Source organism: Gastrolobium bilobum, unplaced genomic scaffold, assembly GCF_033153095.1.
Source record: "Gastrolobium bilobum isolate Gb01-03AN ecotype WA unplaced genomic scaffold, APGP_CSIRO_Gbil_v1 utg4612, whole genome shotgun sequence".
Taxonomy (NCBI): domain Eukaryota; kingdom Viridiplantae; phylum Streptophyta; class Magnoliopsida; order Fabales; family Fabaceae; genus Gastrolobium; species Gastrolobium bilobum.
In genome coordinates this window covers 169,634-237,370 of record NW_026896581.1, presented here as the reverse complement: position 1 = coordinate 237,370, position 67,737 = coordinate 169,634, and the positions used below count along the sequence as shown (strand labels likewise).

Here is a 67,737-nt window from a genome sequence, read left to right as displayed (position 1 = left end):
AACCATCAACCACTCAATCCTCACCTAAAGACAAAGATGATGAGGAGGAAACTACTGCTGAACCATTAAGGGCGGCATTGAAATCAAATGGATTTCATCGAACCTATATCAAAGGCAAGACAAATCCATTTTTCCTCAAAGACTCCAAGAGCAGCAACAAGAGCACTGTCTCTCCAACAATTTACACCCAAACTGGAAAATCCAGGTTCTTCTTTAATTTCAAGTGCATTAGTAGATAGGTCACTTACACCATGATGGAAAATTAGAGAACAAATTAGTGAAAATTTATAGGTTTATTTTTCCTACAAATTTCATAATAGTTGATTTTGAAGCTGACAAGGATGTGCCTATTATGTTGGATAGGCCATTCTTAGTTAAAGAGGATGCTATAATTGAATTTAAAACAGGAGAATTAACCATGGGAGTTAATAAGGAAAAGATGACTTTTAATGTCTTGAAAGTCATGGATGAGGAATCTAATAATTGTTCTGCTATTTCTGTTTGGGATCATCTTGTTAATGATCATGTGTTTTAAATAGAGAAAATACCAACTTAGGAGAAGGCAGCTTCAATCATATAAAGACTAAACTAGTCAATCCACTATAAAAGATTTGATTCAAAAGAAAATAATCAATTGGTTGGATACAGGGCAGATGTTCTAATTTTCAAGATAAGAATCAAGTTATTTCCAAACAAGATTCGATGGTTAAAACATCACTGGAGCAACTACGTAGATAAAGAGAAGACTTTCATTTCTTTATTGGATGCTGGATGAAAAAAAAAAAAGAGTTTAGTTAAGTAGTTTGTTAATGTACTTGTAATTGTAGCTTAGGTTAGTTTAGTGTGTGTAATTGCTGATATGTTTAGTTTTAAATTTCTAAGTAGCTTTCAACTTGTTGAAGTGAGCTTGAATCCTATTAATTTTTTTTTTTTTTGGGTCATGTGTTAGTGCTGTCTTCTTAAAATCAATGAAAAATATGTTCTGTGAAGTAAGAAGAAAAAGTTGGGGTAATAATTAAGTTTGGGGTAAGTGTGAACTATCTTAAATTTCTTTGATGTCCAATTGCCAAGCACAAAGTAATTGCACGTCACTTGTTGGAAACAAGTGAGTGCATTGAGAATTAAGTTGAAAATATATATATATAAAAAAAAGGACGAAGAGGGGAGTGTCTTTTGTCCAAGTATTTCACGGTTTTAATCAAACTTTGTTTAATCCATTTTACTTCATCTAGCCAACGTTAGTCCATGGTAGGAAATTATGTCATTGGACTATTGTGAATTAGACTAAGCCCAAATAAAAAACGAGATACAAAAATATATTTGTTTAAAAGTAAATGGGCCATGTGTGTGTTAATATTTGAGCCCATTTAGATTTAACCCAAATGTTTTCCTACCTATCTGATGTTTAAATCTGACAACATTCAGAATTCATTTTTCGTCATCTCTTTACCTTTCTTCCCACCCAATCAGCTCTGCACAATTCAACCTCAATTTGTTGGTTTAGTTAAAAAAAAATAGTAGCTGATTAGAGTGAAGGTCTTCAGACGGTGGTCTGCACCCAATAAATGCTTTTAAGCTGCTCTCTAGTACACTACTAGTAGGGAAAGCACCGTTTGATGTGACCACTCTCTGCTCTAATCTCATTTCAACTGCACCTAAGTCAAGTGACATTTCTTTTCTTCTCTCTCCACAATCACCAGAATTTTTTTTTTTTCTACTTTACCAAACCCTCATCACCACCCATATCTCTCTTTCTTCAAGTTCAGTCGAGAATACCCATTTTTAGTAGCTCTTCACTGCCCTGCTTGTTGTCAATTTAGCTGCATAGGGTTTGAATTTTGAGCTGGATTCCATTATTCATTCAAGCTCAAGTGAGATTTTTTTTCTCATATCTTCCTCACCGTTGTGTGAACTCAGGTATGTTCTAAATAAATAAATAAAATTATTATTTGATTTTGCTTTTGATTTTATTCTTTTGACCCTGTGTACCATTATTCCCTTTGATAGACAAACCATTAGTTTGATCGTTTGGGTTCTAATTTTTATTTTATTTTTATTATATTTAAGACGTTTTTATTTTTTTTTATTTTCTGAATTGTAATAATTATTTATTTATTGTTTGGGTTTGATTTCATATGAGGAATTATAATTATAATTTTTATAATTATATTTTTATTATTTTCTTTTCTTTTCCTTTCACTTAAATGACTTTTGCATTTTTGCTTTGAGTTATAGCCTATTTTTCTTGTCCTTGTTCTGTATACTCTCAACTCTATCTTAGCTTTACCTGACATGTTGTGAGAGATAAAAACAACAATATTGCCAAGAAATGTAGGTACTCCTTGATTTTGCAATTTTGCATGTGCCTGTGAAATGTTTCATCTTAAACTAAATATTTTTTTTAGCTTACATGAGTGGCATGTCTAATTTTCTGAATATGATTTTTTTATTAAATTACTGTCATTTATAGGTGTTTGTTCCTCAATTGATAATAATTTATTTGCTTTATTTTATTTATTTATTTTATTGCTGATTCCTTTTGATATTTCTGAGTTGCCTTTATTTATTAACAGACCACTTTTCTTTCGAATTGCTCACTGAATCATATTGCAGTACAATGGCACCAAAAGGAGGACTCCTTCTCTGATGATTGAGTCTTCCCTTCTTTATGCTGACCTTCTCACGGTCACACATGTTCTTTTTATCAAATTTTTTTATAACTTACCATTATTTTAGTTAATTTTATCTAAGATTATGCATGACCTGTTTTATTTGCTGTGAGGACCCAGCTTAATTTTAAGTTTGGGGTGATTAATTGCTGTTACCAATTTTTTGCTGATTGGTGCTAAAAAAAATAATGATAAAAATTCACTCTGTTTTGAATGCTTGATTAGCTGAGTGGTAACTTGGAAATGATTTATAACCTGATATTTTAACATTATCATTGCTTAAGTATATCCAGATTTGATTGGATGAATTCCTAATCAATTAGGGATCTAACTTAGTTGATCAGTATTTATATAAGCTGAAAATCAAATTACATGCCATACAATTTTTTTTGTGATCCTTGATTTGCTGATTCACTGATAAACCACTGGATTAACAACCCATGTGAGATATTTGAACCTAAACACTCTATTCATTTGTGAGTGGTCATTGTGCATTGGTGCTTTGAATACTGCACTCTGTTTGGATGACTAATATGTTATTTCTGTGTGATTGGGGCATTGTTTCTGAATGTATAGCTTAGAGCCTAAAGCCTTACCCTTTGATTATATCCCTTGGTCCCTATATTTGAGCCTGAGGCCTTTCTTTTCTGATCATGTACCCTGATATTATGAGCCAATTTCCTTGTCCACCCTGTATAGCTGTTTTAGTATTTAGCTACTTCTCATTAGCTCAGAAATACAATAAGCTAAATGAGGCAAAGGGGAATTGGTTGTAACAAAAAAAAGAAAGATTAGAAAAAGAGAAGAAGGAAAGGGGATCAGGAGGTAAAAGAAAATCGAAAAACAAGGGGGACACAGTGATTTTATAAAAAGAGTTCTCTGTTCTGTTTTCAAAAAAAAAGAAAAAAGAAAAAGAAAGAAGAAAAAAAAGAAAGGAGATCTCTGAGCTTGAATCTTTGTAAAAAAAAGGAAAGAGGCAGGAAAAAGGTTGAACAAAAAGGGAAAGAGAGTTACTAATTTCCCTTTGTCTTGTTTAGGCAAAAATCAGAAAGAGCTAATGAGGACTAGTTAGACACTAAGGGTTAGCTTAATTAGCCAAGTGACTAGAAAAACAAAGATCCTAGCCCTGCCTCATTACAAGCCTTAAAGACCCTTTGATGGAGATAGCATATTGGACTTCAAGTTTCTAAATGGTAGTGTAGGTTGAAAGTATTCATGCATAATGACAATGAGTGACCTCCCTTATAAACAGGAGAGAGTATGAATGATTGAATGTATCTGGCAAGGAATTCAGTGGAATTTCAATTGAATCATTTTAAGTTAAGGGTTGCAACTAAATGAATGAGCATGAATTTTTGATTGAATGTTTATGTAATTGCTGATTGACTGGAGTTGGGTGATTAATTGGTTGTAGGAATTGGTTGACATTAAACCTGGTCAAAGCTTTAAGAAGAGTGATGTTTTGCACGGATGACTGATTTAATTTAACTAAGTTATTGTAATCATATATGTGTTGATATCTAACTTATGAGTGAAGTTTGTCTGATTACTTGAGGGCAAGTAATTAATTAAGTTTGGGGTATTTTGTTAGCTATCAATTATGACTATTTTTAATGGCTTAGTTTTTATAATATTTGAGGTGAAGGCTGGATATTAGTGCATGGTAATGGGCCAAATGAGTACCAATCAGCCCAAAGGTAAAAAAAAAAAAGAGATAGAGGTAATTTGATGATTTACTATTCTCTTTTGTTATTTTTACTGCAGTTTGAAAGCAAGATCAACTTTTTGAAAGCAAGATCAAATCTGAACCATTGGATGGACAAAGAGATGGATGGACAGCAATGCATTTTGAGGCAGCTTTTTAGTTTTTAGTTAAATAGAAGTCTGAGTCATTTTAGGGTCATAGACCGTACTTGTTAGTTTCAGTTTTACGTTTAGAATTTTGTATTTTCTCTCTTCGAATCTGAGTGTTTGTCTTGAAAGCTGGTGCATGTTCTTCAATTCTTGATCTCGAAGTGCATTGACAATGCAACTTCAAGGAAAGGAACCACAGATCTGCATACGAGCTACTGTTTTCACATTTCTGATCTTTTTCTTCCTAGCTCTAGTTTAGTAACTTTGACTCTTTAAGAACCGGTTTGTAACTTTACCTTGAGTTTTCTTTCATGAATGTTTGTGATGCATGTTTCTTTACTTTTAGATTTGTAATATTTTTGAATATGAGATGAGATAACAAATAGTATGCATGAAATATAAACTAAAAAAAAGTGTCTACCGTTGAGATGAGATCATGAGACCATTAGTGTTTATCACCACTTAATTTCATGAGATCATTATAAAATGCAACTAAATTACATAAACGAACTGCATTGATTTAAAATACCTTATTATTTTCACCTTACTTTTAATCATATTCATCATAAAATATGAATATGATTTAATTCAAGAGTTCTTATCAACAAAAAAAAATTACCAAAAAAGAAAAGAAAAGGAATAACCGGTCTAACCCGGGTCGACCGGGTCGCTGGGTTTCAGCCGGGTCAACTGGTCCAATTCGGGTTGACTGCAGAAGCAGTCTAACTTCCCGCTCGGACCGGGGAACCCACCGGGTCACCGAGTCCCGGGTCGACCCGGCCGGTCCAAGCCGAGTTTTAAAACACTGCCCCTACTCATAACTAGGGGTGAAAGTGGACTCGGTTCCGAAAAGCCCAAGCCTACACCAAAAAATTTTAGTTTGGCCTGCCCAAGCCTATTACGAGTCTAATTGTTAGACTGACTTGGCCCGTTTATAAAAAAGCAAATGGCCTGGCCTAGCCCGTTAGCCTGTTAATTTTTAACTTCCAAGCAGAACCATGAATCAACTTTACAAAATACTCAAATTCTATTGTTAAACCAAAAATCATAATTTCAACGTCCAAACAGAATCATGAATCACAACAAAACTCATACAATCTGCATTTAAGTCATTTTAAAAAACAAAATGCTCAAACTAAGTAACATATATTTCATCAGATCCAACAAACAAATCTATATTAGTAAATTAAAATAACTACATGAATCAAACAAACACATCATGATGCTTGTAGTAAGTATAACCTCTACCAAAAATCTTTTAACATATTCATATACACAATCTAACATCTTGAGATGTTGGTTCCTCCTATATAAGAAATAAAGTCAGATTTCTATTAAAATATAATCGAATATAATTAAGTTATAAATAATTGCAATTGATTAAATTTATATCTTTTGTTTTTTTTCTTCAAGGCATACTTATTCTATTTTATTTTATTTAAAATAAATAGTACAATATAGGTCGGCCTGTAGACTTATAGGCCAGACCTTGTGAAAGTGAACCTACGACCTTTTTATTAAACAGACTTTTTCAAGACCCAAGCCCGACCTATTTTACGAAATATATTAAGCTAGGTCTAACCTGACCTAGACCGAGTCGTGAATCCCCGTAAGCCGACCGAGTCCAGTTTCACCCCTGCGCGTAACCACACTCAATAAACTAAATCCTGCTAAAACCATGCTGCGCCCTTTACTCATTATACCGCAACATTGTAAGGTCCTATACAAAAGCAAAACTCTGCCAACACGCTACCTGTAGAGGGATAAATTCTACTTCCTAGAGTAGAGACTCGCATGGCCCACAGGCCCACACTAACTTTGTACACCTATCTACTAAGGCTCTTGCCCTTAATTACGAGCGAGCGAAGTTACGCAAAAAATAAAATAAAAATTGTACGGAGCTAAGGTGAGATAAAGAGAGAAAAGATTGAAGAGAGAGAGAAAAAAAAAATTTGGCCCAAGTGTCAATATTTTAGTAGCAGGACCACGATAGTAGAGGACCGTAATAAAAAATTCCCTTGGATACACGCTTTTCTTTGACATAAACTCTTCTGACTCATATATTGACTTGAACGTGGGAGTTTTTGCAGGAGCACATCGCCCATTGCCCGCCAGACATATATCTAAGGGAGTGTTTGATATTGGAAAATTTTTTATTTGTTCGGGAATCTCAATTTTTAAAAATATGATTTTTACATTCAGTTTATGATAATATTTAAAAATTTAAAAATTTAAAAATTTCAATTTTTCGGGAATCCAGAAAAAATTCATGTACCAAACCACCCCTGAAAACATAACAATAAGAATATGTTAAAATCCACCAAAAACAAAAAATATAAGGATATGTTAGAAACATGTTAAAGGTGACGACAAGACTGACTCATAGTGAAGATTGGGAGATAGACTACAATGACCAAACCAAGATATTTCAATTTGTTTCTTTCGTTTTAAATTATAATAAACGAAAATGGTTAATTTAGTTGCTTTTAATTTTCACTCACGAACACCTTTGCAGTTTTCATGTTTTTTCATCAAACAAAGCAAGCCCTTTCAAAAGCAAATTCAACTCAGCATTGTGATGTAAGAAGAACTGATGCACTGATTGTTTAACAAAAAAAAAAATCACCCTTTTATTAATTGAGTGCAGGAATGCATTTACATCAAATGGAACCTTTTATCTCAAGATCTGTAATTACCAAGAAAATTTAATGTAAACCTTTTTTCTTTTCAAATGCAGAAGCAAAGTAAAATTTATTCTGTTCATACTCAAAAGCAAAAGCCTTTTAACAGATAAAGAAGCAATGTCCTCATTACCCACTGACATGTCCTCTTTTCCTTTTTCTCAACCTTTTCCATTTTTTCTTTGTTATGCCTGTAAGTTATGGCAATGGAAAACAGATAGAAGCCCGAGAACAACCCAATCTCAAAGTGGGTCCACATTTTCTTTGTTCACATACTTTTATCCCCCAGAGTCTACACAGAGTCCAAATAAGTGTTGATTATCAGACCTCAAATTAAGCATCTATCTATGTGTTGAATTGATGGAAACCCATTTCTATTCCCATTTCAGCTTGCCAGAAAAGAAGAAGGTCCAAAACATTAGTGGGACCCACACAACGTGAAAAACCATTATACTTTTAGGCCAAGAAATCTTTTATCATCAGTTAAGCAAAAATAAAGTGAGGGAAAAACTCGTTTTCACATTATATATGTCACTCCTTTTCAGTTTCATTTCACTTTCTTCACCTTTTTTCTTATCCTATATATACATATATATATATATACATAAAAGGAATCCTCCTCCTCCTCAATCCCTCACCTTCAAGACTTAACACATAGAAAGACCAATATGGTTCTCATGGCTTTGATGCGTTTTGCTGCTTTGACCCTCTTTCTCTTTGCCTTAGCAACTGTGCCTCATCAAGCACACACTTTAAATCGTGACTCCTTTGGCAGAAAACATGTTGATGCTTACCCTCCACCAGTGGTTGATGGTATATGCGCCTCTTCTGTCATTGTTTATGGATACAAATGCCAAGAACTTGAGGTAAGAGCTTTAAACAGATACACAAAGAAAAAAAAAATTAGTCCTTAGACACGGTGCTACATTCACTTGAATTATAACACATGATTACACAAGTTAACATGTGCATGTGTGATGTGTTATATAATTAAAATAGGTGTACAATTGAGTCTAACTAATTTTTTTATTTTATTTACACAGCAATTTAGTTAAATGTTTGGTGCGAATCTTTTTCAGGTTACAACCAAAGATGGGTACATTCTGAGCCTGCAAAGGATTCAAGAAGGTCGAGTTGAAGTTAGTGGAAGTGGGACTAAGAAGCAGCCAGTGATAATACAGCACGGAGTACTAGTGGTAAGTGGGAAATTATAGCAATGCATGCACCCATTCCCCCACTCTCAATTATGCTTTATTATTGCTCAGAGAATTAGATATTAGTGTCACACTGTGTGGTAGCTTCTAGCATGAGAAGAGGAAAAATATCTACCACCCAGAAATATCCTTATTGTTTGAGGGGTAACGTAATTTCTGCATTCAATATTTTTAAAAAAAATTAAACTAGTGTTACTTTCTTTTTTTCTTTTTTCCCGCTCTCTTCTCTCTTTATCTAAAAATCGTTATTAAAAAGTGTATAAATTTTAAGTTATAGATGTATAAAAGTAGCTATTCGTGATTGAGTGTAAACCTGACTCTGTTGTTGACAAGGTGACAAAAAGGGTGGATTTCCGCGTCTGTTACATTATGGCGCTAGAGTCGCTTTCTTTCTTTCTTTCTTTTAGACAGAGGGTGACAATGTGTTCAACGCCCATGTGTCTGGTTGCTTTAGACATCAAAAGTTGCATTTTGTGTTTTCAAAAAAAAAAAAAAAAAAGTTGCATTTTGTTAAGCTTAACACTTGTTTTATAGGGACAATAGTGTCTAAGTCTTATCTTACTAGCTAAGGTTAACTTAATAACGAATCAGCTACATAATATTAAATTCTATAAGAAAAAAAAACGTAATAAAAGAATTCAGACAAACATTATGTTCACTTAATTAAATCAGCATCGCTAAATTTTGACCCTTGTTCGTAAGTGCAGTCCAGCAGTAAAGTCCGCACTATATGCAACAACAATGATCTCCTTCATATGTCTTTCAAACTAATGTTTCCCATGCTATTCATTCTTCATCATGACTTTTATAACAACTTCATGTTTATATATATATATATATATATATATATATGTTAACCTTATTATTGGTAGACGCAAAAAATCGCTTATTTTATTTAAACTGCAAGAGAATTTCAGTTTTTAATTTTTTTTTTCATGCTATAAATATTAAAAAAACAACACAATTTAGTGAAGGGGGTGGCAATGCAGCAGGCAACCTGTGTCACTCCTTTCAACCCATTATAAAATGAGTTAATTCTTCTAACTCGTTTGTGAATTGAAAATCTCAACTCATCCTATTCTACGAAGGATTGACCGATCAACCCACCTATAGTGAAAAAAAGCCAAAGAAAAAGATTGAGCGAGATGTTTTAGAAGAAAAATGAGTTATTTTACCTAAATTACTTGGGACAGGTTACGTTTATAACTTTTTTTTTACAACTCTTACAACCTCAATTATGTTCTGGTAGTGTACTCCCAGAAGAACATAGTTGAGGTTGTAAGAGTTGTAAACAAAAAAAAGTTATAAACGTAACTCTTCCCAAATTACTTAGTTAAACTATTTTAAAAAAATTTAACCTATCTGGTCAACCCGTCTTGACCCGCACTCAATCCATTTTAACTCACCCTTAAATGGAGCAGGTTGTGAGAGGTTGACAAGTCAGAAATATAATTTAACCTATCAAAATAAATGGGTTAAGCAAGTTGACTTGATAGTCAAACTCGTTTTGTCACCTCTAGTCAATTAAATCACAACGACTTAACTAATTGTAGTTAGTGCTTCAACTTGAGAGAATCTCAATTCATGGATGATAAGCACATGTGGAAAATATTTTTGGTACTCTTGTTCTACCAAGTATTCGGTAAATCATTTACTAAATATGAAAAAAAGTATATTTTTACACTACCATCACCTTTATAGTTATTTTCATCCATATTTTATATTTTTCTGTTTTTGTCAAAAGAGTATATACTTCTAGCGCACCGAAAATGAGCTCGCACATATGAGACCCGTAATAAATTTTATCCAATTATCACCAGTAATTATAAATACAATCAACCCTCACTTCTATGCTCACAAGTATCCACATAGATTTGCCTTTTTTTGTAATTATAAAGTGGATCCGCACATTGATTTTTCCAAAACTTTGCCCCATGCACAGCAAATATTAAATGTGGTGGTGTGATGCCTCCTAAGCACTATAACTTTGAGTCTCATGTGGCATGACCAGAAAAAGTGTGTTGTTTCATTTCCAAGATAATTTGTGCAATGGTCCCATATAAGAAGTTACACTCATAAGTCATATCATAGCACCGTCTCAAGCATGTATAGGAACCCCCACCGATTAGTCTTCACTCGCAGTGTCATATACAGGTTTAGAATTTGCAGCTCTGCCACATGGGTGAGCAAGTTTTGTTTGTTCTTAAAAGCAGAGTTAACATGGCTCCACTATTGCTATGTGTTTTGCGTATTTTTAGCTGAACAATAAACAACGTGGGTGCAGGATGGTATGACATGGCTTCTGAACCCTCCAGCACAAGACCTGCCATTGATTCTAGCTGATAATGGCTTCGACGTGTGGATTGTTAACACTAGAGGAACCAGATATAGCCGCCGACATACCTCATTGGACCCCTCTAACCCGGTTGGTTTTTTAGTTTTCTTTTGAGGTTGTATTGTGTTTTTGCTTTAATAATGTCATGGTTATATTTTCATTTGTTAAAGTAACACTTTGTTTTTTGCTTTAATAGTGTCATGGTTTTATTTTTATTTGTCAAAGTAACATTTTTATGTAAATATGACAGGCTTTTTGGAATTGGTCTTTTGATGAACTGGTTACATATGATCTACCTGCTGTGTTTGATTATGTGTTCAGCCAAACTGGGCAGAAGATTAATTACGTTGGCCATTCTTTGGTACTACATTACATACTTTATTTTGTTCATTTTGAGGGGAGGATAATTTTAAAGTTACATTATCAATTTTAATCATTAGTCCTATTATAAATTAATAGACTGGTGCAAATAATCATAATTTAGAACAAACAATTTTTCTTTTCAATTTTATTTTATTTTTTGTTTAACTTAGAAAAAGAGATAGTAGAACTTGAGTTATTTTGAGCAAACATACTACCAGCAACATCTGGGAAGTATAAATGAACTTTAGTGGCACAATTCCTATGTTTGGCAGGGAACTTTAATAGCTTTGGCTTCCTTCTCCGAAAGGAAATTGGTTAACCAGCTGAAATCAGCAGCATTGTTGAGCCCCATTGCCTATTTGAGCCACATGAACACCGCACTTGGAGTGGTTGCAGCCAAGTCCTTTCTTGGGGAGGTACATAACACTAGCTCTTGTTACTCTAAATAATATGCTTTACACACACAGAGAAGTAGAGGCATTTGCTGATTCAGGGTAAAACTTTTTTCTTTGCCAAACAGATCACTACCTTATTTGGTCTGGCAGAATTTAATCCCAGAGAGTAAGTACATAGAACCTTACTATATAACATAAGCTGTCTCTCCTTACCTTACCCACATTCTGATTCTAATGTACAATTTAATGCGTTTTTTTAATAAGTAACCCTTCACGCAAGAGTTCTTTTAGACTGAATCATGGATATTGCACATCTCATTTTTTTTATTCTACTTTATACTAACTTAATTTTACTAGAAAGTGGAGATAATGAGTATGGAACTCGTAATCTCCTGGTCATATAGCTTTAATGTCATGACAAGAAATCATTTCAACCTGACAGCTTAAGCTATTAAGGGATAGACCTTTCATAATTTATATATTATATCTCTCTAATATTTTTTAATAATTCCTTTGAATAGGTTACCTGTTCATGCCTTTCTCAAAACTCTTTGCGCTCAACCTGGAATAGGCTGCTATGACTTGCTTACTGCACTAACTGGTCTAAGTCTTTGGCCAAACTATATGACTTATTAAAGTTTGATTGTAAGCACTGGACACATTTTTACATAAATAAACTATCCAAGTTTTCTGAACTTTTCAGGTAAAAATTGCTGCCTCAATTCGTCAACTGTTGATCTATTCTTGATGAATGAACCTCAGTCAACATCAACAAAGAACTTGGTGCACTTGGCTCAGAGTAAGATTTTCCCATCTAGCTAGCTACTCAACTCATTAATGCATTTAACTACTTTTGTAACTGAACAAGGAAGCTTCTAATGTAATGTTATGAATTTGCAGTTGTTAGACGTGGGGTTGTGGCGAAATTCAATTATGTGAGACCAGATTATAATATTGTGCATTATGGAGAATTAATCCCTCCAATTTATAACCTTTCCAATATTCCCCATGACCTTCCTCTTTTCATTAGCTACGGTGGCCTAGATGCACTTTCTGATGTTCGTGACGTTCAGAATTTGCTTGATATACTTAAGTTCCATGATGTGGATAAGCTAAGTGTCCAATTCATCAAGGACTATGCTCATGCTGACTACATTATGGGGTACAACGCCAAGGACATAGTGTATAATGCTGTTGTTTCATTTTTTAATCGTCAATTTAACACTTGAACAAAATCTTAGGAAGCATCAAGTTGTAAGAAACAAATGCCATATAATTGGCCTATCACTGAGATCAATATAAGTTATATCTGTTGAAGATTATCTAGTGAACAATTACACAAGTAAAGAAGTATCTTAGGTTATTTGTTTTGGTATTCCAAATGGCTATGCTTCTATGATATTGCATTGTAATGCAGGGGCGACAAGCAAATTTGCCTTAACTATCTAACATTAACACATGGATGAGAAATATATCGGTGGAAAGACCCAATACCGAAGAAGTAAAAATATGTATGGTTTCTTTCATACCCATAAAACATAAGATTTGCTAAATTATTTCAACAACGACATGGATTGTTACAAGGCTTAGGAATTCTACTCTACATCTAGGATACATATAGCAAAACAAACAAATGAGGATAAACTTGACTTGCTAGTAGGCTGTGCATGGGTCAGGTCGGGTCAGATTTTTGTGCCGACTCGATCCAACTTGGTTTTTATAGATCATGTATTTTGACCCAACCCGCTTTAATTTGATCCAAGTTAGGTCTGACTTAGTTTGGATTTTTTTGAACTAGTTCAGAACTGGGTCAAATCTGACCTGACTTGGTTTCTGAAGTTCTTCTAACTTGGTTTCTGAAGTGGATCAAATCTGACCTGACCCGTTTTTGACTTGGTTTCGTCATAAAATTTCGTCGAAATTTTTACGTTGCAAACGAAGAAAATTTCGTCACAAAATTATTTTTTCGTCGAAATATTTTTTGTCGAAAAGCGACGAAATTTTTTCTCTAATGAAAATTTTCACAAAAAATTTTTTTCTATCGAAATTTAGTTTCCGTCAAAAGTTTTGACGAAAATGATTTCCTCCATCAAATATTTTAAACGAAAAAAGAACTCCGTCAAAAATTTTGACGGAATGTTTTTCGTTCAAAATTTCGACGGAAATCGTTTTGAGAGAAATGTTTCATTCGAAACTTTCGACGAAATTTAGATTCCCTAAAGAATTGACAGTATATTTTTTTGGTCAAAATTTCTTATCGAAATATTTTTTGTCAAATATTTTTATGAAAATTTTTGACAAAAATGTGTTCTGTTGAAAATTTTGATGGAAATGTTTTTTATCAAAAAACTTGACGAAAATATTTAGTCGAAAATTTTGATGGAAATGTGTTTCGCTAAAAATTTGACGAATTTTTTTTTTGTCAAAAAGTTTAACGAAAATGTTTACGTCGAAAACTTTCGCCTAAATTTGAATTCTGTAAAGTGTTTTGATGAAATTTTTTCCGTCAAAAAATTTCGATGGAAATGTGTTTCGTCGAAAATTTTGATGAATATGTTTTTTTGTGAAATATTTTGACGAAATTTAGATTCCGTAAAAAAATTTGACAAAAAAATTTTTCCGTCAAATTTTTTTACATAAATATTTTTAGTCACAAATTTTTATGAAAATATTTTTCGTCAAAATGTTTTTGAAAATTTTTTATGGAAATATTTTGCGTACAAATTTTTGACGTAATTGTTTTACGTTAAAACTTTTCTTTTAATGTAATTGTTATTTTTTTTTTCACATGATGGGTATGGGTCAATGGGTCATTATTAAAACAAGTCAGGTCTAAAACTGACCCACATAAAGTGGGTCAGTATTTAAACCCAGTTCAAAAAAAATAGGTATTTATGGGTCAGGTCAAGGTCAGATCAAGGGCAGGACAAGTGAACCAGTTTTTTTGCACACCCCTATTTGCTAGCTGCTAGTACAGTTAGTTCTATTCACTCCCAGCAATTTTCTTTTTCAGTGTAGCTAGTTCCTTTCTGCTAGACTCTGTAGAAAAACAATTATATTATATAGAAGAAATATGTTGCTTAAAACACACGTGCAAATCTAACATAGCCTGATGATCTAATCATGTTCATATATAACAGAAGCAATTAGATCGAATGTGAAACAAATAAGTTATAAATACCTCCGTTCATCGCTTTCTTTGGTTGCTCCAAAAATAGGTTGAAGTAGTTTGGTGAGTCTTTGTGAGTCTTCTAAACTCTAGCTCTTAGGCACAGATGATGTATAACAACAATCCAAAGGTTAGTTCAGGGACCCCAAAGTCTAAAGCTATACCATAAATAGACTCTTACCACCAAGGTGTCAATTAACAATGATGTGCACAAAATATGGGTTGTTGGGATTTTTTGGCCATTGTGAATGAATGTTGCTAAAAAAGTGTGGAAGTGGATGGGTACTATTGCTGAAAATCAGTGGACCACATTTTTGACTTATTCCTCAATTTGTTACCGAGAATAAAGGCACACTAACATTCTCCCACTTGGTCCACATATCCTATCATATACTATAGTGAGAAACAAAATACATGGATCATGGCGATAAGTCCTATAATATGTGCGAGTATTATCTTTCATATACTACACTGCATTATATTTCTCAAGCCCATATGACTTAATGAATAAACCCAATATTTATTTTAGGTCCAAACTTTATTGATGTTTCTCAGAATAAATAACTGGAAAAAATCACAAATAGAGTTTCATTAAAATAATATCATTCTTACAATGAAAATTACATAAAGGAACCAAGTCCCATCCTTTCTACATGATCCCTAAATTTAAATGGTGGCATATCTTTAGTTAAAGGATCAACAATCATTAATTTGGTGCTAATGTGCACAATAACTATTGTTTTATCTTTAACACATTCTCTTATTATGACTAGATATTTAATGTCGATATGTTTGTTTTGACTACCAATTTTGTTATTATTAGCCATAAAAACAGTTGTTGAATTATCACAATATATCTTTAATGGCCTAGAAATAGAATCCATAATTCTAAGCACATAAATGAAATCTCTCATCCATACACCATGTGAGGTAACCTTAAAAAAAGAAACGAATTCATCCTCCATAGTGGAAGTAGCAGTCAAGGTCTGCTTGACAATTCTCCTAGACACAACTCTATTGGGTAGCAGAAAAATATATCCTAAAGTCAATTTTCTAGAATCAATGTAGCCAATGTAGTATGAATTTGAGTTAGTAATCACTTCCAAGTTGTCAGTCAGTCTATACATAAACATGTAGTTCTTAGTATACTTTGATATCTCCCTAACACTCCAACCGCAAAAGCAATGTTAGGTCTTGTGTATACCTGAGCATACATATAGCTTCTAATAGTTGAAGCATAAGGAATGTTCTTCATTTGTTCACTCTCAAGACCATTTTTGGGCACTGGCTTAAATTAAACCTGTCACCCTTCATAATGGGAGCTAAATTTGGTGAAAAATCACTCATCCTAAATATTTCTAAAATTTTGTTGATATAGGTATATTGAGACAAACCAAGAACACCTCTTATTTTGTCTCTATTAGGGGCGTTAAACGAAATAGGGGCCTTTGGCCCGGCTCGTGACGGCCTGGACTTACACGTCTAAAATTGATTGTTGTAGCTAGGCTTGGACTTGTATAAAAGCTCGTTTAATAAAAAGGCCTCAGACTCTAATTCAAAAGTCTGACCTTAGAGCCTCTCAGGATGGCCTAGTATACTAATTTTTTTTTTATATTTTTTATACTGCTCATAATAGCCATCTCTCTCCTCAACCCATTTCACCCCATTTTATTGGTTAAACAGACTTTTTGAATGATTTTGTTTTATATTATGCTCTTTGGATATACATTGAATTTATGAATCTTTGTGGAATTATTAGTGTTGTTGATCGTATATTCTGTTTGGATAAATTTTTGTTTTCATATTTTTTTTAATAGGCTAAACCAAGTTTTTATTTTTTGTAAACAAGCCAGACCACATGCCGATAATGATATTCATAACAGGTAACAGGCTAAGTCAGGCTAACACATTTAAACATAGGCTTAGCCTTTTAAGACCAAAGCTCCGCCCGTTAACACCCCTAGTCTCTATGTATCTTGATGTTGTTAAGTGTCAAATATGTCACGTCTTTAAGGCCAAAAATATGTTAAATATTGTTGAATACGGTCAAAGACATGGTAAATATTATTATATGCAAAAGATTTTTAGAGTTTCCATGCTTGGTAAGATATTAACTAAATAATATATCGGTTTCAGGTTAAAACTGCTATGATGAAGTGAGGACTGATCAATGGAACCGGAAGAAGACAAAATTCAAGACAAGTTATACTCGTTGGCTTGCTTGCTTCAGTGATAAAGTCCAGCGAGCAAAGCCAGAGGATGTATTTTCGTTCAGCAGCTCGATAAAGCGAGTAACTTATCGAGCAAAATCCAGAGGAAGGCAATTGGCTCATATTTCCTCGTTGAGTTGCTCACCCTAAGGAGCAACTGAGCGAGCGGGACACCAGAAGCACATATTTTTAATATTTTTCTCGCTGAGTTGCTCGCTTCAGCGAGCAAACTCGTAAAAAGCCTATGAACTTTTATTAAAAGAAAGAACAAAAAGAGGGCAAGGTAGTTCATGACGGTTGCGACCAGAGAAGGAGAAGAGCTTTGTTCTTGGACCGAGGAGTTAAAGATCGGGTCAAAGCTTCACCGTGGAGATAGATCATTAACCCTTTTCATGGATTTTACTAGTTTTATCTTATCTATTATCTTAGTTTTCCCGACTATGTCAGGCTAGGTTTTCTTGAAGTTAGGGTTAGATGGAATCAATGAATTCTTAATCATATTTACTCTTTTCCTTTCAATTTAATATTTAAACTTTCATGTTGTACAATTATTCTGCATTTCCTTCTTAGTTCTTTTGTGAATTGATTAGTCATAGAAGAATACTTTAGTTTTGCATGACAATAGGGATGTTGGTGTGAAATTCTGATCTAAATAATTTCTAGGCTTTGTTTGATCTAGTGATAGACGAATAGAGTCTATGATGATGTTTGTTCATCGTTCTTAATGCTTTCCTAAGCGAAATCTCTAAGGGATTAGGATTCTTAATAGGTTAAAGAATTGAAATACCAAGGGATTGAATTTTAATTAATATATGATGAATTGTTCAATAACGTGAGTTTGAATATTGGTTGAGGGAAATGGTAGATAGATTAGGAAAAAGTTGGGGAAGTTGAAACCCTAGCTACACTTTTGCATTATTACTTTTTATTCTAAATTTTATTCTGAGTTCTTGGTTCTTGTCTTTGATAATTATTTGGTAGTTATAACTTGTGTTTTTATATTTTAATCACATTCACAATTATTATTTCAGTTGATCCAACTTTGGTATAGTAGTGAAAATAATGCTTGATAGATAAATCCTTGTGGGAATAATATCTTATTTATCACTTTATTACTTGTATGACTAATATACTTGCGTGATTGCAACAAGTTTTTGGCGTCGTTGCTTGGGATTGAGCGCTATCAACATTAATAATATCTATAACATCATAGATTAAATCTTTTTCTTTTTCTTTTTAATTATTCTCTTATTCTCAATTTTTCTTATTTCTTTGGTTTATGCAACTGCGAGGTACTGTTGACGCCAGCTCTTTGCAATATAAATTAGAGTTAAGGAGGCTTCAGAGGACAAATAGGAAGTGTGCTCATGCAAGAAGAGAGCAAAAAACATCTACTTCTGAGCCTTTAGATGAGGAAACTGTGGCTGTAAATCCACCACCACCTCTTGAAGAGCTTATGGATCGATATTTAAATCTGAATATTCTCATTCAGTGGCAAGCATAATGAGGCCAACCATTCAGGCGAATAATTTTGAGATCAAGGCATCTTTCCTGAACGTGATTCAGAAGAACCAGTTTTAGGAGAGTCCTTTAGAGGATCTAAATCAGCACATCACTACCTTCCTACAGATGTGGGATTTGATGAAGATTAATGGAGTAACTGCTAAGGCAACCCGTCTGACGCTGTTTCCATTCTCTTTGAAAGGAAGAGCAAGGAGTTAGCTAGATCTGTAACCTGCTGGCAACATCACTTCTTGGGATGATCCGATTGTCAAGTTTTAGAAGAAGTTCTTCCCACTTTCCAGATTATCTGACCTGAAAGATCAGATTGATAATTTCAAACAATTGGAGGGGAGTCTTTATGCATTGCTTGAGGAAGATTCAAGGAGCTGATGAGAAGATGTCCACAATATGTGCTCTTAATTTATGAGAAAGTGTGTATCTTCTATAGGGGAATCACATCAACATATAGAGCACTACTTAATGTTGCAACTGGTAGAAGCATGGGAGAGATTACACCAACTAGAGCTTTGAAGCTATTTGAGAAATGTCATCTGAGGATAATGAAGTAGCTCCTATACAACCCAAGAGAGGAATTATGCAATTAGAAGGGTATGATGCAATGTTAGCTAAGCAGGAGAAGATGGGTCAGTAGCTGGAGACACTTACAAAGTTGCTTACTCAATCTCAGTTCTCAGCCATTAATGCTTAGTTTCTAATGGTCTATGATACATGTGGTAGAGCTCATATCAATGATAGATATGATGCAACAACTGCAATAGACCCAACTCAAGTGAACTATTTGGGTAATAATCGGAGGAGGAGAATAATCTGTACAGTAAACCTATAATTCTGGCTAGAGGAATCACCCAACATTCTCCTACAAGGCTGCATCACAGCCAGCAAATCTGAAATTTTAGCCAGTGCAGCCTAATCCTCCTTTTGATTTGGAGAGAGCTCTTGAGAAGTTGACTTTATCAACTGCAGGTTTTATGCAAGAGACTAGATCATCCCTCATAAATCAAGAAGCTTCCATCAAGAATTTAGAGACTCGAATTGGACAAATTTCCAGGTAAATAGCTGAGAGGGCTCCAGGAACATTTCCTAGTGACCCAGTTGTCAATCCAAGGGAGCATTGCAATGCCATCACTATAAGGAGTGGGATAGTAATTCAGCCTGTGGAGAAGATAATGGCTGCATAGGGAAATGAAAGTAATGCTGAGAATGAGAAGGCAGAAGACACAATGGATAAGGGTGTCATAATTATTGGTGGAGAGCTGAATGAAAAGGTTGACACCTAAAGGAAGAATGTGAAGAAAAATTCTAATGAGCAAAAGAAGCCAATCGAGACTTTTCCTTATGCTAAAGCTCCTTATCCTCAGAGATTCAAGCAACAAGCTCAAAAGCACCAGTTATAAGTTCCTGCATATGTTCAAGAAGCTGCAGATCAATATTCCATTTGCGGAGGCTTTGGAGCAAATGTCTTCTTATGCTAAGTTCCTGAAAGAGATCTTATCCAAGAAGCAAAAGCTCACAGCGAAGGGACCCACCATCTTGACAAAGGAATGTAATGCAATCATGTAGAAGAAGTTGCCTCTGAAGTTAAAGGATCCAGGAAGTTTTAGCATTCCTTGCACAATTGGCTCGGTGACAGTGGATAGAATCTTATGTGATCTCGGTGCCAGTATCAATGTCATGCCATTATCTATGATGAAGAAGTTGGGAATCACAAAAGTAAAACCAACCACGATGATCTTACAACTAGCTGACCGCTCCACCAAGCAAACTTATGGAGTTATAAAGGATATACTTCAAGATGGATAAGTTTATCATTCCAATGGACTTTATAATCCTAGATATAGAGGAGGTTGTTATTGTTCTTATTATCTTTGGGGGAGGCCTTCTTAGAAACCTCAGGAGTGCTGATTGATGTACCGAAGAGTGAGTTGATCTTAACCATGGAAGGAGAGAAATCCATCCTAAAAGTATTTGATAAAGAAGTTCCACCATACACAACTCGACCAGAGGAGATTTTCTTTTATTGGTGAGAAGAAGGTTGAGGGAGATGACAAGAAGGAAACCTATCAGTCAGATAAGAAATGCAAGCCGAAAGTGAAGATGGAAAAGCCCAAGAGAAAGAGAAAGCATGTGAAGGCTAAGTTTAGAGTTCCTGAGGTCACTCCTTCTCATCCACATGCATACGAGTACCACTATGGCAGGTCACACTTTTTGAGCAAAACGATGGTGTCATCATTGAGCTCAAGCTACCAGCCACCGTAAGCATAAAACTTCCATGTCAAGCTCGTGACGTTAAAAAATATGCTATTTTTAAGCTTTGTCGAAGTTTCTATGGCGAAACCCGATTTCGAGCGTCTCAACCCGCCAAATGAAGAATAAGACACTGTAGAGAAATCTCAAGAAATCTTACGGGTTAGGGTGAGATTGTGAGAGAGGCATCCTATTTATATTTTTCACTAAAATGTCTCACGAAATCCACACCAATAGAAAATCCATTAAAATCGTCAGATTTTTTGAATACCACAGGATTATTTTGTCCTTTATTTAGAATTCTGATTGAATACCAACGGATTTGGACGGACTCTAAAATAATCTTTTAAAATCCTATCGAATATCACGTGACTATTTTCAATCCTTTAAAATCATAATTTAATATCAATGAATTTTTTTGTCCAAAAATAATCCATTAAAATATTTTGAAATCTCAATCTAATACCTCTCTTAATAATAATAATAATAACTTGATTAAAAAGTTAATAATTAGATTATTTTTATTGATATTAAATATGATATTTTAAAAAAAATTGGAATTTTGATCGTCTTCTCCATTAATTCTCAATCTACGTGTAAATCCAAAAATTTGAAATCTATTATTGATACTGATAGGCATAATAGAACGCATATTCCACGCCTCACTGAACCATCATACATCATCGTCCTCTCTCTGGTAGTTAAACTCAAAGCAGAGGCAGCACCACCACAATCATTCCTCGTTAAAAGAAAGGGTATAGCATTCCATAGAGAGAGAGACAGAGAGAGAGAGAGAGAGGCGATGCCGGAGGAAACGACGTCGATTGACTACGTGATGGAGGCAGCGTCTGGGCCCCACTTCTCGGGTCTGCGACTGGACGGCCGTAAACCAACATCGTCAACCTCATCTCCCGCTCCTGATTCATCCCTAACCACCGATTCCCTTCCCAATCAACCCTTCGTCATAGGTCTTTTTTTTTCTTTTTCTTTCTTTTTTTTGGCACTTTTATTTGTTTTGTTTTGTTTGTTTGTTTGTTTGCGTGAATTGAATGTGTGGTGGTTCAGGAGTTTCTGGTGGTACTGCCTCAGGGAAGACCACCGTGTGCGACATGATCATTCAGCAGCTTCACGATCACCGCGTCGTCCTCGTCAATCAGGTAATTAATTAGTTCTCTCCCCTCTTATTCTTTTTTTATGTTTCATTTTTTTTTTTTTTGGTATCCGTGTAGGATTCGTTTTATCGTGGTTTGAGACCGGAAGAAATGGAACGCGTGCACGAGTACAATTTCGATCACCCTGGTAATTGCCGTTTAAATTTTGTTGTTGTCGTACTGAGTGAGTGAGTGAGTGAGTGAGTGAGTGGGTGGGTTCGTTTAAATTGTCGTTCCTTGCAGATGCTTTTGACACTGAACAGATGTTAGAGTGCATGAGGAAGCTCATCAGTGGCCAGTGTGTGCAAGTCCCCATTTATGACTTTAAGAAACACCAACGGTCTTCCGATAGTTTTAGACAGGTACAATTTCAATGCATCTTCCGGGGTATGGTATCGCATGGTTACACACACACACACACACATATATATATATAACTCTCCATGTTGAACCCCGACTAGTAAAGATAGAGATGAGGACAATCCTTATAGGCAGTCTTACCTTTGCATATTTGGAAAGAGGTTGTTTCCCATATTCGAACCCATAACCTTACATATATATTATAAAAACATTCATGAACTGTTGGCCTAAGATAAATGAATAGTTTTATATTATATCTCTTAATGTATAGCATGTAGGTAGTTGAAGTTGGTGGATTGGGTTAGCAAGAGGTCTTAATTTAAGGATGTCACTAGTCCTTCTTCTGTTGCAAACTTAAGCATATCAATGAGAGCGCCAGTTAGGATCACTATGCCCTTAAGTTATTTTAAGTCATCTGTGGATACATTAAGATTTTCTTATCCAAGATCTACTAATTCAGTAAAAGCATATGATTTCTTGATAAAAGAAGAAATTCCATTACATGGAATGAAGGGATACAAAGGAGGATAATGCTATATGAGCAGCTCTTAAAAGAGACAACAATCATTTTTCATAGAAGTTATTTGTCTATTGTCATACAACTCAAATAATTGCTTCACACACACACGTACTGGCAGGTTGAAATATGATCAAAGAGACTGTAGAAAATTTCTATAAGCATACAAAAGTAGGTTAATTATATTTTGATTTTTAGTTCTATACTTTTTCACATGCAAGAGTGTGACTGATCAGAGTAGAGTTTCATAGAACCAAAATTTAAAATCCCAAACAGCATTTCATCACCATATACAAGCAAGTCAGGAACAACACACACTACATTCTCAACAATTATTTCGAATTTCATGGAAGATGGGAGATTGTTCCTGGACTTACCCTAGTTTGAAGATTATTCCTCTTTTCAGGCTTGTCTTGATTCCTCTTATACTCAGCCCCTATTTTTTTACAAAACCAGCTCAGCTCCTAACTTTTGTTTTTTAACTCTGGTTGTGTTTACCTTTTGTCCCTTGAGAAAAGTGATGTGGGTTTTTAGTTTTCCTCTATGTTTCCTCAACGGGTAGCCTCCTAGAGTGAATGCATTGATTTCAGAAAGAGAGTTGGATTCTGCCAAGGGTTTTAGGAGGTCTTGGCTGAATGAAAATAAGGAAGGGATGAATGGAGTGTGATGATAAAAGTGTTTGGGTGTGAGTAAGATTTGGATGGCTTGGCTTTTCTTAGATGATTGCATGAAGTTTCTTGAGAAGGTGAGAGTGATATCCGTAGGAAATTCTTGAAAGTAAAAAGAGGTTAGATGGGGGAGTGTTTGTGGATAGAAGAGGGAATGGTGGATGAGATGTTTTGATGGATAAAGGGGGATGGCTGTAGGGGAGAGTAGGAGGAAAGTATGGGATGATTAGACTAGTGGGGTGAGGGGAAAAGACCAATTTACCCTTTGCACACAAGGTGTGATAAGGGAAGAGAGTGAGGTTATTTTGGAGAGCTGAAATTTTGTTACTTAGGAAAATTTAATTACCCACTTAGTTATTAGACACCCACACTCAGAATTATACAACCAATCATATATATATGTATATGTAAAAATAAAATAAGCAAAAATTTCAGGCATTACATCTCTAATCCCTCCGCATATTGTCAACGAGACTTTCTTTCAAAACCTTTTGTTGAACAGCAATGAGAGGCCATAAGAATGCCATACATAGAGAAGTTTTCTGCTCTTGTGCTTTCCAAAACCTTTGAAAATTAAGTAGTTCTTAACAGTGGACAAACCCATGCTCCAACATGCACACCAAAAAGCCTTCTCCACTTTGAAAAGGCTGATAGTCAATTCAAAAACATCTGAATAGCTGTTTCCTAGTTTGAATAACTTATCACATGCATATCAGCAGACAGAACTTAATTAGTTCTACAAATCACACACAATGTAAGTATTACATGTTGCACCTGATGAAATCTCTGTCATATTTTATGAGCATTGAAATGTATCAGGTGGTTACTTTGCCATTTACTTTTTTCTTTTTTCTATTTGACTGTTTTTCTGGTCCTTTGCTGAATAGTAATTGACACCTGTACTTTCTCCTCAGGTCAATGCCTCTGATGTCATTATATTGGAGGGAATTCTTGTATTCCATGATCAAGATGTCCGTGATCTGATGAACATGAAGATCTTTGTTGACACAGGTTTGACACATTTGTATGTTCACCCCCCCCCCCCCCCTCCTCCCCAATGGTGTGTCTTGTGAGTTTTTGAATTGTTTATAAATACAATACGGTGCTATAATTACTAATTCTTTGGAACCGTTTTCTGTATCTCTTTATTTCTCCCATTGTCATGTTTTATGTTGCATTTCTCTAGGTGCTTGGTAAAATAAAATACATGAAAATATACATGAATCATTTGTGAAGAATATGAAAAAAATAAACTCCTAGAAATAACTTATACACAATATATTTACTGTAGGACTGAATCCATGCTTGAGCCATAGGATGCTTAAGACTACTTTTAGTTTAAAAAAAAAAAAAAATCATTGTTGATACTCACTTTTATAGTTTTACTACTACGGCAAAGCATGATGTTTTTTCGATGCTTGAATGGCTTATGTAGACAGTTTCCTTGAAAATCTTTAGGAATAATAGAGTAAAATGCATCGTATTATTTTTGTTAATGGCAAGATGCACTTTTGAACGTATATTGGTTTAAATTTCCTAATAAATAAACTTCTCATTGATATATTGTTTAGATCTATACTCCCAGGCTCATAAATAATTATGCTTTGTGAACTGCAACATATCTGGTATAAGTTCAGTCACATAAAATAAGGGTTTAATAAACCTATTTCTCCATATGTTCCCTATGTTTATTGCCTTTTCATTCCTGTCATCTTGTGGTAAATTCTTAGATTAGCTGCTGGCCTTTAATTGAAGATAACTAAGAAAAAGACTGCTATTATTTATTTTATATAGTAATAGAAGCTCTCACCCCACTCTGCTCTCTGTCGAGCTTTATCTTTGCTTATTGATTTGCGTACAGATGCTGATGTGAGGCTTGCTCGGAGAATTAGACGTGACACAGTGGAAAGGGGCAGAGATATAAACTCTGTTCTTGAACAGGTAAGTCCAACTATTTAATTGGTAACCATGGCTTTACAGCAGTTAGGCTGATAATGATAACTTTTTCATATGAATTTATTTTTGTGAGGAAGTATGATATGTGAATAGAGAGAGAATTTTATAGTCCTCATGAGATGTGATCTATCACATTGCATATTTGTTCCTACCTGCTTGTAATGTTGGTTTTGCAGTATGCAAAGTTTGTTAAGCCTGCCTTTGATGATTTTGTTCTGCCATCAAAGAAGTATGCTGATGTGATCATTCCTCGTGGAGGTGATAATCATGTTGCCATTGATTTGATTGTGCAACATATCCGCACAAAGCTTGGTCAACATGATCTATGCAAAATATATCCAAATGTGTATGTTATTCAATCAACGTTCCAGGTATCTATGAACACAGTTTGTCAGTTGTTTTATATTTTTTTATTCTCCAGTTTTAATAATTTAAAATCTGTGGAAGATCCTTTGGTACATCCTTGCTACCCAGCCAAACAGAGAGGGGTACCTTACTTTATGAAGCATTTTATAGACCCTTTTTGTTACGATTTTTTATTTTTTTCTTGGAATTGAAAAGAACGATTGTCCTTAAGTTTTACCTTTTTGTGAGTCATACATACTTACATAGGAAGCACGTGTTAAATAATGCTGAAACATTACCATATCTCTGATGGATTGTTTTCTTGGATTATTTCAATGTAACAAAAGTACTTAATCTATTATGACCCCGAAAGAAGTTATATTTTTTATAAGACATGGAGATTGGTTGATGTTTTTATATTTAATTTGGACGGATAATCAAGGTGGTGAAGGAACTAGAAATTGAGAATAATCATGTTTCAATTTCAAGGCCACAACTTGTCATTATATACAGTAATTAAATGATACAAATGTATTTACCAAAAAAATAAATAAAAATGATACAAATGCATAGCTATAGTACAGAGGAATATTCCTTCTAGAAAGAAAGGAACATAAGTTGTTTGTGCATGGTAATTCTTGCAGCTCTCTTTTCTGTTCACAGTCTTCAAGCTGATATAATGAACTGTTCCATCTATACTTGGTCCTTTATTGGTTATGCTTATATGTTCCAGATAAGGGGCATGCATACATTGATTCGTGACCGAGACATATCAAAGCATGATTTTGTATTTTATTCAGATCGACTTATACGCCTGGTACTGTATGCTTTATAGCTTGCTGAACTTCTTTACTTCATGACATTTTAGTACTTGGTACATTAGACATAACATAACTGGCTTTTACTAATCTTGGTTATTAGGTTGTCGAGCATGGTCTAGGTCATCTGCCATTCACTGAAATGCAAGTGGTTACTCCGACAGGTAATCATCTTTCCCTGTCCTCAGTCCTGGCAGTTTTTATGTTCTGTGTTCATTATAACACCTCTTGTTTGGGAAACAAGATTTGTGCTTTGTGAACTGCATCATGTTTGGTAAAGAAGCAACAGTAGTACACAAATGGAGGCTTAATTAACTGAAATGACGTTTATATTACAGGATCTTTGTATACTGGTGTTGATTTCTGCAAGAAATTGTGTGGTGTTTCAATTGTTCGAAGGTGAGCTTTGAACCAGGTATTAATTTTAGTAGGTCCAGTCTAAAAGATAGGGTGCGACTAGAAATTCAATAATGGAAGTAATAGCACCAGTTCCCTTTGATTAGATTAGTGATCTCAGATTCTCACAGTGGGTGTGTTTACTATCCAGTAAACATTGAGTCCTGATGCTAAAACTGGAGTTATTCGCTTTGCACACTATCTAGGCTGTTTCTTGGGGGCTGAATATTTTTTTATTGTTTTTGCATTATAGTGGTGAGAGCATGGAAAATGCACTTCGTGCATGTTGTAAAGGCATTAAAATTGGAAAAATTCTTATTCATCGGGATGGAGACAATGGAAAACAGGTAAATAATGGAACCATGAAGTTGACTTAGAACAGCCCTCATTGATATGTTCTCTACGGATGTTGTTAGTGTTTAATGGTAAACTCTTTGCTTCTCTGAGCAGCTTATTTATGAGAAGCTTCCCAAGGATATTTCAGAAAGGCATGTCTTGCTTCTTGACCCTGTCCTTGCTACAGGTGAGATTTTAAATGTTCTCCCACTACTCTTATTGTTCCACTTTATCTACCTTACTGTGTCCTATTTCAATAGGCTTTATTCCTGAAATCCATTATGCCAGCAAGGCAGCAACTGCTCATGCTTTTATTTGCATTCTTTAAATTCATTGGAAAAAAAACGTGCTAATAATATGCAGAAAGAATACTAATCTGGGCTAAAGCAACAATTTCATTGACTAAACAAAAGAAAGAATCAACACAAGGATTGTGAGAAAAATTATTTCTCTTTTCTGAATTTTATTTAACCAAAAAACAACCAATTAATAATAGGGTTCTCCAAGCCTTAAATAGACAAAATAAAATAAAATGAAAATAAAATTAAACAAAATCAAAAGAAATAATGCGCAATCAAAAGAGATAATGCATAATCAAAAGAGAATCAAAGAAATAACGGAAATATAAAATAATGGTTAATGACTAAAATTCCCTAAATTATAGAATAAGCCTAAAAAGCCCAAAATGATGCATGCACGCACACACGTATGAATATTTCTAAGTCAATCTTAGGTGCATCAAATTCACTCAAAATGATTTGCTACTATAGGGTAGCATGTTAATTATGTTACTGGTTTGATATTTTATGGAATTATTTTTGTGAATGTGGAATACTATTTTCTGGGGAATCGGGGATGTGAGAGAGGATGATATAAATACAATTGAATTTGAGATAACATAGATGCAATTGTGTTAGCTAGATACCACATATGGAACCTGTAAAAGCTGATAATAGTGACCCGCTAAGTTGTATTTTAATTATTATTTTGAGATGGCAAACTAACCTAGTAGTCTACTGTTGATTTGTTAGAATCCTTCTCATCTAATGGTTACTTTATCCATTTTGTGTTTTCGCTGCTGATAATAAAAATTTAACGTAAATAACTTCCATTGTAGGTAACTCTGCCAACCAGGCAATTGAATTACTCATTCAGAAAGGAGTTCCAGAATCCCACATTATATTCCTGAATCTCATTTCCGTGAGTTAATTTTGATGCCTTCTTTGCAGATAAAATCATAGTTATCTGATTATTATTTCAGACTGTTTACACTCACGGATCTTGTGGATCTATTTGAATTCAGGCTCCCGAGGGAATCCATTGTGTATGTAAAAGGTTTCCATCATTGAAAATTGTCACATCTGAGATTGATGTTGCCTTAAATGAAGAGTTTCGTGTTATCCCGGGATTGGGCGAGTTTGGTGATCGCTACTTTGGTACTGATGATTGATCCCTTATGTGGAGACACCTTTTAGGTAGCAGCTGCCGTGATTAAGAATATGAAAAGCAGCTTGCTGCATTGTAACGAGATATTAAAGATTCAGCAGAATTCAGCTTTGCTGTTATTGAAGTCAAGCATATTAGAATAATATGAATGTAAATTCACTCATGGGTGAATGATTTTTAGCTTTATTAGTTAGAATGTAAAGATCAGTCTTAGTAAGATGTTGATGTTACCATTCAAAATTCGAGTAGACAATTCTACCTATTTCGTTCAGCAAAGGTCATGTGGGTAAAATTTTCATAGTTATCAATTCTTACCTATTACTAACAAGATCGATTATATAGCTCAGTATATGCAAACTGCGCATTTATCATTCATGTTTCATACCTCTTATCTAGCAAATAAGATGAATTGTTTTTTTTATGGAATGATTACTCTCGCTTTGAAATTTTTATTAACTATTTATTATAGTCAAATTATTTTCCTAATTGTACATATATGTGTCTGCGCGTACGTGTATGTATAAATTTTCTAGTTACTTAAATTTAATTTTATAATAAAAAATTAATATGATGATTTCGTTGATTATTTTTTTATTTCTAGCAACATAATTAAATTGTCAATATTTTTGATTTTTAGCAATGTAATTAAACGTCCTTATATATATATATAGGGTTTTATTAATCTCCTTTTACATAAGATAGGTATCTTATATTGTAGAGAGAAACTAGGTGAATCCCACCATTACAAGAAAAAAGAAAAAGAAAAAAAAGTGAAGTGCGGAAATCGAAGTGAGAGAACATGTAAAAGGAGACTAATATTTCCCATATATATATATATATATACACGAGAAAGAATATTTTTTTGTTTATATCTCTTATAATAACCATTGATTTTCGTTTTAAGATATAATTGTAAGAGATTATAAACAAAAATAGGTTGTAAGAATATCCTTTAAAATGTAACTCCCCATTATAGAATCGGTTTGTTAACATCAAAATGGTATTAAGCGCAACATATTTAATTAGTTAAACGTGGAAGCTTGCTTTATAATTCACTATTAGTCTTAACATAAAAACATGAATAAACTTTTTCTCACTTATATATTGCAATTAGCTAATTATTTCTTGTTTAATTGAAACTACTTAATACCCTCTTGCATCTCTCATCCTTTTAAAAATAAATCTTACAGCATTCCGTCTATAATTCGAACATCTAGGGATAATTCCCACCGTCCCAACATCATCTGATAGACAGTATATCTCATTTCTTCAATCTAGAATCCATCCATGGATTTTATATCTAAGTCTTTGTGCCAATGACTTATTAAACAATCCTTGCCAATTCAAGGCTCAAGTATATACTCCATACAATTAGCATATCTCTTAGGCATGCAAATACAATTCATATCTTGTATAAATCTACAGATGCTTCTCTAAACATAATATACAAGTTTTATGCAACATAGGCATAAAAACCCTCAATGCTCTCCAAAAGAATAACATGATATATACATCTCAAATGATAATAAAACTCATGAATCATGCCATGTAAATATCAAAATAAAGTCTATAATCTCATGTTACTTCACTGTCCTGGCCTCCTGCCATGCGATGCCTCAGCACCATCGATCTCTGTACCTGAAATGTAAGCCCCCAAACAGGGTGAGATCAACCATCTCAGTAAACTAGGGGTCCTTGGAGGGCTCCTCCACCCCTAAGTTCACTTCGGGTGTAACTACAGTATAAAAATCATGTATTCATCAGAATATGTATATCAATGCATGTGTGCAAATGTGAATCCTACTGGCCAGAGAATATAACAAGTATGCATTACGCAAGGAAACACCGTCTTGCAACATACCGTATGAGGAAACACCATCTTATATTATGCATAAGGAAACACCATCTTATGCCTCACACACGGAAACACTGTCTTATGTAGAACACAAACATACATACATATACATGCAACATATAACAAATCATTTTCAACATACCATATCAAAAAACCTTCCTCCCTCGGAGTCTGGTGGAACAAATGGGGAATTAACCCCAAGGACCAAAAGCTTACCTGTCAAAGCAATGTCCTTCAGTGTACTCCTTGTATCCAAGGGTCACAACCAGAGGGTCCACACTAGTATCACCTATCACAAGGTGTAAGTATGATTAATAACACAAATCATACCATAATTATAAAACTAGTAATTACAAGTATCATTATCACTACTTATTATTCATACTCATTATGAGTGTATATTACTTGCAATATCATTATCACTAATTAACCTATGATAATATAGAACATCTTATACTAGCACAATAGGGTCCATGAGTCCTTTCACTGAAGAACAATCCAAAAAAATAGACTTTATTGTCAAGCTTGGCACTAAACTTCTCTCACCATTTTTAAAACTGGTATTGTATTTCCTTACCATTAATTACAAGCTTTAACTATGTCAAACTAGGCTTCTCAAGCTTTCCAACGACATATTGTATGTCTCAATTGGAGTTGTATAACTCAGGTTATATCTTTCGCAATTCGACTGCTGCAAACTAGATTTTCAGAAACTAGGTAGTGTCTTTAAACTTAATCTACGATTAGTACACTTGTCTATTGACTCTTAAATTTTATAGGGTGATATCTCTATGTGTTAGCTTCACATAGGTCTATACTGCGCTCAATTTGGAGCTCTGTAGCCTAAGATATGGTCATTTTCCCGAACCATGTTTTTCCTCGCAAAAAGTATTCGAATACTTAATGAAAGTATTCGAGTCCTTTCTGAGCATAAGCTAAAAATACTCTATTTTACTGCATAATGGGGTACCAAACCCTTATACAAGTCCATGGCATCTCCAAATTGACATTTGTACATATTTCATGCTATTCTTAACCACGGGGGTACATATCCTAACTCATGTTATTCAAAATCCCAATCTTTAAACCCTAATCTCATGCATATTTTCCAAAAACACAAGAGGGAAGTTGAGTTATTACCTAGGGAGCTTCAATCAACCAAGTAGAAGACAATCCAAGCCTCTAATCACAAAAAATACTCCCTTCCCAAGCTTAGGTCCGAAAATGGTTTCTCACAATTTGGTTTCTCTCTTTCAAATACAATACCATTAGTTGGGAGGATGAACAAGTGTATAAAAAAGTGAAGATTTGTGGATGAAGCCAAAGGTTTGATGAAGCCAAATGAGAAGGGAAGAAGAAGAGCACTCCTTTGCTTGAAGAAGATTGTCCGAAGGGAAGAGAGCAGATAATAAGGGAAATTAAATATTTTTAGGTGCTTTAAGTTACTTAACTACTCCAAAATGAGTATAAATTTATCTATCCCGCTCAGATGTTTTACTTTGCTGCAATATGCCTTGCAACTTTTATGTTCATGTCTATTTTTTTAATGTTAAGGACTAAATAAGCCCTCGATAAATTTGTCAGGGACCAAATAGGGCCTTCAATCCTAAGGTCAGCTGTCAAAAACTCCAAAAAGACATAAAACGACGTCATATTACTTCTACGTTAGCATACTTAACGGTGACTCAGCAAAATAACGGTCCACATGTGCTCTGTTAGTTGGGCAGTCAGATGCCAATTAACGGAAGGACAAACGCGGCCCTTTTTTTCAAATATTAGAGACTAAAATGAACTTTTTTTTATTGTTCGGGACTAAAATGTATCTCGTACAAATTGTCACGAACGAAAGGGGTATTTACTCTAAAATAGATTATTTATTTTTTGTTTACTTTTCTTGCCAAATTTGTAGAGAGGCTTATTGTACGCCTGCTCGTTAGTAAGTGCCTGCACTCCTTGAGACTGAAGCTGCACAGTCCACCCTCTCTCTCTCTCTCTCTCTCTCTCTCTCTCTCTCTATTCAAGAGTGGTGCCTCCATCTTTCGCGTGCGCAAGGGAAAATCTGAGGTAGGGTTCCTTTCGCCTGTGTTTTCTTCCTTTTTCTACTTCTGATAAAATGCATTTTTTTTTATTTTTTTTATAAATCTGAAATTGGTCGCTAATAGTTAACCAAACTTTGGGTACTTCAACCATTTGACGCTTTCTGCTTGTTGTATGATTCAGTCTCTACTTGTTCGTTCCTGCATCCAGGTTTTGATAGGTTTTGATTCAATGTCTTTATTTACTATGTACGAGTGATCTTAGGTTATTAGGTGATTTTATTACTCGACCCTCACTCGTTAGCTAAATAGAAATGTGCTTATCTATTCCTCTATTTTTGAAATTTAGGCATAATTTGGATTCTTTGAATTACTAAATTGGTAGGCCAATGTAGTGTATTACAATAAAGCCAAGTCTTGATTTTTTTTCTTTCCACCACCCGTTTTCCCTACTTGTATTACAATATACTCCATAACATGATGAATTTTCTCTTTTATCCTGTTTTTTTTTCTAGTTATATTATATCCCACCACTGCTTTCTTTGGGTATCAAGATTTGAAAGCGAATGTGAAGCGAGAGCTTTGATTCTATTTGCTGAGAGCTTTCATTATGCTTCCCTTCCTGCTACATCCCTCTTTGGACAAGAATTATAGCCATGGAGAAATACATTCAGGATTTAAGATTTCAAATTAATTTTTTAGTGGCTTGAGTAAATTGAGATGAAAATGCTTTAGGTATCAAACAAAATCTGCAAAATTTCTCCTAAATTGTTACCAAATAATATAACAAATATTTATTATGTTTTACGTTTCACACTGTAATTTATATATTAACACACCGTTCATATCTAGCATTTAGAAAATGCTCTGGTACCATGAAAATGAGAGAAACAAAGAGAAAATATAAGAGGATGGAGGGAGGGAGAGAGAGAGAGAAAGGAGAAAGAGAGGTCTCTTTAGTGGTTCGGAATAGAATGAATGATTCTGTCTTGTGTGTACATATGAGTTCATCCTTTTATATAGGTATAACTGTCTCCAACAGTTATGTAGCTAACTGACAACTGTTATAACAGTTTACAACAGTTTAACAGATTCAGATACAGTGCTGACTCAGCACAGATACACAATGGACAGGTGTTGGAAATACGCAATACATAGTTGTAACATGTAGTTGTATACTCCAATACAAACAAAAATCTCAAACCCGCAGGCTGCCCTTATATACTTGGGGTTGGAAAACTACCTGCAGTTTGCTTTGTGTGTCTTTGTTAAGGATGTTGATTTTGTGTTCTTCAACCTGTGCTTCTTAGTTCTGGTCCATCTTCTCCCTCGCTCTGTACTGTTTACAGCTGTTGTTAATGGTGGATTTTGTTTGTTTATTTTGTTTTACACAATTTTACCGTAGATAATAATATACTGCTGAACTTGTTTAATTTGCAGTTAGTTGCATTTGTTCATTGGGCTGTTTTCTGTTATTTGAATTATGATTTTGTTAATTATTTTTCTTCCATATAGACTTGGTTATTTCATTTGAGTTGGAGATGTTGATTAAGAAAGTTAAGGATTTAACTCCTTTGAGGTTGAACTTTGAAGTTGCACTTTGTAACTTTGTTTTGTTTTTGTGTGTTTGTTTCTTCATTATTGAACTTGATATTGAAATATAGAACTTGGATTCTACTTGATATTAGATGATTGAACTTCATAATATCACATTTTGAATTTATCTCTTTTATTTGCCAGGTTTTCATCTCTGTACAAGTAAAATTGTAGATCTGATCCATTTGGTTTTGGGTTCAGAGTTGAAAGAGAAGATATGGCTGGGCAATCTGACCCTGAGCTCTCACTGTTTTCAGCGGAGGAGGTATGCTATTGCCATATCCTACTTTTCTCTACTCTTCGTAGTTGTCATTGTTTAAAAATTATTAATATATTATTATTATGGTTTTGCTTGTCTATCAGCTTGAGTTCATTGCTGAGGACGAAACCGTGGAAATCGTACCCAATCTCAAAATGGGTCCTCTCAATCTCATCTGTGTAAGCAATAACTCAAACACTTCATCACTAGTTCTTTTTCAGATACATATATATTACCTTTCTCTTTAATAACAATGGCAGGGAGATTTTGGCCCATTTACGCCACAGATTGTTACTCAAGTACCGCTGTGGCTGGCTATTGCTCTCAAGAAGAGAGGCAAGTGCTCCATTTGCCCTCCCGAATGGATGTCTGTTGGTGAGCTTCCTTTCTTTCTTATTTTTCACCCCAATCTGATAATGGCAATGTTTTGGTTGCGGACAAACCCTTGCATTAGAGGTGGTCAACTCAATTATCATGAGACAAAAGGAGAAAGGGGAAGGATATTTGAAGAATGCGTTTACAATTTAATTTTTGTTTCAAAAACTTCATGTTATAATGTTTCTATTTTCTCAGTGCCCGACAATTGCTAGCTTTATTAAATGCTATTTTGGGGTTTAGGTAGTCAATTATTTGTTTTAATATTGCTTGTTATTGCTTATGATGTGGTTTATGATGTGAATCACTTTTTCTTTAAAAAGTTTCCAGTTGCTTTGGTTTTGATCTATTGCTAGTTTAAATTTTTTTGCGATTATGGTTTTATTTTAGGGTAAAAGTAACAAGAAATAATGACTAAGAGTCTGTTTGCCACCTCTTTGTTTTAAGCTAAAAGCTATTTTTAAGCTTAAGTTAAGAAAAAAAGGAGAGCTCAAAAAATAAAGCTAAAAGTTGTTATGTGATCATTTAAAGTCTGGTGTGAGGGTTTTGAAGGAGGGAAGATGAAATAATTTGTTATTAGGATGAATTATTAGTGTAAAGAGTAATACTGGTAAATACAAATTTAGAATAAGGATAAAACTGAAAAATAAATATGAAAACTTTAAAAAGCCATTATATATCTTAGAAAAAGCTCCTTTGGGAGCTTTTAGCTTTTGCACTTTTTATTCATTGTAACAAACAGCTCTTTTTATAAAAAAAGTTTTTGTGAAAACATGTTTGGCTAAGCTTCTGCTTATAAAGAGGAGAAAAGCTAAAAATAAGACTTCCCAAACAGGCACTAAATATTACTCCAACACCTTTGTTTGTGACTAGAGAAGTTGACTAAAGTTCTGGAGGCAGAGCGAGACTCTCAAGAGATGTCGGGGGAATTGCCCTTTCATTATGTAGAAATCTCAAGACTTCTTTTTGATCAGTAAGTCTAGAGACAACTTATTCTATTAGATACTGCTGTTTTGTTATATTAACTCATATTATTTTGATTTTTAGTGCACGTGACAACATTCCTGATGTATACATGGTGAGTTTAAAGAAGTTTCACATTCTAGAAATATGCACCAGGCTTTTCTTCTGATGCTTTGACTTATATATTCTGTACAGGTGAGGTCTCTGATTGAGGACATCAGAAATGTACGGTTTCATAAAGTTGAGACTGACTTGGAGGCATTTAATGGTCGTACAATTGCTGTTAAGGTAAATTCTCAAATTTTTTGGGGGTATTTATTTGTACAAGTGTGGAATGCAGCTCTGATTATAAAGTATATATATATTTTTTATTGATTTATTTTTTATCTCCTGACAGAACCTTATTAGTGTACCATTACGGTTTCAGTTACTGCAGTGATGCTTTCCTGTTTACTGATAGCATTTAGAATTTTTTAATCCCAAAAGATCATTTTAAATTCTTTTACAAAACACATGTCAAGTTAAACTTGATTTTTGTCCATATTGGAAGGTAGGTATATAGCAATTCTGTCTGACGGTAACTGACCAACAACTTACATGATTATTTCCTCTCATCTCTCATTTATCCTCCTGTTACTGGAGTTGTTTACTAAATTTGAGAAAACAAAAACTGGAAGATTAAGAAAGATGTGAACAAAACAATTTTGTTATTAGCAGAGCACAAGAATCAAATCTTCTGCATCCAGGATGGATTTTAGATTTTGAATCTTAATTTTGTTTTATGCTACATGTCTCTTCCATATTAGGACATTTGTAAACTCAATGCAAGCCACCAAACAAGTCAATTTTTTCCATCATAGCAGGCAACTTTGTTAAAGCTGCTCCTTTGTGATCGAAAGGTCATAGGTTCGAATTTGGGAAATAGCCTCTTTGCAAAAATGTAAGGATAAAGTTGTGTACAAGGATGCTCTCACTCCTAACTTTGGTAGTCGGGGTTTAATGGGGAATGATTATTATAGAAGGCAACTTTGTGATATAATTGATGTCAAATACTGCATTCTACTTAAGAGAGGCTTATAATCATCTCCACAATCATAAAATTTAAGCTTAAAATAGAGAATGGAGAGAGATTAGTATGTTGGTTTTCTCACACTTGATTTTTAATTATTGCATTGAGAATTGGATGCATTCAGCTTTGTTAAGCATTTTTTGCAGTTTTAGAGGTTTTGGTATGGGAGGGAGAGAAAAGCGTAATGGAGAACCTGAACCAGTGGTCTCATTACATGTTTATTTATTTCTCTGCTAACAATGCACACCATAATTCCTGGTATATTGCAGATCAAAAATTTATCTGCAATGGAAGTGAATATTGTTCGCCCATTTATTGGAAGAGCTTTACAGGCATTTTATAAGCTTGATAGTCCAGAGTTGATACCAGACCCAGAGAGAGTTTCTGACAGACGGCCACAAGTTGTCAACAATGCCCCAAGAGTATGTTTGATATACACCTAGAAATGTTTTCTGACTAAAAAATATATGTTTTCTATGCATTTATTTATTTATTGGTATTACATTATTTTGTTTTCGCTTGTGATGATGACATGACAATTTCTGCAAAGCTATATATACCCTTTTACTGCGCTATTCATTTTTTATATCATTAATAAAAATTCAATGTAACTAATTTATTATAGAAAAGAAATGTTTTGGTCTGTCGTATGTATTCTCTTTTTTCCAAGGAAAGGGTTTTCATGCAACTGATATTTGCTTTTGCAGAGGCAACTACGAAGATAACTTTTTTGGTAACATCTCTTCTACTAGAATCGTAACTAATATCTGGCTGGCTTCAGAGGTACAACTTTCCTGAGAAGTACATCACAGATATCTTCGCCGCTGAATTCATTGTAAAAGGGTAGCTTGAGACTTTAGTTGAATCTTCAGAAAGCAATGTTGCTCTCTCTAAATTTTCTCATTCTTGTTTGTTAAGAATTCAAAATAAAAAAAGAAAAAGAAGAATTTCATGGGGATTAACATAGTTACGCCCTTTCTACTTGTATGTAGTTAATTCTATTACTAAAGTATTTGATGTCAGCCTTGTGCTTGTTACTTGTGGTTCGCTCTTTAGATTACCTTGATTCTAATTAGAAATTAAAATGGTCGAGAAGGAAATATGAATGACTGGTGGTTGTGGACATTTAAAATATCAACCATAATTTTGATGTGGCACTTTAAGGTATATGGACATGTTGCCTGACATGTGGTTAAATATATGCAACAAGACAAAGACAATACAAAGTAGAAGGTATATTCAGTGAGATTGTGACCATTTCCGTAGATTGGAATGTATATGTTGAAAGCGATTCTGTTGTTGGCAAATAGGTCATGGACTAGGTTTCTTTCTTTATCATTTCAAATCCTATAATTACTAAGTGCCTATTCCTTAATGGTTTGAAGTTTGAACGAGTTCGTGCTGAGAAGTTAATGATGTACTGTGTACTGTTTTAATTGTTGAGCACTGAATCTATATCACTTGATTTAGTGTATTACATTGTTAACAACATAAAGCTTTGATCCTATAGCCTTCAGGCTAGCATTGTGTCCTAACTCAGAACTGCTTGGGGTCTCCTACGCCAACTCCTATCCTTGTCACTTCTCCTAGGAACTAATTGCATGCTCCCTGAAGTACCAAAATATAAAACAAACGCTTTCATTTCGATACTGATACTTAAGAACAAAACAAGTATATGAAATGCACTCTATTTAGAACATGACTTTACTGAATTGATTCAAAACCTTCAAACTCCTGAGTTTGTGCTAGAAATTTAATCAAGAATGTGGCGTGTTTCGAGCATTCAAATTGTGTTGAAACTCCCTTATTTATCAGCATAGCAATTCACTTCATGTCTGTGTGTGTGTTGCGGTACAACAATTACATTTGGTTCAATTCTTATACCTCTTGGTGGAAAAAGTTACGTGGACCGAGTCCTACAAGAGTGAAGGTGTTTATGTGAAGAGTATCAGGCCATCTTCCAGCTAGGCAAAGGATGTTGTATTAAAGGGTACATGAAAAAGGGACTTAGAACAAAAAAAAAATTATTAATTTTTTTTTTCTTGTCACTTAAAATATTAAGATATTAATTATTCTTTTTGTCAATTTTATTTATGTTTCTTAATAACTCTCCTAAATAGAACAAGAACAACATTAGCAAAGTAATAATGTTTTGAGTATTTTAATATAAAATATTTTAATCAAATATAATTATATTTTTTTAAATCAATATTATTTAATAAAAATTTTAGTTTACACGTAACAACCTTAAACTATATATATATGGGTCAGGATCATTTTACACCAGTGTAAGTTACACTCTCAATCTTGTCCATTGATCCCACTTATATCCAAAGGCTCTAATTTTTTTAGTAATGTGAGCTATTGGATACAAGTGGATCAATGGTCAAGATTGAGTGTAAGACTTCTAACTCTTACACCAGTGTAAGAATATCCTGCCCTTATATATATATATATATGAGGATATTGTAACAACCAATTAGTGTTACTACCAATCAATTTCACCGTTAGATCGATTATGTTGATCTAACAGTTATATTTATTTTCATCTTTGTATGGTTATGATTTCTCATATTTAATGTGAAAGCATTAAATATGAAAAATTATAACTATACAAAGGTAAAAATAAATATAAAGTATTAAATATGATGAATCATAACCATACAAAGATGAAAATAAATATAACTGTTGGATCAACATAATCGATCTAACGGTGAAATTGATTGATAGTAACATTGGTAGTAACACTAATTAGTTGTTACAATATCCTTCCCCATGTATTTATACATGGCCTTAAATTTTTATGGAATAGGATATTGTAACAACTAATTAGTGTTATTACCAATGTTACTACCTATCAATTTCACCGTCAGATCGATTATGTTGATCCAATGGTTATATTTATTTTTATCTTTGTATGGTTATGATTCCTCATGTCAATTAGCATTACTATCAATGTCACTATCGGTTTGTTTTACCGTTAGATCCATTATATTGATCAAACGGTTCTGATTTAACTTTCTAAAAAATTTCTTTTTTCTTTCTATATTTAATTTTTTATATTTATTTTTACTTTTCTATGGTTATGATTTCTCATATATCTCATATTAAATATAGGAAATCATAATCATATAAAGGTGAAAATAAATATAATCATTGGATCAACATTCAACATAATCGATCTAACTATAAAAAATAAATTGGTAATAATATTAAAGTAACACTAATTGATACTATCAATATCCTATATCTTTTAATTTTATTTTATTTTATTTTTAAAAAAAAATACTGAACTAGCTAAATAGGCTGCTATTCAAATAACTCAACTTATTATTTTGGTGGGATAAATTGGGTTGGTTCCATTTTGAAATCGAAAGATCTCACCCATCAGGCCGAGCCACCACGAACCAACCTCCGCCACAACTCTTTCTTCGGGAAACACCATGGTGAGTCCCTAATCTCCTTTTCTTATTTTCAGCAATTCATTCAATTTCATGCCCAAAAACCTCTGCGTTTTTTTTTTTGTTCTGTATCTTTCTTTTTCTCCTTTTTTAAATTTAGACTGTTATTATAGCGGCATATCTGGATTTTGCTCCTTGTTAGAATGCTTTTTTTCATTTTTGTTTCTGTGATTTCCTGTATTGAGTTCAATTTTTAGTTTTATTTCATTCAAACATGATGAAACTCCCAAAAAATGGAAAACTTAACTTACATAGCTGTATTAGGGTTCAATATATATGGCTATATAAATTGTGCGGTCATATCATATTTTCCTTAGTTTGCTCACATAAGTAATAGTTTAGGTGGTGTAAGATGCCAGCTCTCAATGACAAGTTGCTCAAAGACTCGGTGCTAATTTTTTTCTGTGTGATTATATTATGAAGCAGAATTCAGTTCCTAATTATCACCACCTATGGCCCTTTTCATGACCATGGTTCTTTCGAAATTTACTGAAGCCATCCCCAATGCAGTCAATGTTTTGTGCCGCTCTCCGTGATACCTCTTGCATATGTTGTCGGGTTCTTGTTTCTAGAAATTTTTGTTCTTCATTGGCATCTTGTCACCTCTTAGGAACTAGGGAATTTTTGAATAAAGAACAATGTCAAGAACTTGCAAAATCTGTTAATATTCTTGCTGCAAGAGTTGGCAAAGGACGCAGCGAGGAAGAAATTCTTCAGTCTTTATTCAATGATCAAGATTATGAGGGTATACATCTGTCTCAGAAGCTTGTTTATAGTTTGCTCCATCGATTTAAGGATGATTGGAAGTCTGCACTGGGAATATTCAAATGGGCCGGTTCGCGTTCAAGCTTCAAACACTCGCCCGAATCATATGATATGATGGTAGATATATTGGGTAAAATGAAGCAAATGGAGAAGTTGAGAGATTTCTTAGAAGAAATGTGTCAGGGTAGCGGTGTCATCACTCTCAATACTGTAGCCAAGGTGATGAGAAGGTTTGCTGGGGCAGGACAGTGGGCAGATGCTGTAAGAATATTTGATGACTTACAAACTCTTGGGTTGGAGAAGAACACGGAATCCATGAACTTGTTGCTTGATACCCTATGCAAAGAGAGATTTGTTGAGCAAGCTCGTGAAATTTTCTTGGAGTTGAAGCAGCACATTGCTCCAAATGCTCACACATTTAACATATTCATTCATGGATGGTGCAAAATCCGTCGCGTAGATGAGGCACATTGGACAATCCAAGAGATGAAAGGATATGGTTGTCGCCCTTGTGTTATAAGTTATTCCACCATCATTCAATGTTATTGTCAAGAACAGAATTTTAACAGGGTCTATGAGCTTCTTGATGACATGCAAGCTCAAGATTGCTCTGCAAATGTGGTCACTTTTACTACCATCATGAGTGCACTAGCAAAGGCTGGAAAATTTGAGGAAGCTTTGCAAGTTGTTGAGAGAATGAGGTCTAATGGATGTAGGCCTGATACACTTTTCTACAATTCATTCATTTATACATTAGGTAGAGCAGGCAGAATAGATAACGCTACCTATGTTTTTAAAGTGGAGATGCCTAAGGCTGGTGTTGCCCCAAATGCATCCACCTATAATTCAATGATTTCTATGTATTGTCATTATGCACAAGAAAACAGAGCTTTTGACATACTGAAGGAGATGGAAGATTCAGGCCTTTCTAAGCCTGATGTTCAGACTTACCACCCATTGATCAAGTCATGCTTTAAAACTGGAAAAATAGATACTTGGTTAAATGATATATTAAATGGAATGGTTAATAAACATCATATTGGTCTTGATGTTTCAACCTATACTTTGCTAATTCACGGGCTTTGTAGAGCAGATAGATGCAAGTGGGCTTACTCTCTGTTTGAGGAGATGATTGATCAAGATATTGTGCCTAGATACAGAACTTGCCGTTTGCTATTGGAAGAAATCAAACAGAAAAATATGTATCAAGCTGCTGAAAAAATTGAGGATCTTATGAAGAAACTGTAAATGCAAAGTCTTTATTTGTGCGGCCTCACTATCTTCTTGTACATTATTTTAACCAGTTAATTCGAATTTTTTATTAAAAAAAAAAAAAAAAATTGATGCCGCTTGAGTTTACTTTTTTCGTGTTCACCCATTACGGAATTATATACCACAGTATCACAACAGATATGAAACTGCAACATTAGTGCATCAATTGGGCATGTACCTAGCTTGTTAATGCTAAAGAGTATTCAAATCCAAAACTCAGCAACCAATAATTACAAATCTGCATTCTTGTGTATATCCTTAGGCACTAATGTATGCTGATGTTTAGGTATGATTGTTTGGTGGCTGACTCTACCGCAAATAATCCAGATTAACCAATACAACTGGTAGGTATCATAGTCACTATTACACTATCTTAAGAGACCAAAATTTGCTTCAAACATCTCCTTGCTGAATTAGAAGATACCTTTGCATATCTGGAATGGTTGTCCCTAAAACTTTTTCAGATTATAATTAAGTAAAATATGATAATTAGCACATTGATCTTCCTCGTGTTGTTGTGAAGTATACATTTATGAAACTAATTTATAGCACATAGTGACTGCTTTTTTGAAACTTGAAAGCTTGTGACACGCTTTCCATTTTTTGAGATTGAGTTTCTTGCCCTTTGAGCCTATGAAGAAGATTTGGGTACTCGCAAATTGAATGCAAGTAATGCTGAATACCAAGTTTTGTCTTGAGATCCACCATGGACGAGTAATTGGACTGTAAGGAAATGTCGTCTTGTTGTGATCAAAATGAACTAGTTTGCCTCCGCAACAATATAAAAGAAACAGCAAGAAAATTTGAATAAATTCTCATCCAACAACCGACATTTGTGTTGTGTGAGATGCATTACTTGCAAGAAAACTTTCTTGCTATCATTTGAGTTCAAAACCCAAACTCAAGTCTTTATTCAACTAAAAATGTTCAATTGCTAGTTATGGAATACGTCTTTTCATGTGACATTCTCACTTGTCAAGTTCATATGTAGATTTTGTGTTTATTTCCCTCTTCGTAAACATTAAATATGCTAATTCTATTAAAATTTGTGAATATTTATAATAGGAGAATACACAAAATTTTGACATGATCTTGTCATGTAAAAATTTTACATGGTGTTCGGTCCTGGATAGACCGTATTGCTATACCGTAAGGTATGCGCTCAGAGATAGTGTATATCAAGTGTATACTAGGCTTACAGCCGAGGTCCCAATCACTGCGCACAAGCAATAGGCTTATAGCCAAGGGGTGGGTGTGTGCACAGTGTGGGCAGAAGTAATAAATGAGTTCTGAGTGTTTACCTGGGGTCCTTAGGCTCTTATTTATAGGATTACCTTCCTAGGCTTGTGCCTTTTGAGATCCCCCAATCGTAGTAGGATTCAACCTCCTTCTGTTGGGATGTGATCCTTATCTTATATCCTTTGGCTGTTTGGAGTTGTTGAGATGTTGCTGATTCCATATCTCACCAGATATTCTAGTAGGTAGTTGGGATATGATATTCATATCCATAACACATGGGAAGATCTATTCCGTGCTAGTTACAAGCTATAGACCGGTCAGGATAAAGCCGGGCTTCCTAGTAGAAACATGATACTAGGTTTAGGATAATGTCCTTAATCATTATTGATTAAGAAACTTGTTAAAGAACTTGATGAATCTTCTTGGCAATAGGTTTTTAAAATACTCCTTCCACCAACGTATTTAAATCAAACCCTTCAAACAAAAAGATAAACTAAATGGGTTATATACTTTTTCTGTCACTGGAGATGAGAAAAAGTGCAGCAACACTTATTTTTATCAGGATACGCGTCCGGATCCTGATGTGTATTTTTTTTTTTTAGGCCAGGATACGACCTCGTATCCTAGTATTAATAATTTGCTGCAACTTTTCTCATCAGCAGCAAAAGGAGAAACGACGAACCCAAACTAAATATGCTAAAAATTTTAACACCAACGTATTTAAAATAATTGTATACAACTAATTTTTAAGATGAAGTTATAACTGAAGATTGATTATGAAACAAAAATCTCATTGCTTATTGATAAAGCATAGCTTCTGTTTATGTGTACATGCTTTCAAATTCATATTGCAACTTGGCACTTTACAAGGATATGTTGAAGATATTATCATCTTCAATATTGTTAATAGGAGTCAAGCTTTTCCATTAGCCGCTATTGCAGGACTAGTCTTCCTCCTCCTCTCACTAAAGCTACGACAAGAAGCCAAGCTTGGAAGGCAACGCTGCACAGACTTAACTGATTTCTCTCTAATGGATGCATGATCATCATTCATGGTTCTTTCACTACTACATGCAGAGTTTCCACCTGAGATATAAGGAGTACTGTGTGCTGATTTAGGAAGAAGTTCATGTATGGTTGGTTTAACTTCTTTCTTTTCATTGCCTGAAGTGTTTCCAACATCATCATTTTTGTCTTCTCTGACACTTTCTCGAAAAAGCTCCAACAGTTTCTTTTTCTTTTCTGTTGGAGATGTTTCAGGCACAACAGAACCAGGAGTTATATTTTCAGAAGGGGTTTTCACAATAGGGGTACCAAAAGTATGGTGCAATGGAGTGGATCCACGAGATGGGGTGAAATCTGGATAAAACAAAGATTCATAAGTTGATTAGAGGGAGAAGAGTCATGGTTTAACATTGAAAAGAGAGAAACTATAGCAAAAGGAGAAAATATCCACAGGTTCTAACAAGAGTTCTACATTCTTCGTAAACATCAACATCAATATCAACTTTATCCCAAACTAATTGCAGTTAGCGTAATCAGCGTGGAGCATTGATAAAGCTACTCTTTTGTGATATTATAAATCATAAGCCTTTCATCCAAGACAAATTTGTGTTTCCTTGTAATTCTACCCTCTACAAATTATTAACTACGCAAAGTTTCACCTCCTGCTCATTGTTAAAGAATATGATCTTACAAAATGGCCAAGTAAACAAATTAAGATACTCTGGCACAAAACTACAAAAAGGAAAAAATCATTGCAAGGCATCCTTACCACCCTTGACACTGTAGAAATCATCTTCACAATCTGAGTCTAACCAATTCTTCGAATCAAAAAATGCTTCCTCTTTGCTACCTGTACAGGACAAAAATCCAAGTCCAAAACATCATGTATGAAAAACTATGTCATATGAATATTACCAAAAAATAATAAATATGACATATGAAGGGCTGGCTTGGATTTCATCAAATGAACTAACGAAGAAACGAAAAAACATTTATTGCAACCAATGGAATGATAATTTAGCTTCTTGATTCTTGGACGTTACAAGTAAGAAGAGGGTAAAGACAGAAACTCTTATTCCAGATCACTTCATCTATTGACAAGTAATTCATAAGGACAAAAGCAGTCACTTCACATAAGCAACGAAATTTAGAACAAGTCAGAAAAGACAGATTATAGTGTTTGAACATTTCTCTTATTTCCTATAGGAAAGCATAATTAGAGTTATAATGGACAGCCAACACAATTTTATCTTAATCTCTGTCATTAAATAGCAAAGTTTCCTTCACCCAATTTCAAGATAATGAAAGCTCTTCGATTCTTCCTTAATAATAACTATCACGTGAATATCCCATTGTGGTCCATAAGTAGAAGTAGACAACAAGCATTCACAATTCCCTCTTGAGAATTCTTATTCAAAGATAGATGAGAATGGTGCTACATTACTGGTCCCCAAAAAGCTCCATAAGGCAGGGACCATAGTAACTTATAAGCATCTACCAGACTACCACCAATAACAGTTAATACAATAACTGACACAAAAGCCTCCATCACATGAAAGTAAAATCACAAGTAGCATTCAAAGCAAGGTGCATAGTATTCTACTATCTGTGTCCTGCACACACAGTTCTATTCTGCAAATATTGTTGGTGAATGATAAACCTAACCCTTCACCCGGATAAGATATGGTAAGACATATCGAGCTTATCTAAACCTCTTTAATGCCCCCCAACCAGCACAAAGAGAGAGAGTGTTTAATTAGTGAAACAAGAGCTTCAAGGAGACACAGGGCTTTATTTTGCCATATTTTATAACATATCGTTTATATAATGGATTCCTTGCTTAAAAATTACTCTACTAGAAAATTCATATAGATAAAAATTACAATCAAAGTCAGTTACAAAGGAAAGATATGGAAGAAGGAGGAAGCATTCCCAGTGTTATAATAAAATCAAACAAATAACTAGACAACAAATTCACCCCTCTAAAATTAGTCATAAACATGATGTATCCACAATTCAATAAGCTAATAATCATTGAGGCTTATCCGTTCTAATAATTTATGGTGTCCATACTATCCCTTTCAATTTCTACAATATAGGCTACATTATCAGACAATTCTTTATAATTCTGGGAAAAATATCCTACCCCCAAATAGACAAAAAAATCATAGACTGTGTACCCGGAAAGAAAATTCAACTTCATGTTCATATTCATATGCAATAAAAAAGCATCACGGAACTGAAGAGGCAATCACAGCATACTTGCAAAAAATAGGTGTTGTCAAAGGGAGTAGAAATGAACCCAGGAACTCTGTGTGTATTATTACATAATATAATCATATATAAGTACAACAAATTTAATATATAAATTAGTTTAGATCAATCTAATAGAAAGATAAACCATTACAAGAAAATCTAATTTTAAACAACCAAAAAAAAATAAAAAAATCAAGCATATAGAATTTCAGATAAACAAATCTTCAGAGACCCCACAACACTTGAGATCACACGTTCAAAGAAAAATCACAGAAACGTTGACACAAGTGCTTAGTTTCAGTTCTGATAAGAAATATATCAATCAAAATAGCATCTTTATGTCAGGAGGATGAAAAACAAAAGCAGAGGAAACAAGCACTGAGCATGTAATGATGATGATGATGCATAAGAAAATTAAAAAAAATAAATAAAAAGTTTTGAAGCAACGTACAAACACAAAAGGACAGTACCATTATTACCATAGTCAGTGACCGTGAAGGTGTGAGATTTAAGGGCAAGATCATCAAGCAAAAAGTTTCCATTTTTGGGTTTGTCCTTGATGGGTGATGGAGGAATCACAAGCTTGTCAGTTTTGGACCCAAATGAAAGACTGAGATGATGCTTCATGTTCGTTGTTTCCTGGTTTCTGTGGACAGAAGAACACAAACCCATTTCACAAAATCACTTTTTGATCATCAAGGTTCAAGGACCCTGCAGAAATATATACATATATATATATAAGAAGAGTTCACGCTATGCACTGCACATAAGAGAGAGAGAGAGAGAGAGAGAGAGAGTAGAGTGGAAGTGAGAGAGAAGAGAGGTGAAGAATGAGCAAAAGGAGGAGAGAAGAGGGTGTTTTGGCGTTATAGCAAAGGTGAGAACAAAATTGCGTTGGTAAGAAAAGTAAAACGTCCAATGGGAGAAGAAGAAGAAGAAAGATTGAAACTTGAAAGTAAGAGAGAATTGGCCTTTAAAGGAAAGGGATGTCAAATGTTCAACGTTTGTGTGTGGTGTCTCATCTCATGACTCACTCCTCACTACTCATGACTGTTATGTTATACTGTATACTGTATACTGTATCGTATGTAGATTCTCAGGGATGGTCCCCACAGCCTCATATTCATTAATGCTTTCTTTGTTTGAAATTGGATGGGTCTAAACTCTAAAGCGTGATTAGTGACTATTTATTAAGATATATTGAACCAAACTCCTTTGACACACATGGTGAGGAGTCTGAGTCCCTTAACCAGAGGTCTTGAATTCAAGTTCTAAAAATGAAAAAAAGAATTTGGGAGAGCTGCCCTCGAAAGGGTCTGACAATGCTCGATTGAGGATTAGTCTTCGGTTACGGTCAGAAAATACCCCTCAGATTATTGGAAAAAAAAAACTAAGATATATTGAAAATTGGAAAGACAAAGAATCATTTTACCATTTAGTGAACTAATTTCGTAATTTAATTAAGGTACATACATATGTTAAATAATTTGAGGAAATAAAGGAGTTTCACATTTTGAATTTGGTGTAAGACTTAGAACTCTTATTCATAATTATAACTATTGATTTTTGTCCCTTCAATAGTTATAGTTTATTGATTTATTCTAATTAATTATTAATTTTAAATAAATGACAATCATTAGATAAACAGAAATAAACAAAAATCAATGGTTAGTATAGGGAATAAAACTTTTAAATCTTATACCAAAATCAAAAGATTCCTCCCCGGAAATAAATCTTCTTATATTGTAACTTATCTATGTAATTCAATATTCAGATCTCATTTTATAATCCAAACTTCAACCATATCGATCAAGATGCTCACAATCAGGCTTGAAAAGTATGTGAAAATTCCTTTTCAAACTTATTTGCTTGTCATGATATTGTTATAGTATATAAGTAGTGGTAATTTTTTTATACCAAACAGTATTTTTAGGTTGGTGTCTTACCATCTTTCTTAGAAATTGTGACTTTTATGATTGAACATATTACTTTTTAAGCAAGTCAAATCCTGATATTTAATTGGGTTGTCATTGGATCAATAATTCTTAAGTAAATAACATATTAATGGTATTATAATATGTTGGAAACTTGGAATTAATTAGTTTATTGTAAAATAAAAATAATTATTTATACATTTTAAGAAAGAGTTTCAAGAGAAAAATAATAAAATAGTTTATTCCCAAACACACTACTAAATTACTAAAGACTAATATTCTTGTGTAGCAAAAGTAGAGCACCAGCGAAATTATTATGTAAAAACCTTGCATTAGAGCCCCAAATGTCCAGTCTTACCCCTTTAGAACAAGAACTGTGACGTGAAGTTGCATACATAAAAAGGAGAAAATGGGAATAGTCAAATAGAGGCAGCTACATCGGAGTCAGCAATTTTTGCTTGGTGCAGCCACAAGCACAGAAACAAGTAGTATTAGATTACGTAACATGCATTCATCATGTGGAAATAATGTGCAGAGTTCTATAATATATATTATATAGTACAGATTCTAAATGGAATTCCCATTTCTCTCTCGTCATGGATTTACACTACTTTGAATCCATTCCATTCCTCCACTTTGAATATTGTGCTTTACAACCTTTCTTGTTGGTTATATATATATCGGTTTCGATTTTTTCATCCCGAGAAGAAATTTTTTTCATGTTGTAGACATATCTTATGTGGAGTCTACATCTATTAAAAAAATAAAAAGGTAAAAAAAAATATTGTACGAAAATCGAAGGATCACTAGTAGGAGAAAACAACTCTCCTATGACATGAGAAAATATTTTTTCTCTATATATATATATATGGAAAAAATGTGTGTCATTTTAAAGGATGTAAAGTTGTATCATTTTAAGAGAGAGAAAGAGATAAATAAAGGAGGAGAAAGAGTTGACAAAAAAAAAGTGTAGGTCCCACCTCTTTGTGAGAGTAAAAGGATATAAGTTGTGTCATTTAAAAGGATAAACATTTTTCCCTATATATATATATATATGTATGTATGTATATAGGGAAATACATTTGTCATGTTACATGGCAAATGAATAGTTGTTATGTTAAGAAAAAGACAAGTTAAATTTATTGAATAATGTGCCCTTTCACTTTTTTAATATTATCTAATTTGTCATTTTCTTAACATAACAACTATTCATTTGTCATGTAACATGACAAATGCATTTCCCATATATATATATATATATATATATATATATATATATATATATATATATATATATATATATATATATATATATATAGCTTATCGTTTCTCAAGCTGCTTGAGATAACTTTATCTCCGTCCACTAAATCATAACCGTACAAAGTTGAATTAACGGTAATAAAGGAAGAGAGAGAAAAAGAAAATCATAACCATTCAAAGGTGAATCAATAAATATAAGAAAAATAAATAAACAAAACGATGTAGTTTTGGGCTAGCCGAAAAATAAATATATCTCAAGCAACTTGAGAAATATTTTTCTTATATATATATATATATATATATATATATATATATATATATATGAAAGATAGGATTCTTTGACACCAGTGTCAAATTTAAAATTTGACACCTCATCTGAGAGCTATTAGATCAAAAAAGATCAACGACTCTTAGATGAGGTGCCAAATTTCAAATTTGACACTGGTGTCAAAGGATCCTGTGTTACGGAATTATCAGTTAGGGAGAAGAGTATCAGAGTGAAAGGATGTCCATCTTGGGCTGTAGACTATGTAAAGTAGGAATATGTTGAAATTGTGTAAAAGGAGAATACGATTGTTGTTGTATATGTGTGAGTAGTTAGTTGTATACCCGAGTGACTAAGCTCGTTAGGACTCTTATTGTAGAGCCACGTTGGCTAACTAACATTCTTGTTAAATACCCCACCTTGGGTATGTGTTGAGCATGCAAATAATAAGATAGTTCTTGAGTTTTTTCTCTTTAAGGGTACGCGTCCCTTATCAACTGGTGCTTTCATTCGGTGGATTCACGACGGCAACATGCGGGTTCAAGAAGTTGTTGATGATTTGACACAGTATAAGGAAGACAGTAATCGGCGTTTTGAGCAGATGTTGGAGTTGATCGATAAGCGTTTTCAGATGATGGAGACTTCGTTTCGCGAGATGATGATCCAAGCGTCGAAAGCGAATTCTGAGACACATTCTCCGGAGAGTTCGTCTCAACCTCATCGTGTTGTTCATCAACATGCGTTGCATGTGGATGATTCTCGTTCGGTTTTAAAGTTTGTTAAAACTGAAATTCCCAAATTTGATGGGAAGGAACCTAATACATGGATTTTTCAGACATCATTATTCTTCAAGATACATCAAGTTCCAGAGAATTTGAAAGTAGAGTTGGCTGGCCTGCGTATGGATGGAGCAGCAGCAGATTGGTATCAATGGGTTTTTCGGAGCGGCATCATCAATTCTTGGGAAGAGTTTAAGGTTGCTGTTGGCCAGAGATTTGGTCCATCTCAGTATAAAGATGTTCGTGGTGTGCTCTCCAAATTGTTGCAGACTGGATGCTTGAAGGATTACATGGCAGATTTCCAAAAGCTCATGAATCAGGTATCTAATATTAGTGATGATTTGTTGATGACGTTTTTCATTTCGGGTTTACAAGCTGATCTTCAAGGGGCTGTTCAATTGAGAGGGCCTTCTTCACTCCATAATGCTATGCAATTGGCAATTGCATATGACAGTCACCATGTGGAATTGCGTTCGTCAGTTTCTAATATTCTGAAGAAACCTTTTTATCGTTCTCATTCCACAGGAACGATGGAAAAACCATCACATAGTGCACAATTGGCTTTACCTGCTTCTACCACTTTACCTGTCAAGAAACTATCTCCAGAAGAGTTGCAAAAAAAAAAAGATTTGGGTATTTGTTATACATGTGATGCCAAGTGGAATACAAAACATCGTTGTCCAGCAAAGATGTTGATTTTAATAGGAGAACCTGAGGATTCAGATGTAGAATTAGAGGAGGAGATTGTTTGGGGAAAAACAGAACCAGAGGGAATTAGGACTGATGCTGCCTTGCATTCTTTTTCGGGTCATGATGCTAAGTCTTTAGTATTATTGGCATTTGTGAAGGGGAAGGAAGTGCAGGTACTTATTGATTCAGGCAGTTCCCATAATTTCATTAATAGGGAATTAGCTGAAGCAATGCAGTTACCAATGGTGAAGTCTTCTAGGATGAGGGTTTTTATGGGAAATGGGGATTTCCTACTGTGTGAAAAGAAATGTCCTCAAGTGCCTTTGCTCATTCAAAGTCATGTTTTTCACACTGATTTGCATGTTGTGGATTTAACTGATTTAAGTATCATTTTAGGAATGCAGTGGCTTGTTACTTTGGGTCGTGTCACTCACAATTATGGTGACCTTTCCATGGAGTTTTCTTGGCAGAATGAAATGGTGTTGTTACAAGGTGTTCATTCTCACATAGAATCAGTTCCAGCAAGCAAGGGGGAAGCTGTCTGTAATACATTGACCTTGCAAAGGTCAGTAGCAGGAGACACTGAGGTACACTCTGATTTCTTATTATTGAAAAATAAGGTTCCTGCTGCATTGTGGAACATCTTGGTGTGCTGTCAAAGGGTATTTGATATACCGAAATCCTTACCTCCTTTTCGAGACTTAGATCATGCTATTCATTTAGTTGATGAGTCCAAGACTGTTAAGGTTAAACCTTATAGATATCCACATCATCATAAGTCTGAGATAGAAAGACAAGTTGTTGATTTACTTGCATCTGGTTGGATCCAACAAAGCCATAGTGCTTTTTCATCACCTGTCTTATTAGTTAAGAAACAAGACAATACTTGGAGGATGTGTATTGATTATCGTGCTTTGAATGCAATGACAGTTAAGGATGCTTTTCCTATTCCAACCATTGATGAATTACTTGATGAATTGTTTGATGCAAAAGTATTTAGCAAATTGGATTTACGTTCAGGGTATCATCAAATCAGAATGAGAAGTGAAGATATTCATAAAACAGCTTTTAGGACACATGAAGGACATTATGAATTCAAGGTAATGCCCTTTAGATTGACTAATGCACCTGCTACCTTCCAAGCATCCATGAACAGAATTTTTCGGCCATTTTTGAGAAAGTTTGTGGTGGTTTTCTTTGATGATGTGTTGATCTATAGTCCTTCATTACAAGCTCATGTCCATCATTTGGAGACAGTTCTGCAATGCTTGATAGACAATGCTTTTTATGTCAAACTTAGTAAATGTGAGTTTGGAGTTCATGAAGTCTCTTACTTGGGCCATGTTGTGACTGTTGATGGAGTTCAAGCAGACAAAAAAAAAATAGAGGCTATGGTTGATTGGCCTATTCCTCAATCTATTAACCAATTACGTGCATTCCTTGGCCTCACGGGTTACTATAGGAGATTTGTGAAGGGATATGCATCTTTGGCTCATCCTTTAACTGAGTTACTCAAGCAAGTCAAGTTTAATTGGAATCCAGAAGCTGCTACTGCCTTTGTTGCCTTAAAGGAGGCTATGTCTACCACCCCTGTGTTGCAATTACCTGATTTTTCTTCTTCTTTCACTGTGGAGTCTGATGCTTCCAAATTAGGGGCTGGTGCTGTATTGTTGCAAAAAGGCAAACCCGTTTCATTTTTTAGCAAAAAGTTTGGTCCAAGGTTGGCAGTGTCTTCTGCTTATATACGGGAATTGTATGCCATCACAGAGGCTATTAAGCGTTGGAGGCATTACTTATTGGGCTCTCACTTTGTGATTAAAACTGATCACCAAAGTTTGAGGGAGCTTTTGAAACAAACCATTCAAACTGAGGATCAACAAAGGTATATTTCTAAGTTGATGGGTTATAACTTTACAATTGAATATAAGTCTGGTCTTTCAAATATAGTTGCAGATGCTCTCTCACGGCAATTTCCAGAAGCAGAACCAGTTGTTTGTCATGCTTTGAGATCAGAACCGCAACTGGATGTTTGGTTGCAGATTAAGGAGGCTAACACGTTGGATCCAGAGTTATTAGCCATTTACAAAAGTATGGATGATGGTACTGCTCTCAGTTCTGATTTTTCCAGGAAAGATGGCATGATCTTTCATAAGGATAGATGCTATTTAGGATCTAATTCTGTCCTAAAGGCACTATTATTGACTGAAGCTCATGCTACTCCACTTGGTGGCCATGCAGGAGTACAGAGGACATTTTTGCGTTTGTCCACATCTTTTATGTGGAAACATATGAGACAAGATGTTAAGAAGTTTGTAATGGAATGCCATGTTTGTCAACAGATCAAGCATTCCACTCAGGTACCTATTGGTTTACTACATCCTCTGCCAATCCCTCAAGCTATTTTTGATGATTTGACATTGGATTTTATAACTGCACTCCCGAAATCAAATGGTTATACAACCATACTGGTGGTAGTAGATAGGTTGTCTAAATATGGCCATTTTGGTCCATTACCTACAGCTTATACAGCAGTTATGGTGGCTAATTTGTTTTGTGAAATGATAGTGAAACATCATGGTTTCCCAAGATCATTGGTGTCTGATAGGGATCCCATTTTCATGAGCAAGTTTTGGCAGCAATTGTTTCAGCTGAGTGGAACCAAATTGCATGCTTCTTCAGCCTATCATCCCCAATCAGATGGGCAGTCCGAGGTTACTAATAGATATCTAGAACAATACTTGCGTGCCTTTTGTTCTGAGCAGAATAACAGCTGGTTTAGGCATCTATGTTGGGCTGAACTTCATTACAATACATCCACACATTCTGCCATTAACATGTCACCATTTCAGGCAGTTTATGGGAAAATTCCAACTCTGATTCCACAGTACAATACTCCTTCAGTTTCCATTGAGGCAGTTGATGTGATGTTACAACAAAGAGATCAATTATTGGCTTACTTGAAGAATCAATTACAAAGAGCTCAGCATAGGATGAAATTACAAGCAGATAGACATAGACAGGATCGCATTTTTCAGGTTGGTGATAAAGTTTTGATCAAACTACAACCCTATAGACAGATATCGGTTGTGAAACGTACAAGCCATAAGTTGGCTAAACGTTATTTTGGTCCTTATTGTATTGAAAAGGTGATCAGTCCTGTTGCATATCGTGTAACCTTGCCATCTGGGAGCTTAATTCATCCCACATTCCATGTGTCTTCATTGAAACCGTTCCACGGTTTAACACCACCATGTCATGAGCCTTTACCAATTCAGAGTGTTGCGAATAAACCTCTTCAGGAACCAGTTTCCTTGTTGGCTTCCAGGCATGTGCAGCAAAATGGTAAACAGGTTCTTCAGTTTTTGGTGCAGTGGTCTGCAGCAGTCCCTGAAGATGCAACATGTGAAGATGTAGATGCTCTTCGTCAGGCTTATCCACTGTTACACCTTGAGGACAAGGTGACTCTCAAAGGAGGGGCTGTTGTTACGAAATTATCAGTTAGGGAGAAGAGTATCAGAGTGAAAGGATTTCCATCTTGGGCTGTAGACTATGTAAAGTAGGAATATGTTGAAATTGTGTAAAAGGAGAATACGATTGTTGTTGTATATGTGTGAGTAGTTAGTTGTATACCCGAGTGACTAAGCTCGTTAGGACTCTTATTGTAGAGCCACGTTGGCTAACTAACATTCTTGTTAAATACCCCACCTTGGGTATGTGTTGAGCATGCAAATAATAAGATAGTTCTTGAGTTTTTTCTCTTTAAGGGTACGCGTCCCTTATCATCCTGCCCTTATATAAAAAAGATCAATGGTGCCACATGCTTACGAATTAGAGTCGTTGATCTTTTTTGATCTAATGGCTCTCAGATGAGGTGTCAAATTTCAAATATATATGGGCAGATCCTTTGACACCAGTGTCAAATTTGAAATTTGGCATCTCATCTGAGAGTCATTAGATAAAAAAAAATCAATGGTGTCACACGTTTACAAATTAGAGTTGTTGATCTTTTTTTTATTTAATGGCTCTTAGATGAGATGTCAAATTTCAAATTTGACACTGGTGTCAAAGGATCCTACCTCATATATATATATATATATATATAGACACGTACACACACAGGGATATGATCTTTTGACAACGGTGTCAAACTTTAAAATTTGACATCAAATCCTAGCCGTTGATTTTCGCCAATCAACAGTTATTATTGAAAATCAAACTTATTAATTAACTATTATTTTTCAATAAATAATAACTGTTGATTGGTAAAAATCAACAGTTAAGATTGGGTGTCAAATTTTAAAGTTTGACACCGGTGTCAAAGGATTATATATATATATATATATATATATATATACACACACACACACACACACATATAAATATAAAGAGAACCATTCTTTGAAAACTTTGTGACGTGTCGATCTCTCCTTTAATGTTCACTTTGTGTTCACACTTAAACCATTTTGTAATTTTCCTCTTTTAGTAATTATTAATTATTAATATTCAATTTCAAATTTTAAACTTCATAGGTTGGAAAAGAGTTTAAAATTTTTGGTGGCAAATAACTGTATTAATAATTCACTACTTTTTGCATGGGTAATTGCTAACCATATTAATTAAAAAAAAAGACGTAAAAATTAGTTAAAAAAATGAAAATATCTCTTGTACAAAAGGGATATGTGTTACTGGGTATTTTCCTTTAGTAATCAATTTCTTTGCCCATATTTCTTTTGTTCTCTGACTGTTTATCTTCATTTTCTCAAAATGTTCTTCTGCATTATCTAATATATTGTTTGTTATGTACTCCACATATGATTTTATAAAGGATCTTACTCCGTCCAAGGATGAGTGGAGGATTAAGGTTAGGGTGGTTAGAACTTGGAAGCTTCGGACTTAGAAGGTTCCTAATTTTTAGCATACAGATTTTGACAACAATGTAGAGATGGTTCTATTAGATAAACATGTAATACTTTTCATTTTTTTTTTTGCAGCTCTGTTGTGATATCATTTGGTTTTTTACTATATGTGTGGGTTTTGCAGGGTGAAAGAATTCATGCTACTATCAAAGCTTCTTTGCAGGTCCAGAAAAAAAATCGTAAAGGATATGTCCATTTTATAAAAAAATGTGTAGTTGGATTAAATAGTGATAATTTCAGGCCAACTGGCATGATTATCGTTTATCTTTCAACTTAAGAACGGATGTTAAATCGACTATTGATGTTTCTATTCCTGCCAATGGATTCAATTTTGTTGATATTGATGTTATTGAGAAAGAATCACCTAACTTTCCTTATTTAGTAGGTACTCTCCTTATTTTGGCATTGTTGATTTTGACGTTATTTATGTATGATATTAGTCATATCTTTATTATGCTTATAAGATTGACAAATGTTCAACTTTTTGTTCTGTAGACGTCATCGATTTACTGTCGGGAAATTGGGGAAGTTCGTGAGCATGTTGTCTTTGGTAGGGAAAAAATGGTTGTGTTGAGCTCGACAACCTCGGGTGTTTATGTTTTATCAAAATGAAATAGATATTATCATGAAATAGAGATTGATTTCTTACAATCACTGCGAATAAGAGTCACAAGCTTGAGTGCACTTTGTAGGAGCAACATGTAGATGAAGTGCAAAGTTTCTTGGCAAGTAATCAGTCTCCTCAGAACGTGATTATTGTCCAGCTTGAAAGAATAAAAGGTTTTAAGGGTATTTTTACGAATTATTTTTTTCTTAATTATTAATTATTGTATGCTAATGTTTGAGTATGTTTCATTCTTAACTCTATTATACTCTGTTTGTTTCTCTGTATCTCCCTCGCTTACGTCTTCTTAATTTTATAGGTAAAATAGGAAAAATAAATACAAAATATACGACAAGGATTCTTTTGGATTCCAATGTACCGGAGATTGTAGACTTCAAAAAAAGGTGTGGTATATAATTTTAAATTCATGTAAGTAGCAAGTACAAACATGTGTATATGCACTGATTGTTTGCTATATAATTACATTTTAGGCGTTCGTCTGATCCGATAGAAAGTAGTATGAGGTTGACTCAGTTGTTCAGCCAATCCTCATATTTTTTTGAAAATAATTTTCTGAAAGAGACTGAAAAGAAGTGCATCACTGATATTAAGAATTGCAGTGAGATTACAACGTGTATTACTTGTGGAACCATAAAATATATTGGGAACAAGTAGAACTGATGGTACAAGTTCGGTAAGAAATGTCCATATTTCGTTTGTGAAGATTTTGAAAAATGGTATTGTAAGAACAGCCAGAAACATTAGGACGATTATTATCCAAAGTAAGATATTTTATCTCTGATATTATTTTGTTATAAAATCATTCATTTGTGATGTGTAACTAAGACAACTGGTGTTAATGTGTGACAGATTTAGTGTTCAAGTGAGAGTTGTGGATAACACAGATTTTGCATCTTTCATACTGTTCGATAGAGACTATGTTGCTTTATTGGGAATAGTTGATGTTGATTTACGCGAGTAGCATTTCAAGCAGGTTTGATTCTCATTCTTGATCATTTTCACAACACTGAGGTATTCTTCTATCTATTAATTCACTTTGTGAAATTAATCTTGTAGAACATTTTTTTGTAGGATGCTGATTTGGAGCATTATCTGAAAGAACTTAATGTTCTTAATGACAAATTCATGTTATTTAAAGTCAATATAAAAAAACAATTTGGACTCATACAATGAGCCAAAATATCAAGTTTCAACAGTTTGCAGTAGTGAAACTATTATCACATCATTCCTTAAGTCAGTGGTGGACCTAATAATATATGTTGTTTTATTTAAAATGTTTCATTTATATTGATTCTTTGCATGTGTTATAAAGTTTTTTTTTTACTATTCAAAAATTTATAGGATGAAGCAATATTCGATAATGCTTGCGACAATGACATTGTATCAGGAGAATAGGGGAGAGCTGTGGTATCTTAAAATTATTATCATATTTCATCAATTAATTAGTGTATTGTTATCATTTTATACAATTTTAAATTCATTTCATACAATTTTTTTTCTTACCAGGATGTTGAGAGCCAAACCTGCGAGAGTACAAATGATGTTGATGTTTCTCTGTCTTTGTTGACACCGTCTGTAAATTATAATAATGTCGTTGAAGACAAATTTAATTGTTCAAATGTCTGTCCCTTTAAAAGGATTAAACTAGAGAAAGAGTTAAGTACTTACCCATTAATTGTTCAGTTGTTTTGTACTTTATTGAGTGAATTTTGCAATTATTTGTAGAAACAATAAAATTAGTATATAGTATAACTGACACACGAGCAATATTTCTTTTTAATAATTTTGATGTTGAAGTTAGAGACACCTAGTTAGAGAAAAAAAAATGTAAATGGTGAAGTTGTGAATGGACAGAGGTGCTGGAACAGAAGTTGTGTAGGCCTTAATGCTTTTTTGTGTTGTTGAAGTATGATTTCAGCCTTATTTGTCGGTTATTCACGAAATGTACAATGTGTAGTTGTTAAGATTTATTTGAGGTTTGCTAGAACAATTATGGATGATTGTGTAATGTTTTGCAAGAGGTTATGATGCGTTGATATATTTGCTATAAATCTCTGTTATTTCTGTTTGTTTATATTCTTCATCTTCTCAAGCTATTTTACTGTAATAGTTACATTAAAATCTGGAAATATTAAATCATTTGCAACTGCATTCAAACAACAAAAAAGTTATAAAAAAAAAAACACGTTCAACTTCTGCATCGGATGTGATATCTTTTGGATTTCCTATTGCAATTCTGAGAGCGTGGAAAATTTCAAGGGCAACAAGCAAGCTAATTAAATGATTCATCCATTAATGGAATTAGTGTGCTTTGGAATTTAAAATTCATTATTGAATTACTGTGCATATTATGATTAATATACCATTAACAGAATTTTAAAATACATATGATTGGAATTTTAATATTCCATGAACCAAAAACATTAAATGGAATTTTAAGATGAGTATATAAATGTTGCAGTTGAATGCTTATTCATAGAACCTTTGAATGCATTTTTTCTAGACCATGAAAACTCTTCCAGATTCCCCATCATAAAGGGGCGTTTGTCATTAACTATTTTACATACTACCGAGTTAATTTTTTAATGCTATTAATGATGATTACCTTATGTATCCATTAAATGCATTTGCCAATTTTGCTAATTACCAATACACACTTCAACCTACTTCTTTTAATACATTTTCCATTTCTTGATAAGGTAATTTATTACTATGGATGTTAGGATTAATAATGAACGAAGTCCAATGAATCGAAAACAAATGGAGTGCAATTGCTAATCTGGAATTATTATATAATAAGTCTAAACCTACTCTCAGTTTAAGAATTGAAGAAATTTTCTTAGGGGGTGTTTGGTTCAAGTTTTTGGTGAGGATTACCGGTAATCCTTCTTTGGTAAATGTAATTACCACGTTTGGTAGAAGGAATAAATTACGATTCCCGGATATCCAAGGATTACCGGTAATTTGATTTATAAAGAAAAGTCACTATTCAGATTACCAAAAATAATATGGTAATTCGGAATACCAATCAGAATACCAAGTAAAGGAAAAGCACAACAATAAATTTTGAGACAAAAATACCCCAATACACATAAAAATCTAGACCCAATCTATCAATTACAAAAGTAAAAATAGTTTGGGGTTATTTTTGTAAAATAACCTCATATTCCAAGTCATATTTCGTTCTAAACCAAATATGGAATCAGTAATTTTTACCCAGTATTCCCGGTAATATTTTGGCGAACCAAACACATCTTTCGTAAGATTCCAAGTAAACTCAATTTCTACTGAATTCCCATTAATCATGATTCCCGGTCACCAAAAAATTTCTCCTGTACCAAACACAACCTTAAAGGAATCGGTTCAAGCTTAAATCAATGGTTGATTCATCTTCTGAAGAGCGAGGAAAGATTTGAGAATCAGGAACATGAGTCCCTCAAAACTCTTCCGTATGAGATATTATTGGAGATTTTTGCAAGGGTGGCGTCTGATACGATCAATGATATCTTCAACGTTGAACTAACTTGTAAGGAATTTCATATTGTTGCAAGCGATACTTATTTATGGAAACGTGCAACACAAATTTTCCTTGCTGAAGAAATGTAAATATCTGACTGTTGATGATGCTATTCTATGAAAAAAAATCCTTGGAATAAATAAACATGAGGTGCTGGGACAGAAGTTGTGCAATTTTTTTTTTGTCATCTTGAACTATGATTTAAAGTATATTTTGTATTCGTCGTTGCAAAGAAATGGAATGTATCTATTTCTGTATCGAGTTTTTCTTCACAGTTCACATTCAAAATAAATTATTTAACATAATTTAAAAATAAAATTGGAATAAGAAACACAAATTTTCCTTGCTAGAGAAATGTAAATATCTGACTGTTGATGATGCTATTCTATGAAAAAAAATCCTTGGAATAAATAAACATGAGGTGCTGGGACAGAAGTTGTGAAATTCGATCTTTCTTCTTCTTTTGTCTGTTATGTTGAAGTATGATTTAAAGTAAATTTTGTATTCCTCGTTGCAAAGAAATGGATTGTATCTATTTTTGTCTCGAGTTTTTTTTTTTAATGTTCACATTCGAAATAACTTATTTAACATAATTTAAAAATAAAATTGGTTTAAGAAACCTAAATATTATAAAGTGAATGAGTTAGTTTACCATTGAAGTGAAGCGAATTATTAATGGCAGTATGAGGTTTTTATAGCATTTATTGCTATGGAACCACAATGCTGGGGAAAAACCACTTAAACTAACATTGGAAAACTTAAAAAGTGGTGGTAACTTACTATGAAATGTGTAACTTAACTCAAAATTTATAGATTTAATCATCTATAATAGATTTTAGCATTAATTAAACTCATGAAATATTCTCTCACTAACTCATTATTAATTTTCTGGTAACTTTTAAGATACTGTATTTTTTATCAAAAAGTTCACTGTAATACACTTTATCTGAAAAGTGATTTAATTTTATTAATTAGATTTATTCTCTAATTAATTTCATGTTATCATGCAAAATACTACTTACTCAATAAACAGGCTCAAGTTATTATACTAGGTAGAATAACCTATTCATATATAAGGTTATCTACAGCTACCCCAAAAATTATGTCGTTTTGATTAATGAAGGGTGTTTATGTAATTTTAGGTGAATTAATGAAGGGTATTTCAGTAAAATGCATATGATAAAAAGATAAACAAAATTACGAAAATACCCTTCGTTAACTCACCTAAAATTACAGAAACATCCTTCATTAATTAAAACGACGTAGTTTTTGAGGTAGCTGTAGATAACCTTATCTAAAGTGGCTGTAGAAATGTTTTTTCCATATATATATAGGGGAAAAAGTATCTAATGTTACTTTAGATAATTTTGTCTAATGTTCGTCGAAACGACGTCGTTTTGAGATTGAAAATTTAAAAAATTAGAATGATAAAGACTATTATAACCCTGAAATAAATTAAAATTACAAATACGCCATGATTTTCGCCTCAAAACGGCGTAGTTTCGGCGAACATTAGATAAAGTTGTCTAAAGTAACTTTAGAAAAAAACGAACCCATATATATATAGGGATTTACTTTTCTACAGTTGTTGTACTTGCAACAATCAAATACTTGACATATATATATATGTGTGTGTGTGTGTGAAAGCATTAAATGCGGAAAATTATAACCATACAAAAGATGAAAGCATTAAATATGGGGAATCATAATCATACACCTATCGTTGTTGTACGTAAAGCGGCTGCAGAAATTATTTTATCATATATATATATATATTTATAAAAGGTCGGATCATCTTACACCGATACAAGTTACACCTTTAATTTTGGTTGTTGATCTTATATGGATAAATTATTCTACCTACATTTTTTTCATGCACCAATTTCCATTGTTGATCAGAATTTCAAGATGATAGAAAAATAGTAAATGTTAGTTGAGATTTTGATCTAATAGTATTAGAGATTAATAGACAAATGAGGTATAAAAAGAATGTAGGTAAAATAACTTATCTCTTATATATAATGACCTTGATTTATTAAATATATAATCCCTTAAATACAAGCAAAAACAATTAAGATTTGATGTAAAAAATTTATTTTTACATCAATTTAATAATAATAAGCCACATATATAAAGAGATTAATTATAAGGCGAAGAATTTTGTGATAACCACCCAGCTCATAGGAATTTAGGGGGCGTTTGGTAGAGGAGAAATTTTTTGAATACTAGGAAAATGTATTTGATAGGAAAATGATTGGAAAGTGAGTTTGGTAGGAAAATGTAAAAAAAGTTGTTTGGTTGAAAAACATTTTACCGGACAAATTAGGTAAGATTTATAAAGTCTATATTTGGTTTGAGGTAAAATATTAATGGTGAAATGAGGTAAGATTACCAAATTAACCCCTTTTTAATTTTTGAATGTTTACATCTTTCTTCCAAATTCACTCTCCTCCAAATTATAAGAGGGTATTTTTGTCATGCTTTTATTTCCCACTTCTCTATTTAGCCATGCATCTCTCAATACCATCTCCAAAGTGGCATTTTGGCATAGTGCATTATATCACTTTTTCCAAACAATTCTAAAAGTCTAGGCAAGTTAGTTTGCTACCAATATTCTTAAAAAACTTGAACCAAACATGGATCACACAAAATCCTAATATGTAATGCCTAGACATCCTCTAAGGAGAGATGGAAATCCAATTTTCATGACGGCAATGTTTGGGAAATTGGGACAAATGACACAAATATATATATATATATATATATATATATATATATATATATATATATATATATATATATATATGGGTTCGATTTTCTCATGTTCCATGAGAATTGAATTCTCATGTTGTGATTCAACTAATGGTGGGCCCTCCATTTATTTAAAAGAGAAAAAAAAAGCTTTGCACACAAATCGAAAGGTCACAACATGAGAAAATATTTTCCCATATATATGGGAAAATATTTTCTCATGTTTGATTAAATTGAAAGGTCACAACATGAGAAAATATTTTTCCATATATATAATTTGTTTGATTAAATTGATTATATTAAATGGTACCAGAATTTGTGATCAAATGGTTACGAACCTCACTGCCGCATTTTTTTAATTAAAAAAATAAGCTAAAATTAGCACAAGGTGAACTTTGCAAGAATGAAATTACGAGAGAGAAAAAAAAATAAAAAACCAAATGCATGCACTTCCCAAAAGAATATTTCGTGCAATGACAATCCTCAGCCCACTGGTTTGGAGCTTAGCTTAATTTGCTCATGGAATCCCGCATGCTTATAGTAGAAGACAAATAAACAATTGAATTGCAAAATAAAGGTGAGATATATATATATCTTATCAACTTCGTCTTTTTTTATCTCTTTTTGTTTCTTTTGCCTATTGCTATCATATCAACTTTTAAACCTTGCAAATGATGCACTAATTTTTCAGCTGTGCTATGAGGGAGATAGAGAAAATTGTGGTTCAAAATAAGTTTGAGTTGGGTAAGTGTAAAGCTGAAAATGATGGAATTAACTAACAATATTAACGAACATTCCTGGACCAAGTGCTGTTGTCCGGTTATAGATAAGATTGATAATTACATGTCATAAACTAACTACCATGACAGGAGATGTAGATAAATAAGTATTACAATTTATAAGAATTTAATATATATATATATATATATATATATATATATATATATATATATATATATATATATATATAAGGGTAAATTTTTTTACACTGTTATCTAATAAAATGTTGTTACATTATTTAATAATTTAATATTTTATATAATGTCATACTTATTATGATATTATTAAAAGATAATATTTAACTTTTTTTAAGCTTATAGTGCATTGAAATAATTAAACTAAATTTATAAGCCTAAATATCTTACTTTTATGTTGCACTTAATTTACATCATTTTTAGATGGGAATATTTGAGAGTTACATATTTCAGATGTTTAAGCTAATTCAATCATGCATCATTCCATCATCATAAGGGTGGAATTAACCAGAACATAAGGTTTGCGGGGGTCCAAAATAAAAATTTTAATGGGTTACTTTTATGAATTTAGTTTTGATATGCTCGATCAGTAAGTGTAAGAGAACTTTACAATTATATTTAATGACGTACGTGTTGAAATAATATTAATGGATTTGACATCTCATGTGTAATTATTAACATAATCAAGCTCATGGTCAAAAGAAGTAAACACGTAAAAAATTAAATGATAATATAGAAAAGTTTTACACTAACGGTGTTTGAAATTTAAATTATATAATATCCAAAAAGAAAGAAATTTAAATTATAAAACATTTTATAAAAAATAACAAAAACTTAGAGGAAACCTTTTTTCAATTTCAAAACATGGTAGCGGTTATATGTTGCGAATTCGGCAAGTGCACCGATCGTACAAGTAATAAAATGATAAGAAAAGTTGTCGATCTCACGAAGACTGATGACCAAGCAATAATTTATCTATTTTTTTTTGTAATAATAATTTATCTATTTAACTAAATTTATATCGATCGTGAAAGAATTTCTTGAGAATATTTTAATTAAATTAAAACAGAATTTTTAAACTTATTTTTAGTTTTCAATAATTTAAAAAATAAATTCAAAATTAATAAAGCTAGAAATTGGTTTTAATTTTTTTAATAAAAAACGTAGCTAGGACTCGACTTTCCCAATGATTTCCTAACGAATCTACCTATTCTTATGATTATATTCAAGATCAAGTTATTAACAGTTCTTTCTATATTTGATCAAATCTCAATCCCTTGGTAATCTAATCTTTTACTCTAATCAAAAGCTTAATCCCTTAGAACTTTTTCATAAAATAAGCATTAACGCAAGAACTTACGGTTATAGAATTCACAAGTCTATCCATAGATCATACAAATTCCAACAATCAATCAATCAAAATCGATACACCAACATCCCTATTGTCATGCACGACTCTAATGCTCATTCAAGATTGGCCAGATCATAAACAAGACTAGGAATTTTAAACTGATTAATTGCATAACTTAAATCAAGAATATAAATCATAAGAGAAGCAAATAGCGTTTAAGAACCCATTGATTTCGTCTCGCCCTAACTACTTAAAAAAAATTAGCCTGACATAATCAAGAAAACAAGAACAATAGATGAAAGAAACTAAAATTCATAAAAAGGAAAATAAAACCCGGTCTCCACGGTGAAGCTTTGACCACCGTTCCTCCACTCCTCTGCCTTATAAATGCGCTCCTCTGCCTCCTCTTCTGAATTTTTTTTCACGGCCTTAATCACGTGCTATTTAAAGGCTTAAAACTGGGCTTTAATTTTTGGATCAGCTCGTTGAATAAGAGTTAATATTGATTAATTCTTTATTTTTCTTGATCTTTATCCTTTGCAACTGTCTTTATCCCTTAGAATTGGTGATTTGTTACTTTAAACCTGAAACAATATGAAAAGGGATTAGAATCTTATCCAGTTGTTGGTATTTTAATATCTTTTAAATTTTATTAACTAACACTATATTATTAATCATATTAATTATTATTTGAACTATATTTGACATTAAAAATATAGTGTCTTTGACACTTATCATTATACTTATCACTCTTATTATCTGATTAGTTATCGTTGAATAAATTTAAAATCAACAACACTTAATATTTTTTTTCAACCTTTATTTTCAAATTGATTCAATGATAATTAATCAGGTAATAAGGATGACAAGACTAAAATGATGACAAATATAACATTTCCCTCGAACCATAATGTTGACACTTTGTCGTTAGAATTTTCTTAGGTTTGAGCTTTTATTAATGTGGATATTATTTTATAAATAAGCTAAATGAATAATTAAATATTTTTCTTAAAAGTCTATATTACTACGAAGTATGAGTGTGATATTTTTTTTTTTTTGATAACAATTATGAGTGTGATATTGACCATATATGTCTATGTTAATCGTGTGCGAGCTTAATTAATATAACAAGTGAAAGTAAGATAATCCTCATGATAATTAGAAACTAGAATTACTATTATGTATTATAAGGCCAAATTCCCCTTTAATTTGGAGGTAAATATCTTCGAAACAAAAATCAATCATTAAATCAATAAAAAATATATGATTAATGTACGTTTTTTATAACACATGTGATAATATATAAAATAAAATAATATAGATATATTAAGTATGAGTAAAATCATGAAGCAAAATATTGAAATATATTATAGCATAATTAAATTGATGGATAACATATAATGAATTTTAACTTAAAAATATTACACTAGTATATTTCTCTAACCTATGCTAATCTCATATAACTTAGGTGCACTTTTGAGCTCTAAATGAGGTTTCGTGCATACTTTAGCATATCTACTTAAGGAGAGTTGACAATGTTAGGATTCATACTTGAGCGAGAGAATATTAGTGATCCATTATGAGTGATAGAAAATTTGGCATAAGGTAAAAATGAACTAAGCAAAGAATATATAAGTAAAAAAAATTCATAAACTCAATATCTTAAGATTTTGGGTTAAGACGTGACGTCACACAATCACTTATTATGCTCCTCGGATGAAAAGAAACCTTAGTCTCCATTACCCTTACTATTGATGAGGCTATCAATTACCGGTTTAAGTTATTGGGTTTAGATAGAAATACTAAGTTCTATCACTCCAATACGGTGGCTAAGAGAAGAAGAAACAGAATCGTAACGTTCAAGAATGACAATGGGGTTTGGCTTGATGATCCTAAGGAAATTGTAAACCTTGCTGTCAATTACTATACCAACTTGTACTCAGCTGATGAAGAAGAGTTATAGCCTTTTTCGATTAGGAATGCCTTTCCTAAACTGGATACAGGTGACCTGAGGAACATTGGTGCCATCCCGAGCTGTGAGGAAATTCGCAAGATAGTCTTCACTATGGGAAAATTTAAAGCACCAGGTCCA

At 33.5% G+C, this 67,737-nt stretch overlaps 5 protein-coding genes across 10 annotated transcripts; 4 read left to right on the top strand and 1 right to left on the bottom strand.

Annotated features, from left to right (window-relative positions):
- Positions 1-7,863: 7,863 nt before the first annotated feature.
- On the top strand, positions 7,864-12,740 carry LOC133300731 (triacylglycerol lipase 2-like). The gene is made up of 9 exons (XM_061500312.1): positions 7,864-8,070; positions 8,284-8,400; positions 10,703-10,843; positions 11,004-11,114; positions 11,389-11,532; positions 11,637-11,677; positions 12,033-12,112; positions 12,215-12,310; positions 12,412-12,740. Exons 1-9 carry the CDS (start codon positions 7,873-7,875, stop codon positions 12,738-12,740), a joined length of 1,257 nt encoding a protein of 418 aa, XP_061356296.1. The 5' UTR covers positions 7,864-7,872.
- An 8,575-nt stretch (positions 12,741-21,315) lies between these two features.
- Positions 21,316-29,008, top strand: LOC133300718 (uridine/cytidine kinase UKL1, chloroplastic). Of its 3 annotated transcripts, XM_061500297.1 has the most exons (16): positions 21,316-21,626; positions 21,724-21,815; positions 21,888-21,957; positions 22,053-22,149; positions 23,285-23,300; positions 23,646-23,648; positions 24,269-24,365; positions 25,216-25,295; positions 25,487-25,681; positions 26,389-26,472; positions 26,577-26,637; positions 26,812-26,872; positions 27,123-27,216; positions 27,320-27,392; positions 28,323-28,405; positions 28,509-29,007. In XM_061500297.1, the coding sequence occupies exons 1-16, from the start codon at positions 21,461-21,463 to the stop codon at positions 28,653-28,655; spliced, it is 1,419 nt and encodes a 472-aa protein (XP_061356281.1). In that variant the 5' UTR covers positions 21,316-21,460; the 3' UTR covers positions 28,656-29,007. The 3 variants fall into 3 exon arrangements, with proteins under 3 accessions (XP_061356281.1, XP_061356280.1, XP_061356279.1); XM_061500296.1 differs by lacking the exons at positions 23,285-23,300; positions 23,646-23,648 and having other exon boundaries at positions 22,053-22,171; positions 27,335-27,392; positions 28,509-29,008; XM_061500295.1 differs by lacking the exons at positions 23,285-23,300; positions 23,646-23,648 and having other exon boundaries at positions 22,053-22,171; positions 28,509-29,005.
- A 3,426-nt stretch (positions 29,009-32,434) lies between these two features.
- On the top strand, positions 32,435-37,821 carry LOC133300721 (DNA replication complex GINS protein PSF2). Of its 2 annotated transcripts, none has more exons than XM_061500300.1 (9): positions 32,435-32,570; positions 34,283-34,403; positions 34,502-34,576; positions 34,658-34,772; positions 35,646-35,745; positions 35,820-35,850; positions 35,931-36,023; positions 37,074-37,226; positions 37,512-37,821. In XM_061500300.1, exons 2-9 carry the CDS (start codon positions 34,356-34,358, stop codon positions 37,527-37,529), a joined length of 633 nt encoding a protein of 210 aa, XP_061356284.1. In that variant the 5' UTR covers positions 32,435-32,570; positions 34,283-34,355; the 3' UTR covers positions 37,530-37,821. The 2 variants fall into 2 exon arrangements, with proteins under 2 accessions (XP_061356284.1, XP_061356285.1); XM_061500301.1 differs by having other exon boundaries at positions 32,444-32,570; positions 34,340-34,403.
- A 2,325-nt stretch (positions 37,822-40,146) lies between these two features.
- On the top strand, positions 40,147-42,374 carry LOC133300719 (pentatricopeptide repeat-containing protein At3g04130, mitochondrial-like). 2 transcript variants are annotated; one of them, XM_061500298.1, is made up of 2 exons: positions 40,147-40,250; positions 40,692-42,374. In XM_061500298.1, exon 2 carries the CDS (start codon positions 40,770-40,772, stop codon positions 42,276-42,278), a length of 1,509 nt encoding a protein of 502 aa, XP_061356282.1. In that variant the 5' UTR covers positions 40,147-40,250; positions 40,692-40,769; the 3' UTR covers positions 42,279-42,374. The 2 variants fall into 2 exon arrangements, with proteins under 2 accessions (XP_061356282.1, XP_061356283.1); XM_061500299.1 differs by having other exon boundaries at positions 40,174-40,250; positions 40,689-42,374.
- Positions 42,375-44,298: 1,924 nt separating this feature from the next.
- Positions 44,299-47,840, bottom strand: LOC133300722 (uncharacterized protein At3g27210-like). 2 transcript variants are annotated; one of them, XM_061500302.1, is made up of 3 exons: positions 47,273-47,840; positions 45,316-45,396; positions 44,299-44,900 (listed from the first exon to the last, which is right to left on the bottom strand). In XM_061500302.1, the coding sequence occupies exons 1-3, from the start codon at positions 47,472-47,474 to the stop codon at positions 44,455-44,457; spliced, it is 729 nt and encodes a 242-aa protein (XP_061356286.1). In that variant the 5' UTR covers positions 47,475-47,840; the 3' UTR covers positions 44,299-44,454. The 2 variants fall into 2 exon arrangements, with proteins under 2 accessions (XP_061356286.1, XP_061356288.1); XM_061500304.1 differs by having other exon boundaries at positions 44,300-44,900; positions 47,282-47,839.
- Positions 47,841-67,737: the final 19,897 nt, after the last annotated feature.

Coding starts and splice junctions, on each gene's coding strand:
- LOC133300731 (XM_061500312.1), top strand. CDS start 7,873: ATGGTTCTCATGGCTTTGATGCGTTTTGCTGCTTTGACCCTCTTTCTC. Junction 8,071..8,283: donor ACAAATGCCAAGAACTTGAG/GTAAGAGCTTTA, acceptor AATCTTTTTCAG/GTTACAACCAAAGATGGGTA. Junction 11,115..11,388: donor ATTACGTTGGCCATTCTTTG/GTACTACATTAC, acceptor TATGTTTGGCAG/GGAACTTTAATAGCTTTGGC.
- LOC133300718 (XM_061500295.1), top strand. CDS start 21,461: ATGCCGGAGGAAACGACGTCGATTGACTACGTGATGGAGGCAGCGTCT. Junction 21,627..21,723: donor CAATCAACCCTTCGTCATAG/GTCTTTTTTTTT, acceptor GTGGTGGTTCAG/GAGTTTCTGGTGGTACTGCC. Junction 25,682..26,388: donor TTATTCAATCAACGTTCCAG/GTATCTATGAAC, acceptor TATATGTTCCAG/ATAAGGGGCATGCATACATT.
- LOC133300721 (XM_061500300.1), top strand. CDS start 34,356: ATGGCTGGGCAATCTGACCCTGAGCTCTCACTGTTTTCAGCGGAGGAG. Junction 34,773..35,645: donor TCCCGAATGGATGTCTGTTG/GTGAGCTTCCTT, acceptor GTTTGTGACTAG/AGAAGTTGACTAAAGTTCTG. Junction 35,746..35,819: donor TCAAGACTTCTTTTTGATCA/GTAAGTCTAGAG, acceptor TTTGATTTTTAG/TGCACGTGACAACATTCCTG.
- LOC133300719 (XM_061500298.1), top strand. CDS start 40,770: ATGCAGTCAATGTTTTGTGCCGCTCTCCGTGATACCTCTTGCATATGT.
- LOC133300722 (XM_061500302.1), bottom strand. CDS start 47,474: ATGGGTTTGTGTTCTTCTGTCCACAGAAACCAGGAAACAACGAACATG. Junction 45,397..47,272: donor CACTGACTATGGTAATAATG/GTACTGTCCTTT, acceptor TGTCCTGTACAG/GTAGCAAAGAGGAAGCATTT. Junction 44,901..45,315: donor TTTCTACAGTGTCAAGGGTG/GTAAGGATGCCT, acceptor TGTTTTATCCAG/ATTTCACCCCATCTCGTGGA.